Source organism: Galeopterus variegatus, unplaced genomic scaffold (assembly GCF_000696425.1).
Source record: "Galeopterus variegatus unplaced genomic scaffold, G_variegatus-3.0.2 Scaffold1033, whole genome shotgun sequence".
Lineage (NCBI taxonomy): Eukaryota > Metazoa > Chordata > Mammalia > Dermoptera > Cynocephalidae > Galeopterus > Galeopterus variegatus.
Genome location: NW_007727144.1, coordinates 93,162 through 165,250, shown reverse-complemented (window position 1 = coordinate 165,250; position 72,089 = coordinate 93,162). Strand labels below are relative to the sequence as shown.

Genomic DNA, 72,089 nt, shown 5'->3' with positions numbered 1-72,089 from the left:
AAATGTACCACAACTTGTTTACCATTCCCCTGTCAATGGACATTTGGGTTATTCGGAATAAAGCTGCAATGAACTTGACTGTAAAAAAATATGATGTTCTATTGCACAGTAAGGTGACTATGGTTAACATTAAGTTTTGTATATTACCTAATAGTTAAGTGAGAGGCTTTTGAATGTTTTCACCACAAAGAAATGATAAATACATGAGGTGATATTTACATTAACTATCCTGACCTGATTATTATACAACATATATATGCATTGAAGCATCAGATTGTACAGCATAAGTATGTATAATCATCTGTCAACTAAAGTTTTTTTAAAAGTAAATATTTATGTTAAAAAATAATTTTAGCCCATTGTGACCCATGTTTAAATTCCAGCCTACAGAACTGTAAGATAATACATTTGCATTATTTTAAGCTGTTAAGTTTGTGGTAATTTGTTGTGGCAGTGACAGAAAACTAGTACACCCTTATTGTTTATTCTTTACTTCTTTCTCTGATAGAGAAACCTGGTTCTTACTGTTTATAATACACTTGCTTATTTTTTCAGTCCTAATATACATGTAATGTAGTTTCAGAATTGTTAAACTGTACTCCTGTAAGAAACATATTTATCAACTAGAATACAATGTTTGTGTACAGCTTTTTTTTCTTTATCTTTAAAACAGTGTCAAGACAAACCAGTTTTCTTGAGTTATGAAGTCATCTGCTTTCCTCACCACCTCCTTCAGTAAAGTTATATCATATTCATAATGGAGTTAGATACATTTGCTATCATCTTTATTTCATCCTGGGTTCCCCAGACATCCTGGCTGATTTTTTAAAATCTGCACACAGTAAGGCACTTTCCACGGTGTACAGTTCTATCGGTTTTGAAAAATGTGCAGTCATGTATCCTCAACTACAGTACCATAGAAAAAATTTCCATCACCCTGAAAATTCTATTTTGTGGTTCTTTTCTCTCTCCCTCAATTCCTGAAAACCACAGATCTGATTTCTGTCTTTTCCAGAATATCATATAAATGGATTCATACAATATGTAGCCTTTGTAGTTTTGCTGCCTTCACTTAGCAAAATGCATTTAAGATTCATCCATGTTGTTGCACGAATCAGTTGTTTGTTCCTTTTGATTGCTGAGTAATATTTCATGGCATGACAGTTTGTTTATCCATTCACCTGTTGAAAGACATCTAGGTTGTTTCCAGTTTAGGGAAATAATTAATGCTGCTTCAACCTTTGACAAAAAGTTTTTTGTGTGTATATAAGTTTTTGATTCACTTGGGTAAATTCCAAGGAGTGAGGTTGCTGGGTCTCATATGGTAACTAACTCTATGTTTAACTTTATAAGAAACTGTCAAGTTGGTTCCCAAACGGGCTGTACAACATTCGTACGTTAAAAATTTTTTTATTCTTTCATCACTGAGTTGTAGGAGATATTTTTATATCTTTTGTCAGATATACATTTTGCAAATATTTTCTCCCAGTATGTGACTTTTCTATTCCTAATGATGTCTTTTGATGAACGGGAGTTTTTAGTTTTGATGAAATCTGTCTTAATTTTATACTATTACTGCTTTCTTTGACCTGTACAAGAAACCCTTGCCTAAAAGATATCCCGTGTTTTTTTTCCTGAAAGCTTTAGCATTTTGCCTTTGCATTTAGGCTAATGACACATCTAGAATTAATTTTTTATATGTATTATGACAAAAAGTTTGAGATTTATTGTTTTTACACATGGAAATGTTATGTATATTGTCACAAAATGTTTCAGATTCATTTTTCCCACATGTACTTGTGATTATTCCAGAACCATATGTTAAAAAGCAAATCAAAACAAGACAAAATAAAAATATTTCCTTTCCCCACTGTATTGCTTTGATGCCTTTGTCAAAAATCACAGGAATATATAAGTTTGAGTCTATTTATGGATTGTTCTATTCCAAGTTATATCTGTCATTCTTTAGATGAGTATCACACTTTCTTAATTACTTACCTTAATATTTTCTTTATGTCGAGTGATATATGTCCTTTAACTATGTTCTTTTTCAACATTGCTTTGGTTTTTCTAGATCTTTTGAATTTTCACATTAATCTGTCAATTTGTATGACAAAATTTGCTGATATTTTTATTGTGATTGTGTTGAACCTATAACTAAATTGGGAGAAATGATTTCTTAACAGAGTCTCTTAAACCATGAACATGGTGTACCTATCTTATTTATTTAACACTTCTTTGGTGGTGGACTAATGGGTACAAAAGTATGCTATCTACCCTAAGCAAATCATTCTGCAGTATATGCAAGTACGGAAACAGCATGCTGCGCTGTACCCCACAAATACGTACAAGTAAATGCTAAAGTAAAAATAAATAAATAAATAAGAATTTTTGTACTTTTTCATGTAGAGGTCTACATTTTTTGTTAAATTTATTCCTAAGTATTTTATAATTTTTGAGACTATTGTAAATACAATTGATTTTTAATTTAATTTTTCAAAGGTTTTTTTTTTTTGATGCTAGATAAAAATGCAGCTTATTTTTATGTAGTAATATGGGATCCTGTGACATTGATAAATTGCAGGGGGATAGGCATGTAGATCAACAGAACAAAACAGAGGACCCAGCAATAGATCCGTGCAAGTATATCAACGGATTTTTGACAAAGGCACAAAGGAAATTCAATAGAGGAAGGACAGGCTTTTCAACAAGTGGGCTGGTGCAACTGGACATCTGTAGCCAAGAAAATGATCTTTGACCTAAACCTCACACCTTATACAAAACTTAACTCAAAATGAATCATAAGTATAAATATTAAAAGTAGAACTATAAAGCTTTTAGAAAAAAAAAATCATAAGAGAAACTTTTCAGGATCTAGGGCTAGGCAAGTTGTTTTCAGACTTGACACCAAAAACATGATCCATAAAAGAAAAATTGACAGATTGGATTACCTCAAAATTAAAAATTTGCTCTGCAAAAGCCACTGTTAAGAGGATGAAAAATAAGCTACAGACTGAGAGAAACAATTTGCAAACCACATATCCATCCAACAAAGAACAAGTATCTAGAAATTTAAAAAAGAAAAACCCAAACACAGCAGTAAAAAAATCAATTTAATTATATAATGTGCAAAAGACATAAAAGGATATTTCGTCAATGAGGTTATAGAGGTAACAAACACTTGAAAAGATGTTAAATGTCATTAACCATTAGGGCAATGCAAATTAAACCACAATAAGATACTACTACACACCTATCAGAATGCCTGGAATAAAAAAATAGTGAAAACAACATACAACTACCAACACAACCAGCAATTACATTCTCAGGCATTTATCCCCAAGAAACAAAAAGTTAGGTTCACACAAAAACCTAAACATGAATACAGCAACTTTATTTATAACAGGCAAAAAAAGAACCCAGATGTTCTTTAACAGGTGAATGGATAAACAAACTGTGGTACCTCCAGATCGTAGAATATTACTCAGCATCAAAAAGAAAAAGCTACAGATATATGCAACAACTTGGACAAATATCCAGGAAATTATACTGAGTGAAACGAGCCAATCACAAAGAGTCACGCATTATGTGGTTCAATTTATAGAACACTGCTGAAATGGCAGAATTATAGAAATGAAGAACTATGAGTGGTTTCCAGGGTTTAAATATGGGAGATGTAGGACAAAAGTGAGTTTGGCTATAAAAGGGAAACAGGCAGAATCCTTGTGGAGATGGAACTGTTTTGCATCAATGTCAATATCCTGGTTTTGACGTTGTTTTAAAGTTTTGAAAGATGTTACCATTTGGAAAAATTGGTAAAGTATACATTGAGTCTTTCCATTTTATGCTGACACTTTCATTCAAATCTGCTATTGTCTCAAGAAAAAGAGTTTAATTTAAAAATGCAGTTGTTTTTTGAATCTTGTTCTTTGTGCCTTGTGTCCTGTGACATTGTAAAATTCACCTATTAGTTCTGAGGTATTTTGTAGATTCCTTAGGATTTTGTATGTAAGTAATCATATCACCTGCAAATAGAGATAGTTTTGCATCTTACTTTCCAATCTTCATGCCTTGTATATTTTATCTTGCTTATTGCAATGGCTAGGACCTCCAAGACAGTGTAGAATAATAGTTATGAGACCAGGCATCTTTGCCTCCTTCCAGATATTAGTGGCACAGTATGCAATATTTCACCAGTGAACAAGATGCTAGCTATAGGTTCTTTATAGATATGCTTTATCAAATTGAGGAACTTTCCTTCTTATTTATAACGAATTGGTGTTGAATTTTGCCTAATGTCTTTCTGTGTTTATTGAAATTATATATTTCTCTTTTTTTCTGTCAATATAGTGAATAAATGGCTGATCTTTGAATGCTAAATAAATTTTGCGTTCTTGGGACAAAACATACTTGTCATGACATACTCATATTATCCTCCCTATACTGGTATATTGCTGGATTTAATATAGGATTTTGTTAAAGAGTTTTGTGTGTATATTCATGAGGAATATTTACCTGTTATTTTCATTTATTTGTGATATGTTTGCTGGTTTGGGTATCAAAGTCAAGTTGGCTTCATAAAATGAGTTTGGATGTATGCCCTCTTTTATTATATGAAAGTACATAAATATTAATCTTGAATGTTTTGATAGAATTCACAGTGAAACCATTTGGGCCTGGAGTTTTTCTGTAGAAAGTTTTTTTATAATTCAATTTTTAAAATAGATTTAGGGAAATTCAAGTTTTCTTATATCAGTTTCATCTTCAATCAGTTTTGGTAAGATTTATTTTGAAGGAATCTGCCAAATTTGTTGGTATAGAGTTATTCATAATTCCTCTTGTTACCTTTCTTTTCACAGTTTTATTGAGATTTAATTTACATACCATAGAATTCAGCCATTGTAAGTATAACAATTCAATTATTTTATTAAATTTACAGTTATGCTGCCATCAAAGCAATCCAGTTTTAGAACATTTTCGTCCCCCTAAAACATTCCTTTCTGTCTGTTTATAGTTAATCCTGTCTCCCACCTAAAGCCCTAGATAGCCACCGACCAGCTTTCTGTCCATAAAAATATATCTTTTTAGTAGATATTCCATATGAATGTTACTCATATATGTATAGCCTTCCTGTCTTGCTTCTTTCATTTAGTGTAATATGCATATAGTTCTTTAAGTGCTGAAAAGTATTCCAGTGTATGAATAAAGTACTTTGTTTTTGCCCATTCACCAGTTGACAGGCACGTGGAATGTTGCCAGTTTGGGGCTACTACGAACAATGTTGCTATGAACATTGCTGTATGTATCTTTGTCTGAACATATGTTTTTCTCTTGGGTAGATTCGTATGAGTGGAATTGTGCAGTCACATGATAAGTTTAAGTTAAATGTAACAGAGGCGGCCATACTGTCTTCCAGAATGGGTATATCATTTTGCATTCTCATCAGCAATGTATGAGTGTTCCAATTCTTTCGCATCCACACCGACAATTGTTATAGTCTATCTTTTTGATAATTGACATTCCAGAGGGTGTGCATTGGTATTTTATCATGGTTATAATTTGTATTTCCATAATGATTAATGATATTGAGCATCTTTTCATGTGATTATTAGCCATTTATTTATTTTCTTTAGTAAAATGTCTATTTAAATCTTTAAGTCTTTAAGTGTGTTGTTTTTGTTTTTATTATTGAGTTATAATAGTTCTTTATATATTCTGGATAGAAATGTTTTAGTGGATATATGATTCTCAAATATTTCCTTCCAGGACAGATTTGTCTTTTCATTTTCTTAATGGGTCTTTTGATACTTAAATGTTAATTTTAAATGAAATGCAATTTCTAAATATTTTTCAATGATGGATCACACCTTTGGTGTTGTGTATAAGAAATCTTTGTCTAACCCCAAAATGTTAAGATTTTTTCATATTTTATTCTAGAAATTTTGCAGGTTTAGCTCTTAAATTTAGGTCTAGTATGCACTTTGAGTTAATTTTTGTGCATGATGTGAGATAAGTGTCTAAATTTTTTGTTTGTTTGTTTGTTTGGTTTGGTTTGGTTTGGTTTGCATTTGGATATATAATTGTCCCGGGACCAATTGTTGAAAAGGCTTTCCTTTCCCTTGTCAACTTGTCTTGGAATCTTTGTTGAAATGGTAAATGTAAGAATTTGTTTCTGGATATTCAATTTGCTTTTGTTGATCTATTTTCTTCTTTTTGTGCCAATAACACTCTCTGTTCATTACTGCAGAAGGAGGGAACTCTCACCATCCCAGAATCTCTCAGGGACCCTGAAGTTTTGATATTGGGTTATGTAAGTCCTCCAATTTTGCTTCTTTTTAAATAGCTTTGGCTATTCCAGGTTCTTTCATTTTCATATAAACTTTTGCGATTAATTGGACAATTTCTACAAAAAAAAGTCTCCTAGGATCTTGATGGGGATTACATTAAATGTATGTATCAATTGGGGTAGAATTACCATCTTGACAATATTGAGTCTTCTAATCCATGAACATGAAATGTGTGAAATGACTTTCATTTTATTTAGATTAGTGTTGGCAGATTATTTTTCTGCAAAGGATAAGAGAATAAATATTTTTGGTTTTGCAGGTTATATGGTCTCTGTCACATCTATTCACCTCCTGATTTTCATAGATTTGGTTTGTTAATATTATTTTTTATTGTGGTAAAAGATGCATAACATAAAATTCACCATTTTAACCATTTTAAAGTGTACAATTCAGTAGTTTTTAAGTGCATTTACAATGTTGCATAGTCATCACCACTATCTAGTTCCAGAACTTTTTCATCACTCCCCGCAAAAAACTCCATACCAGTTAAAGAGTCATGGCTCATTCACCCATACATTCAGGCTCTGGAAACCAATAATTTGCTCTCTGTCTCTATGGATTCACCTATTTTGGGTGTTTTATATAGATGGAATCATAAAATATGTAGCCTTTTGTGTGTGGCTTCTTTCACTTAGCATAATGTTTTCAAGATTGGTCCCTGTTGTAATATGTACCAGTACTTAAATCCTTTTTATGGCTGAACATTCATGTACAATATTTTGTTCGAATGCCTATTTTCAATCCTTTGTATATATACTTAGAAGTGGAATTGCTAGGTCATATGGTATAACTTTTTGAGTAACAACCAAACTGTTTTCCAAATTGGCTATACCAATTTGCATTCTCACCGGCAATGTATGAGGTTTCCAATTTCTTGATATCCTCACCAACAATTGTTATCATTATTATTTTTTTTAAGTTATGGCCATCCTAGTGGGTGTGAAGTGGTATCTAATTGTGACTTTGAATTGCATTTTCCTAATTGCTAATGACATGGAACATCTTCTCATCTCATTCTTGGCCATTTGTATATCTCCTTTGGACAAACATCTATTCAAATACTTTCCCCATTTTCAATTGGATTGTTTGTCTTTTTGTTGTTGTGTTAAACACTCCTCATACTCTCTAGGTAAAATTCCTTTATCAGATATATGATTTGCAATTTTTTTCCCATTCTGTGTGTCCTTTTACTCTCTTGATAGTGTCCACTGACTCCCGAAAGTTTTTAGTTTTGATGAAGTTCAACTTATCTGGTTTTTGTGGTTGCTTTTGCTTATGCTTTTGATGTCATATTTAAGAAAACATTGTCAAACCCAAGGTCACGAAGACCTACCCCTGTTTTTTTCTAAAAGTTTTAGAGTTTCCACTCTTATATTTAGGTCTTCAAACCATTTTGAGTTAATTTTTTCATATGGTGTATGGGAAGGGTCCAACATCATTCTATTGCTTGTGGCTATCCAGTTGTCTCAGTAACTTTGGTAGAAAAAACTTCTCTTTCCCCCATTGAATGTTCTTGGTACATCTATAGAAAATCAACTGACCATAAATATATGGATGTAGTTCTGGACTCTCAATCTTATTTCATTAATCTATATGTTTGTCCTTGTGCCAATACCATGCTGTTTTAATAGCTGTAGCTTTAAAGTGAGTTTGGAATCAGAAAATGTGAGTCCTCTAACTTTGCTCTTTTATTTTAAGATTGTTTTGCATATTCAGAATCCCTTGAGATTTCATATAAATTTTTGAATGGGTTTTTCAATTTCTGCAAAGAATATCATTGGGATTTTGATAGGGATTGTGTTGTGTCTCTAGATCTCTTTGCATAATATCATTATATTACAAATATTAAGTTTTCTTACAATAAACCCACAGCTAACATAATACTGAACACAGAAAAGCTGAAAGCTTTTCCTCTTATATCAGGAACAAGGCAAGTATGCCCACTCTCACCACTTCTATTCAACACAGTACTGGAAGTACTGGCCAGAGCAATTAGACAAGAGAAAGAAATAAAGGGCATCCAAATTGAAAAGGAGGAAGTCAAAATGTCCCTGTTTGCAGATGACATGATTTTACATATAGAAAATTCTAAAAACTCCACTAAAAAGCTGTTAGAACTAATAAGCAAATTAGCAAAGTTGCAGGATAGAAAATCAGCATACAAAAGTCAGTAGCATTTCTATATATGAATAGCAAACTATCTGAAAAAGAAATCAAGAAAGTAATTCCTTTTACAATAACCACAAAAAGTAAGGTACCTAGGAATAAACTTAACCAAGGAGGTGAAAGACCTTTACACTGAAAATGTATACAACTTTGAAGAAAAAAATTGAAGAGAACACAAATAAATGGAAAGATATTGCTTGTTCATGGATTAGAAAAAATTGTAAAAATGGCCATTCTACGCAAAGAGATCTACAGATTTAATGCAATCCTTATCAAAATACCAATGACCTTCTTTACTGAAGTAGAAAAAACAATCCTAAAATTCATATGGACTGAAAAAGATCCTGAATAGCAAAAGCAATCCTGAGAAAAATGAACAAAGCTGAAGGCATGACACTACCTGACTTCAAATTATACTACAAAACTAAAATAACCAAAACTGCATGATACTGGCATAAAAATAGACACATAGACCAGTGAAACAGAATAGAAATCCCAGGAATAAATTCACACACCTACAGCCAACTCATCTTTGACAAAGTTGCCAAGAAGAATACATATTTTGGGAAAGACAGTTTCTTCAATAAATGGTGCTGGGATAACTGGATATCGACATGAAGAAGAATGAGACTAGATCCCTACCTCTCACCACATACAAAAGCCAACCCAAAATGGATTGAATATTTAAATGTAAAATCTGAAACTATGGAACTACTGGAAGAAAACATAGTGGAAACTATCTCTGACATGGGGCTGGGCAAAGATTTTTTAAAATAAGATTTCAAAAGCACAATTAAAGCAAAAATAGACAAGTGGGATTACATAAAACTAAAAAGCTTGTGCACAGCAAAGGAAACTGTTAACAGAGTGAAGGTACAACCTACAGAATGAGAGAAAATATTTGCAGACCATACATCTGTCAGGGGGTTAATATCAAGAATACATAAGAAAATTAAACAGCTCAACAGCAAACAAACAAACAAACAAACAAAACCAAATAACCCAATTGAGAAGTGAGCAAAAGACCTTAGTAGACATTTCTCAAAATAAGACATACGCATGGCCAGCAGGAACATGAAAATATGTTCAAAGTCACTAATCTTCAGGGAAATGCAAATCAAAACAATGAGATATTACCTCACTCTAGTTAGAATGGCTATTATCAAAAAGACAAAAGAAAACAAATGTTGGTGAGGATGTGGAGAAAAGAGAGCACTTACACATTGTTGGTGGGAGTGTAAACTAGTGCAGTTATTATGGAAAACAGTATAGAGGATCCTCAAAAAATTAAAAATAGAGCTACCATTATCATCCAGCAATCCCGCTACTGCGTACATACTCAGGGGAAATAAAATCAATATGTTGAAGAGATATCTGCACTCCCATGTTTATTGCAGCACTATTTAAAATAGCCAAGATATGGAATCAATCTAAGTATCCGATAGTGAATGAATGGATTTAAAAAGTGGCACATATATACACAGTGGAATGCTATTCAGCCATAAAAAAAGAATGAAATTCTGTCATTTGCATCAACATGGATGGACCTAGACAATATTATGTTAAGTAAAGTAATCCAGGCACACAAAAAACAAATACCACATAATCTCACTCATATGTGGGATCTAAAAAAAAAAAAAAAAACGTTGATATTATAGAGGCAGAGAGTAGAACAGTGGTTATCAGAGACTGGAGAGGAGAAGAAGGGAGGGAAAACAGAGAGAGGTTGGCCAACAGGTTCAAAATTACAATTAGGTAGGAAAAATAAGTTCTGGTATTCTATTGCACAGTAGGGTGACTATGGTTAACAGTTAAGTTTTAAGAATGCTAAAGGAGAGGCTTTTGAATGTCCTTGCTACAAAGAAATGATAAATGCATGAGGTGATGGATATACTAAGTACCCTAACTCAGTTATTATACAACATATATAAGTATCAAAACATAGGATTGTACCCCATAAATATGTATAATTACAGTATGTCAAATAAAATAAATTTTTACAAAGTAAAAAATATATATACTAAGTTTTCCAATCTGTGAACACAGGATGTCTTTCCATTTATTTAGGTCTTCTTTAATTTTTTTAAACAATGTTTTGTAACTTTCCATGTATAAATCATACACCTCCTTGGTTAAATTCATATTAAACCATTTTATTCTTTTTGATGCTATTATAAATGGAATTGTTTTCTTAACTTCTCTTTCGTATTACTCATTGGCAGCATATAGAAATGCAACAGGGGTTCTGGTCAAGATGGCGGAGTAAACAGTTCCCAGCATCACTCTCTCACACAAGTCAACCAATTTACAACTATAAAAATGTAACATCAGCCAAGCCAGGGCCGCTGGAGCTCAGGGGAAGAGGAGGAGAGACCTATAGAGTTCATGAAGGCAGGAGAAATCACAATAAGAGAAAGAAAAAGCTGCTCTGAGCATTTTGGGCCGTGGCTGCTTTAAGGCTCAAGCTGCTGAGCGCATGGAGCAGTAGCCAGCAGAAGCCACAACTGTGCCCTTTGGATGGAGTTACTTGGAGGCAGCAGGAGAGAAGAGAGGCTTGGCGGCCTCCAGGACAACAAGACCACTAATAGGGTTCCCATGGGCCCACGCAGGAGCGAGGAGCCACAACAACCAGAAAAGGGGAGCCACTCAGAGGCCGGTGAATCATTGCAAGGGACGGCACCAGGCCGGTCCCATGGGAAGTGTTTGCAGCACAGGCGGTGGGGGAGACAGGTCCACCAGGGGAACACTGGGACACAGCAAGGACAGCTGATCAGCTCCCAATCTGCACAGGACCACTCACAGGAGACTGGTCAGGAATGCAGAATTGAATGGGGCTGATCAGAGATTCTACAGAACACAGATCCACCAGGTCTCTGGAGAGATGGAAGTACCTATAAGATCAGCCATTAAACCCTGAGCTGCACAAAAAGTCTTCCTGAGGGAAACACCAGCAAAGCAGCAATTTAAACAACCACACAGCTCAAGTAATGGTTCCCACAGGAAGTTCCCCCATGTTAGAAGCAAAGGACAAAAAATTAGTTTCAGTCCAGGCACATCACCAGCACTTTGGGGTCTGCCTGGGAACCTGAGGCTTGGATCTGGGTACCTGACCCTAATCCCACTTCCAGGCAAATTGTGCCAGTGCCTTGGGGCCAGCCCGGGGACCCGAGGCACGGAGAATGGGACTGGATCCCCCTCCCACAACCAGGCACACCACGCCAGTACCTTGGGGCCTGCCTGAGGACCCAAGGCAAGGAGAAGGGGACCAGACCTCTCACCCACAACCGGGCACACTGAGCCAGCACCTTGAGGCCCACCCAGGGACCTGGGGTATGGAGTCAGAGACGAGACCACCCTCCCACAACCAGGCACAACATGCCAGCACCTCGGAGCCTACCCAGGGACCCAGGGCATGGAGAAGGGGATCGGACCTCTCTCCCACAACCAGGCACAACATGCCAGCACCTAGGAGCCCATCCAGGGACCAGGGGCAAGGAGAAGGGGAATGGACCTCTGTCCCACAGCCAGGCACACTGCACTGGTGCTTCAGGGCCTGCCCAGGGACCCAAGGTATGGAGAAGGGGACTGGACCCCCTTCCCACAACCAGGGGAGGGGGAGGGAATGGCGGAAGGGGAGAGATTGGACAAGGGGCATAAAGAATAATTACGATTTGTAACAATATATATGCTAGTAATATTGATTTGATCAACATATCTCAATGTTCAACCCCCAAAATATGTATAATCGATTTTGATTCAATAAATAAAACAAATTTTTTTTAAAAAGAAATGCAACAGATTTTTGTTTGTTGATCCTGCAAATTTGCTGAATTTGTTTATTTGCTGAATAGTTTTCATTTCGTGAACTCTTTTAGGATTTTTTGTATATAAGATCATATAATCTATGAATAGAGATACTTTTCCTTCTTCCTTTCTGATTTGGATGCTTTTCACAGAGAAATATTTTGAAAGCTGCCAGACAAAAATGACATATTACATGCAGATAAACAATAATTCAAAGGTCCATGGACTTCTAATCAGATGCTATGGAGACCAGAAGACAGTGGAATGACATAGAACTAAAATACAAAAACAAAAAATCAGTCAAGAATTCGACATTAAGTAAAAATATTCCTAAAGAATGAAGGCAAAAAAAATATTCCTATACACATAAAAACTAAGGAAATTAGTCATCAGCAAACCCACACTATAAGAACTGCTAAGGGAATTCCTTTGGGCAGAATGGAAATATTAGCAATTAGAAAGTCAGATACTCTGGAAGAAATGACGATTATTAAAAAGGGTAGAGATCTTAGTAAATATAGAAGACTTTTTTCTCTCAATTAAAAAGACACAGAGAATTTTCACTTTCAGCCCTAAAAGGTAAAGAGCTTAAAAACTGCCATTCTCATCTTTACAACAAGAAAATGACAGACAATGAATAGAAACTAATGAATTTTCTTGGACTCAGAGAATTGAGGTGCTAGGGCAACCCAACACCTCAAAAGCTGGAGAAACAGGCACATCCAAATCTCCTTACCTGGAGAACTGCTGGAAGCCTTAAACAGCAAGGCTATTTGGTTTACTAGTAATTATAAAAATTGTTGGAGGTTAAGTGTAGACTAGTGTGGAAATGAGAAACTCCTGGGAGGCACAATCATAGGAGGACTCCCCACATATTAGTGGGCTGTTTCTCCAGAAACTGAACAATATTCTCACAATGAAGATAAGGAAAACTTTTCTAGTGGCTCTGACATGGGGAGGGGGAAAAAGAACAAAATATACAAAGATTATGGGACAATATCAAAAGGGGTAACATATGTGTGATTAGAATGCCAGAAAAAAAGAACAAGGTAGAAGAAATTTTTGAAGCATTAATGGCCAAGAACATTTCAAAATTAGTGACAGATACCAAACCACAAATCCAGGAAACTCAGAGAACACTAAGCAAGATAAATACTACATACACACACACAAACACACAGACATACACACACATACCCCCCCCAAGCATATTGTATTCAGACTGCAAAAACCAAATGTAAAGAGGAAATCTTGAATGAAGACAGAGTGGTAGGAAAAAAGAAAAAAAAAACCCTTACCTATAGAAAAAAAAAATGATAATACAGTGGACTTGTTGTCAGAAACCATGCAAGCAAGAAGAGTGTAGGTAAAATATTTACATTGTTGAAAGAAAAAGTTACCAACATACAATTCTATATCCAGGGAAATTATCCTTCAAAGGTGAAGGAAAGTAGTCAGTGAAGTCTTTTGAGTGTGATTTCAGGATTCCAGACTGGCTTCCATATGAACAATGAGAGGCGGACATATTACTGCAGATGTCAAAAGTCAAGGTGACAACTATGAGTAGAGTAATTTTCTCATCTTTGTCATTTTTAGACAATGTCCATCTTTCATTTAAATAGCCAGATTTCTATTAAGCTCTGATAATTTGTCAAGCACTATGCTATGCTGGGGCTCTGTATTAACCTGCTTGGGCTTTCATAGCAAAATGTCACAGACTAGATGGCTTAAAACAATAGAAATTTATTTTCTCACAATTCTGGAGGTTGTAAGTCCAAGATCAATGTGCCAGCATGTTTGGTTTCTGGTGAGGGCTCTCTTCTTGGCTTGCAGAAAATTGCCTTCTGGCTGTGCCCTTACATGGCAGGGAGGGACAGAGTGAGCTGCCTGGTGTCTCTTGTTATAAAGAAGGACACTAATCTTATTGGATTAGTTCTCCACCCTTATGGCCTCATTTAACCTTAATTACCTCCATAAAGGACCTATCTCCAAATACAGTGGCATTGTAGGTTGGGGCCTCAACACATAAATTTTAGTGGGACACAAACTTTCAGTCCATAACAAGCTTCAAGATGAATAGGACCTAAAAATCACTGTTCCATACAATCTTCATGTACCCAACAGAAAAAGGCAAATGAGACTTGGTGAAAAGATATGTAATTTATGAATTTTAACTTTAAAATTTGATAAAATAAATCGCGAGAGGGAAATTGAACTGCACTTTGAAGTTTTCACTTGGTTCCTACAGAGCATGTAAAAGATACAGAGTTTTAAGTCAACACTCACTCAATGTGTAACCACAATTAGCCATAGATAAAAAGCTGTTATCAGTTTGATTATATTTACAGGAGTAGAATATCCAGAATGAAAGAGGTGATAATCTTGCTATTCTCTGTGTTTGTAAGATGACACCTGAAATACTTTGCTCATTACTGGATGCCAGAATACATGAAGGTTATAAATAAACTAGCGCACACCTAGGTGAGTGAGCAGGATGGGTAATGAATTCAAAATTATGCTATATAAGAAGTGGTTGAAGAAACTAGAAAGAGTTGACCTAGAGAATGGAAAACTAAAATGGCTACAATGTCTGATTTTAAAAATATAAGTGAATAATACATAAATGAAGCATTTTACTTTTGGAGACATAATTAGGCTGATTATAAGGAAGTCAGAGTTGTCTGAAGCTAGAATGAGTTGAGTTGGAGCATGGTGAGTTTCTTATTATTAATTGCATGGAAGTACCAACTAGATGATCACCAGCAGGGATATTTTAGAAGGAATTCTAGAACCACCTGGGGATTGGACTTGAAAACCTTGCAGGGCCCTTCCAATTTGAAGATTCTTAAAGGGTATGATTCTTAAGATCACCAGAGGATTATCTCTCCTGCCAGAAAAAAATCTATCAACAGTTCTGATTTAAATACTATTTTATTTTTTTTTATTATTATTAGCTTATTCATTATTACAAATTGTAATTTTTCCTTATGACCTTTACCCATCTGTCACTCCCTAACCCCCCTCCCTCCCTTCTCCCCATCTCTAGCATCCTTAGGTTTGTTCTCTCCTTCTGAAAGTTAAATGTATTGTTGTGGTCTTTTTCTTTCTTTTTTTCTTTTCTTTTTCTTTCTTTTTTCTTCTCTCTCTCTCTCTCATTTGTCTCTCCCTTCCTTCCTTCCTTCCTTCCTTCCTTCCTTCCTTCCTTCCTTCCTTCCTTCCTTCCTTCCTTCCTTCCTTCCTTCCTTCCTTTCTTTCTTTCTTTCTTTCTTTCTTTCTTTCTTTCTTTCTTTCTGATTGTCTTTCTTTCTTAGCACACAGTTATGAGTGAGAACATGTGGTATTTCTCTTTCCTTGTTTGGCCTATTTCACTTAACACAATTTTCTCCAGACTCATCCACACTGTTGCAAATGGCAGAATTTCATTCTATTTTATGGCACAGTAGTATTCCATTGTGTATATATACCACATTTTCCTTATCCAGTCATCTGTCGAAGGACATTTAGGTTGGTTCCATATTTTGTCTATTGTAAATAGAGCCATGATGAACATAGGAGTGCAGATATCCCTTCAACATGATGATTTCCATTCCTTTGGATATATATGCAGTAGTGGGATTGCTGGATGATATGGTAGTTCTATCTGTAGTTTCAGGAACCTCCATACTGTTTTCCATAATGGCTGTGCTAATTCACAGTCCCACCAACAATGTAGAAGGGTTCCCCTTTCCCTGCATCCTCTCCAGCATTGGTTATTCTTGGTCTTTTTAATAATGCAGTCTAAGTGGGATGAGATGATATTTCATTGTGTTTTTGATTTGCATTTCTCTAATGATTAGTGGTGTTGAGCATTTTGTCATGTACCTCTTGGCCATTTGTATGTCTTCCTTTGAAAAGTGTCTATTCATCTCCTTTGCCCATTTTTTAATTGGATTATTTGGTTTTTTACTGTATAGTTGTTTGAGTTCTTTGTCTATTCTGGATATTAATCCCTTGTTGGATATATAGTCTGTAAATATTTTCTCCCATTCTGTAGGTTCTCTTTCCACTCTGTTGACTGTTTCCTTTGTTGTGCAGAAGCTTTTTAGTTTGATATAATCCCATCTGTTTATTTTTTCTTTTGTTGCTTGTGCTTTGGGGGTCTTATTCATAAAGTCTTTGCCTAGGCCAACTTCCTGGAGTGTTTCCTCTGTTTTCCTTTAGTAATTTTACGGTTATGAGACTTAAATATAAAGTCTTTAATCCATTTTGAGTTGATTTTGGTATATGGTGAGAGGTACAAGTACAGTTTCATTCTTCTGCATATGGATGCACAGTTTTCCCAGCACCATTTATGGAAGAGGCAGTCTTTTCTTCAATGTATGTTCTTGTTGTTCTGTCAAAGATCAGTTGGGTGTTAGTATGTGGGTTAAGTCCCAGGTTTTCTATTCTGTTCCATTGATCTGAGTGTCTGTTTTTATGCCTGTACCATGCTGTTTTGGTTACAATAGCTTTGTAATATAGTTTGAGGTCAGGTAGTGCTATGCCTCCTGCTTTATTTTATTTTATTTATTTTTTTTAATTTTTTTTTTTTGCTCAGGATTGCTTTGGCTACTCAGGGTCTTTTGTTTTTCCATATGAATCTTAGGATTGCTTTGTCTATTTCTGTGAAGAATGTCATTGGTATTTTAATGGGGATTGCATTGAATCTGTAGATTGCTTTGGGAAGAATGGACATTTTCACAATATTAATTCTTCCCATCCAAGAGTATGTAATATCTTTACAACTTTTTGTATCCTCTTTAACTTCTTTTAGTAATGTTTTGTAGTTCATTGTACAGATCTTTCACCTTCTTGGTTAAATTGATTCCTAGGTATTTTATCTTTTTGGTGAATATTGTAAATGGGCTTGCTTTCTTCATTTCTTTTTTTGCTAGTTCATTAATGGAGCATAAGAATGCTACTGATGATGGGCATGCTGCCAGTATGGATCTGGCCATCACATCTTGGGCACAAGTGGTGACAATCAGCTTTGTATTTCATGAATATTCATAACCAATTTTTTAAATGTACTATAAATAAAAAGAACACTACTGATTTTTGGTTGTTGATTTTGTATACTGCAACATTACTGAAATTGTTGGTCTTCTCTAAGAGCTTTTTGGTAGTCTTTAGGTTTTTCTATGTATAAGATCATGTCATCTGCAAACAGGGATAGTTTGACTTCATCCTTTCCAATCTGGATGCCCTTTATTTCTTTCTCTTGCCTGATTGCTCTGGCTAGTACTTCCAGTACTGTGTTAAATAGGAGTGGTGAGAGAGGGCATCCTTGTTTTGTTCCTGTTCTTAAGGAAAAAGCTTTCAGCTTTTCTACATTCAGGATGATACTGGTGGTGGGCTTGTTGTAGATGGCTTTTACTGTGTTAAGTAATTTCCTTCTATACCTAAATTGCTGAAAGTCTTTATCATGGAAGGATGTTGAATTTTGTCCAAATGCTTTTTCTGCATCTATTGAGATAACCATATGGTTTTGTCCTTGATTTTATTTATGTGGTGTATCACATTTATTGACCTGCATATGTTGAACTAACCTTGCGTCCCTGGGATGAATCACACTTGATCATGGTGTATAATTTTTTTATGTGTTGCTGTATTCTGATTGCTAATATTTTGTTGAAGATTTTTGCATCTATGTTCATCAAGGATATTGGCCTGTAATTTTCTTTTTTTGTTGTATCTTTATCTGGTTTTGGTACCAGGGTGATGCTGGCCTTATAGATTGAGGTTGGGAGAGTGGGTTCTATTTGAATTTTTTGGAATAGTTTGAGGAGAAGTGGTATTAATTCTTCTTTAAAGGTTTGATAGAATTCAGCTGTAAAGCCATCCAGTCCTGGGATTTTCTTTGTTGGAAGATTGCTGAGTACTGCTTCAATCTCATTGCTTGTTTTTGGTCTGTTCAGGTTTTCTATTTCTTCTTGGTTCAGACTTGGCAGTTTGCATGTTCAGAAATTTATCAATTTCCTCCAGGTTTTCATATTTGTTGGCACACAATTGTTTATAATAATCACTAAGGGTTCTTCATATTTCTGTGGTATTGGTTGTAATGTCTTCCGTTTCATTTCTGATTTTTGCTATTTGGGTCTTCTTTTTTCTTTTTTCTTTCTTTTTTTATTTTGTTAGCCTAAGTAATGGTTTGTTTATTTTATTTTTCTTTTCAAAAAACCAACTTTTTGTGTCATTGATCTTTTATATCTTTTTTAGGTCTCTATTTCATTTAGTTTTGCTCTGATCTTAATTATTTCCACTTACTACTTTTAGGACTGGATTGTTATTTTCTATTTCGTTGAGGTATAGTGTTAAGTCATTTACTTGGAGTCTTTCCATTCTTTCGATGTAAACGTTTATTGCAATAAACTTCCCTCTTGGTATGTCTTTTGCAGTATCCCACAGGTTTTAGTATGATGAATCTTTATTTTTGTTAGTTTTAAGAAATTTTTTAATTTCCTGTTTAATTTCTTCTAGGAACCAATGGTAATTCAAGAATCTGTTGCTTAGTTTCCATGGACTTGTGTAATTTCCAGAGTTTTTCTTGTTATTGATTTCAAGTTTTAATCAGTTGTGTTCTAAAAAGACACTTGGAATGATTTAAATTTTTAAAAATCTGCTGAGACCTGATTTCAGACCTAACATGTGGTCTATTGTGGAGAATGTTCCATGTACTGATGAGAAGAATGTGTATTCTCTAGTTGTTGGATGAAATGTTCTGTAGATATCTTTCAGGTCCAATTGGTCTAAGGTGTTATTTAAATCCTGTGTTTCTTTATTGATTTGTTGCCTGGAAGATCTGTCCAATGCTGAGAGAGGGGTGTTCAGTTCACCCACTATTATTATATTAGTGTCTACCTCTCTTTTTAGTTCTAAGAGTATTTGCTTTACATATCTGGGTGCTCCAGTGTTGGGTGCATACACATTTAAGATTGTTATGTCGGGGCCGGCCCGGTGGCGCACTGGATAGTGCGCCGCTTGGGAAGCGCGGGGGCGCTCCCGCCCGAGGGTTCGGATCCCACATACAGACCGGCTCCCGCTCACTGGCTGAGCGAGGCGCAGGAGCAGCACCGAGGGTTGCAATCCCGTTGCCGGTCCCCGGTCCGGTACGGGGGCAACACTGAGGGTTGCGATCCGTTGCCGGACACGGAAAAAAGACAAAAGACAAAAAAAAAAAAAAAAAAGAAAAAAGATTGTTATGTCTTCTAACTGGATAGATCCCTTTAGGATTATATAATGACCTTGATTAGCAAGTGTTTTTGAGTAATCATTCTATGCTTAGCACTGGATGAGGCCTTTGAGGTAATAGAAGTCTCAAACAGAACCCCTGTCCCCAAGGATTTCTATTTTCCTTAGAAGTCTGTAGGAACACAAAGCCCCAAGACAATGCACCAGGCTCTAGAATGACATAGGGGAGGTTGATATGGGCAATAGTGGTCAAGGGTACAAAACATAAGCTTAAATGCCCAAGACTGAACTTGTATTTATCACCTGATTCTCTTTCTTGTTTCCTTATCTCAGTGAATGGTACTTCTGTAAATCAAGTTTTCTAAGAAGAAACTAGAGAGTCATCCTTAATACCACCTTATTCCCATCACTCGAACCATCAAATCTGTGGGTAGATAATACCAATTTTACTTTTTCTCTTCAATACATATTGTCTATTACACCTACCACCACTGTAGTCAAGTGCTTAGAAAAATGCAACATCTTGCTTGGAACACCACTGCTTGGAAAAATGCAACACCTACTAACTGGTCTCCCTACCTGTTCTTATTTTATCCATTCCTCACACTGGTGATGGAATGATCTTTTTCAACTCCAACATGAGGGTTCCACTCCTCTACTCAAACCTTTTTTTTTTTTTTTTTGATACCTCATTGCCCTAAAGATAAATTTCATACACCTTGATATGATGCTGAGAGCTCTGGAGAACCCCAATGTATCTTTCAAAACTCCACTTAGATGTTATTGCCTTTGAGAAACCATTCCTGATCATTCCCTTTCCGTGTGCGTGTTTGGTTCCTTTCCTCCGTGATACTAATATCCTGTATTTTCCCTTCTCATATGGCCCTTTCCAAACTATAGTACAATGGTCTGATTAATTGCTTCCTAGTTGTGTGAAGGCAGAGACATTAGCAGACTTATTTAGATAGACTTGTTGATAGATAACCAGTAGTTAGCATTTTACTTGGCACATAGTAGGCACTCAATAAATAGCTATTGAATGAATGACGGTAAGGCATGCCAGAACATGGAGGCAAACCAGTATCAGCAAAGGCAAGTAGACTGAAGTAAAGAGAGTACTGTATGCTAGGGGAGTAGGCAAGAAGAGCACATTGTATGGAGTGAGCAGAGCTGCCTGATAGTAGCAAAAAGGTGTATATAGGAATGTTGGCAGTCAAAATTGGAGAGGCAGAATGGGGCAGATTGTGAAGGACCTTGAATGCCAGAGTAAGCAATTTCAATTTGATGAAGAAGGTAGTGAACAAGGTTACTCTGTGAACAAATATCTTGAAATCTCTGCTTTAGGCCCCCGGATATCTCCTTTCTATACTCTACTGCTCCTCCTGGAGTATAAGGAAGAAAGAAGGAAGGGCAGCACCATTATGAGTAGGTTGAACTTAGACACATTTTTTTTAAAGGAGTTCATTTTTTTTAATTGAAAGATGTTGATTGTACATATTTATGGGTATAGAGTTATATTTCAAGACATGTATACAATGTGTAATGATTAAATCAGGATAGTTAGGATATTCATTTATTTCTTTGTGGTGAGAACATTTGAGCTCCTCTCTTCTAGCCATCTGAGAACATACAGTAAGTTGTTATTAATTATAGATGCTGTATTAGTCCATTTTTGTGTTGCTATAACCAAATACCTGAGAACCTGAGACTGGGTAATTTATAAAGAACAGAGGTTTATGTGGCTCTTGATTCTGAGACAGCTGCATCTGGCGTGGGCCTCAGGCTGCTTCTACTCATGGCAGAAAGCAGCAGGCAGCAAGCAGGTACAAGCAGATCACATGGTGAAAGGAAGCAAGAGAGAAAGAGAGAGAGACAGAGAGAGAGACAGAGAGAGAGACATGTACATAGACATGTAAACATCACCACAATCAAGATAAAGAACATTTTGTTCACCTCCAAAAATTCTCTCATTACCCTTTGCAGAAATCCTGTACTATCAACCCCAACCCATGGCAATCACCAATCTGTTCTCCACACCTATAGTTTGCCTTTTCTAAAATGTCATATAAGTAGAACCATATAATATATAGCCTTTTAGGTCTGGCTTCTTTCACTTAGCATAATATTTCTTTGAGATTCATGAATGTTGTTAAATATATCAGTAGTTTGTTTCCTTTTTGTGGTGAGTAATATTTTGTAGTTTGGATGAAACACAAATTATCCATTCACCAGTTGATGGCCGTTTGGAATGTTTCCAGTTTGGGGCTATTGTGAATAAAGTTGCTGTGAACACTCAAGCAGCAGTGATGATGTGCTTGTCTAGTCTCTCAACTCAAAACAAAGGTACCTGGCAAGAGATAAATGGGTCTTGGAAGAGACTATTGGACCAAGAACCAATCAGGACTCACACTCCTCTCACCCTCCACCCAGTCTAATTCATTAGCACTATTGCAAAGATGTTGTTATTGGTGATCACAAGTTGAAAAAACACCCCTGTGATTTCTCAAGTCTTTGAAGATTTTCGTGAATACAGATACATTGTAGTTACTCAAATATTTGCATTTTGTCTCTCTTCCTCCTGTTTTTCTATTTTCCTATTTAAATTTATTTTTATTCTTATTTCTGTACCTCTTGTCTCCTCTTCTTTTTCTTTTCTCCCCTTCCCTCCTCCCTATCTTTTCCATCTGTCCTACTCTTTCCTTTTTACCTCCTCATTCCTATTTTTCCTTCCATTTCCTCTTTTCTTCCCTCTTCTAGCATAGAAATTTATATTTACAAAATGTTTAAGTCAAGGATGAAGCTAATTTGCATAAATTGTTACACACCGTAAGCATTTTATGCACTGCCAACTCATTTTATTTACTTGTTTCAACTGTGAAGATACTAAGCACTCAGTCCCATTTCTATTACATGAGATCACATCAGTCAATTACACCTAATTTTCTACAGTGATTCTGAGAATTTCACCCGGATAGAGCTTTTATGTTTTGCTTTAAAGTATGCAGTTGTTGATTCCTACACTGAGTACCACTGCCAACCCTTGTTGCCCCCCATTAAAACTCCTATGTTTTGACAAATTGGAGTCATTAGAATTTTAGCCTTCTGAAATACTTTTAATCATTCAGGCGGTGATGTTCTGTGTTCAAACTTTTGTATTAACAAACTCCCCCTTTTCTTTTTCTTGTTAAATAGGAACCTGATATTTAAGCATCCTAGATTAGTGTTACAGGTGCACTTTCAGCCCACCCATAAGGAGGTGTGCTCAAATTCCCATGTCTAATGCCAATGAACATTAAGGGAACTGGAGAAGTTCATTTTATAGTTTTATCAGAATTGCTCCTTTTGTACCTAGGTCATTTTTCACAAGGCCTCAGCTTTAGGAGTCTGTACTAGTTAATTAATAATCTGTTTCCTTTTGCAGGGACATGAAGCCCTTCCTATACAAGAAATATGAAGTGGAGGGGGTGGGGAGGGACTTACCGTGGTTCAATCCTGCTGGCTGTGAGTGAGGGAGAAGTGAAAAGGGGCTGTAGAGAAGTATGGTGTTTAGGGTATTCTTGGAAATAACACATGTCAAAGAGCCAGATGGGAACACCACTATCTTGGTAAATAGCTTTAGGAAGGAAGGATAGGAGAAAGAAAGGGGGAGAGGGGAGGAGAGGCAAAAGAGAGAGAAAAAGTGTAATGGGAAGAGACAATGGAGGGAGAGAGGATTCAAAGACAACTTCTGCCTCCCTTTCCTCCTCAAAAATTCTTAGTTCTGGGTGCAACAAGCCCAGGTGTGTCACTCTTAATCCCACCCCGACTATGCCAATTGTTTAGCCACAGCTAAGCTACAGCTAATGTCTGGAATCCTGTCGACATCACCAATTGCAGAGCTACTTATCCTGTTCATAACGCCAATTGTAAAGCTAGGCACCATGCTAGTTGTCTGGCTCTTTTACCAGCCAGTAATCCTGCACTGACTGGGCCAATTGTTGAGCTAAAGCTGGGTCTGGAGCCCACAGACCACTCAAGCCCGTTCACAGACTGGGTCACAAACCCTTCATATGCCAGGCTGGGTCACCAGACAACACACATGCCAAGCTGGGTCCCCAGACCCCTTACACACAGGTCTATGAGCTAGGTAACCGGCCAAAAGGTCCTTGGAGCCATAGGTTGGAAAGCATGGCTGCGTGGGGCAGATGTCTGCCCACCTGCTTCACTAAAACTCTCTCTCTCTCTCTCTCTCTCTCTCTCTCTCCCCCCTCTATCCCTCCCTCCCTCTCTCTCTGAACAGCACAAGAATAGCAACAAAGCTAAAAGGATACATTGGCCCACATGTGCACTAACTCCAACCCCCCCCCACACACACACACAATTTGCTCATAAACGATGCTGAACCACACCCAACTGGACCCGAAGTGAGGGCCCTGACCAAACTATTCTATTTTCCCAACATCAGTTCTCTCAGCAACCTCTCACCAGTGTGGTTTCCAGACTCTTCAGCAACCTGCTCTCTCCCTTCCAGATGCATTGTAGGTTGTGGCTGTTGCCCAAATGTCCACCCCTCCGCATCCTGCTATTTTCATTGAATACTTCATGCACAGGTGTGCCAAGCACAGGTTTGGTCTTCACTCTCACTCTCTTGTTTCCTACTCTATCTTTCTATTAATGCAGATGGAGATGGATTTAGTTTTCTGTGCAGCCACAACACACAACTGAATTATATTGAGCTTACAGTCCCTGAAAGCCCCTAAATCTTTTTTACGCGTGTTGCTACTTAGCCACATCTCATCCTCTGCTTGTGCATCTGGTTGTTTTCAGATCCAAATGCAGGATTTTACATTTATGTTCCATATTTGTGAACATTTAAAATTATTTTCGATGCATTATTAAGCTTATTTCAGAGATTTTGAAAAACGCTCAGCAATTTTGTAGTCAAGTCAATTTTCTTTTCATTCTGAAAATTAATTTTTTCAGGACGAAGGCACAGATAATTAAGCATTCAAGGGCATTTAGATTTTCGAAATTCATTTTTTAAATGTAAATACCCTCAAATTTAACCTGTTGACAAAGAAGAGATTTAAATTCTTCATTTTGCTGTTTGTTTCAGTTTAAAGTGGGAAAAAGTGGTATATGTCTAGACTGTCCCCATTCTCCTCAAATGGTGCAATGCTGCAAAAACAACCATAGTCCCACATTGCTGGGCAATGGACAGTATCACAAATCAAACTCCCTTCTTTTTTGCATCTACTTATCTAGCTTAATGTTGAGACAGTCCCCCAAAAACAAGGTATTTGTTATATCAGTGGTATGGCTAATGTATTTTAGGAAAATTTTAGCTCTTACTTAGTGTTTATGTGTACTTTCTGTGTTTTTAACCTTGGGAAAGATACAAATTATTTAGAGCCCAAATTAAAATTACATTAAAATAACTCAGTCTAACCTTATTACCTTGTGATACACGTGAATCTTAAAGAAACCTCTCTCTTGATGCTTTCCATTTGAATGATTTCCAGCAAATGACATAACTTATAAGGTGATAGATTTATAAAATCACAGAATGGTCTTCTCATTTTAAGAGAAAATTCAGATTGTGGTTAGGATTTACTTTTCTCCCCGAACTCTGACAAAACACAAATTCAAAGAAAAATTTCTCAAACTAGGATACATAATTAGTATATTTCTAGTTCTTTTCAGGTTATGCCTAGTCTTTTATAACTGCTAAGAATACTATTCAATAACATCTTTCAAAAGTATCATGAGCTGTTATTTCTATTACAAATTATAATGACTATATTATATATGACACATCAACATTCAGTCCAAAAGCAGAAAGTGTAAAAGTCCAAAAGGTAATAGTACCTCTGAACAGAATGTTTTTCTGCAATTAGGCGTTCTATCCTAAGCTAGCTAAGAAAATAAGCATTGCCCCAATGTACCCAGGCTCTATTTAACAGCATTGTTGTGAAGATAAATGAGCAAAATGGATCTATGAGCACTTCGGGAGAAAAAAAACAATGGTGCTATACATAGGTAAAGAATTATAAAAATAATAACAGTCATCTGATCCAATGGAAATTAGACAGCAGGACTAAAAGAAATTTCACAAACTTTTCATAGTCCCTTCTCCTTCTCCTTCTTTGCATGGCAATCTGTATTTTTGGAAAAGGCTCACCATTTGGATTAATTGCCCCCCACTAGTAAACAGTTTTCTCCACCTCACTCTCCAAAAAGTCCCATACCAATTGTCCATTTAACCAAATATCTAAGTCAACTCAACTAAACAGCTAGTTAGCTCAGTAAAATAGGTCAAACTACATTAAGACTTGACCATTTCAAGATGATATTTAAGTTGGGCAGAAGCCAGCCATGTGGGTAACATGGCTGGACAAACTAGGAACGGGTTTCTTTTGGTACAATTGGCAACTTCAGGAAGGATAGGTTGGCAGTGCTAACAGAAAAAAAAAATCAGTAGAAATTAGTGCTATAGGAAGAGTAGAAATTTTATAATTTTGATGATTACTTTTCTTCATGCCTAAAATTATATGAACTGTAAACTATAGACACACTATATGTACATTTTCTTTCAGCTTTTTTGCTTTACCTATTCAAACTAGTGTGCTTTAAAAAAAATTTTAATATAAATTTACACTTAGAGAAATATTTCAATATTATTATTTTAAAATTCTCAGATACCTTTCTTTCAAATTCATTCTCTCTCTTCTCTCCCTCCCCTTCCCCCTCCCCATCCCCCTCTCCGTACCTCGTCCCCACCTCCCCCACCCGCACCCCCATCTTTCTCTCTCTCTTGCTCTTTCTCTTCCAAAGGATTTGCAGATTCAGTGGTTTCTATCTTCACAATATCTCTCTTCCTTCCTCTTTCTATTTTTATCTATTAATTCTAAATAACAGATACTGAACCATGATAACACGAGTTTTGGAATCAAATGACTTGGGTTTAAATTGCAGCTCTACCTCTAACTTGTGTGATCTTGGACAAGTTGCTTAACCTCTCTGAGCCTCAGTTTTCTCATCTGTAAGAAAGGGATGTCAACAGTGATAGAGAACTCCTAAAGCAGTGCCTGGCTCATAGTCAGCATTCGACAAATGTTGTTGCTGCTGCTGCCGCCGCCCTTATAAGCACCACTCAAGAGCATTGTGAAGATAAATGTGACAATCTACGTAAAATGCTTAACATGGTGCCTGGTAAAAAGTAAGCACTTAATAAACAGTAGCTTTTATTAGAGTTGTTTCTGTATTAGGCACAGGAGATAGATAAATGTCACCCTCTCTACTCTTGGAGAACTAACCATGTAGTATTTACAGCTCACTGTTTAATCCAACCATACTTCAGAGTGCAGTTCATATGTGACCTTATCCACAAGGCTTTCACTGATGCCCTCAGCTGGGAAGAATATCACCCTTTACTAAAATTACCTAACCACTTTTTTCTGCACTTTACTTACCAAACTTGAGCACATTATACTTTTTATTTATTTATTTTTGTTTACATGTCTTTCTTCCACTTCTAGACTTTTAGTTACTAAAAGGGCAGTGAATGTGTTTTGTCAATTTTTTAGCTGACGACATATGCAGAGAGAGTTTTGCATTCTTTTGTCCTTCCTTTCATTCTTCACGCATCTATTCCACTAAATATTTTAAGGTCCTTGTTTACAGTGGGCATTCAATGTAAGTTTGCTAAATGAATGTGCATTGAAGTTAACCATTTGAAATTCAAGAAAGTCTATGTTATTAAATCTGTCCTATATTTTTCAAAAAGCATAAAATTTAAACTACTTTTTAGCTTAGTTAGAAGTCACAAGAATAAATTTCTACTGCGTTTTGACTCTGTGCTAAGTTCCACTCAATAACTTTTGGCGCCATCTTACAGCTATTTCAAGTGGGATTCTTTCATGGTGTACATATTTTTAAAATATTGTCATGCTGTGCCCAGGATAGTCACAGAACTTCCACAGCAAGTGCTCCTTGTTGAAATCCAGGGTTATTAATAATGACAAGTCATTTGGATACTTTAATTAGTGTCCAGCACTATTTCCATTAGTTAATATGTATTTTTAACATCATAGTGCCTAACGACAATCGTAGTGTAGATTTCCTTGGCATTGCATTTTCCCCACTAGATTATGCCATCTTAAGTGTTTGGAGATCTTGTTAAAAATACTAAGAAGAAATATTCTGTAGATAAAGGTCACATCATTTATCAAAATAATTTTTAATTACAAGTGGCCAAACCTTGTCCTCTATCCCTTTTTAAACATGTAGGGGACTCTTCAGGAGCTTTCTTCTACACTCCTACCCTCCCTGCCCCACTTGCTCACTGAATTCTGAATAAAGCGGTTCAAGAAAAGGAAATTTGGTAGGGCTTTCCAAAAATCTCTTCAGTGTCATCCACACCCCAACCAATTCCAGACACTACTAAATAACGTCCAGAAATCCAATTACCATAGTTTGCAGCAAAAGTCAGTCCTGTATCTTTAGTAACAGTAAAGTTACGAAAATACCTCCTTATATTCAAGCCTTACAAAAAAAAATTTATCCAGATACTTAGTAAAAACACTTACTAATATGTGGGATTTTTTCCTTTTTTGTTTACTGATATATCCTTAGAACTAGAAAGCAAAGTAGGTATACAAATAGTATTTTTCAATAAATGCACAAATAAATAAAGCCATTTGGCTAAGCTCTCACAGTACCTAAGCACTCTGAGCACTAAAGACTATTTGTTAGTTGTTTTGAATGTAGAGGTACTAAGCACCTGTTCTGATTTTTATTAGGCAAATCCCATCAGGTGCTTATACTAATTTCCCTAACAATTCTGAGTATTTCTGAGAATTCAGGTGAGTGAAATCCTCTTTTGCATTTGAATTTACTGGATCTAATTTTGATTTTCTTTTTCCTACACACCATATCCTCCTCTAAACTGTCTCTCTACAAACCCCATTAAAAATTATGTGCTCAGATACACTGAAGTCTAAGACAAACCCGGATTTTAAAATTATCAGATCTGTGAAAAGGGCCAACATTTTTATACATGGGTGTTTAATATGTGTGCCTCTAATCGTAAACTGCCCCATTTCCAGTTTTTCCTTTTGAAACAGAAACCTGAACTCCTAAGAGCTTGAATTAGAGGGACAGGTGGACTGTCAGCTCAGAAAGTGGCCTCTGAGCCCTGTCCCTGAGGATCTGTGCCCAGGATAACATAACCAACGTCAGGGAGAGCATTAGGATCAAGAGAAGGTCATTTTCTGCTTGGTTAGAAGCCTCCCTTCGGACCTAGATCATGACCTGGCCTTTCGATTTGGCACAAATATGAAATTGTACTAAAAAGTACTATAGGGCGCATATAGCCCTTAATGATCTGGCTCCTGTCCATGTCTTCAGCCTTATCTCCAGCCACTTTCTCCACATACTATGTGCAACCATACCTTGCCATTCCTTGCCCTGTATTCCCAAAGAAGTGAATCAATGGTGGAATGTCAGGGAGACATCAAGTTGGTGAGACAGATGTTTTAAAGCAGGAAGCCTTATTGGTGCCCCCACCATGCCCAATGATAGGGATGCTTGTGTCTGGGGGACTTATGAAGAACTCACAAGTGCTGCCAATCAAAATTAAATGCTTTCTTCTCTATGCTCCATGATGCTTGCTTTGACGCTGTCTTTCAAAGTTTACCATGCTCAGCATTATATTATCATTAGCTGTGAACATGGATATATCTCCCACTAAATCATAATCTTGATGGCAGAATTCATTTTCTCATCTTTCTGCAATACTTTTGGTATAATCAAGCTGAATACATATTTTTTAATTGTTCAAAAAGAAAGATCATGCTGTGGGACCCTAGGAGGGTAGCCATTTGAGACCTATTCAGGTTTCCCCGTCCCCATCACAGTCCGGTCTCCATCCCACCAATCTAAATTCCAGGTATCACTGTAAAGAGATGTATTTTTAAAAGACAATGATTAGGGTGAGGCAAACAGAGAGTTCTATATTCATATTTAGCTCACGGTTATTGAATACTCATTTGACTGATGAGGAGATGGAGACTCAAATAACTTTCAGTAGCTTGCCAAATGTCACACGATTACACAGCTAGTAAATGACTCTGCCAGGACTGAAATTCAAGACCCCTGACACAAAGTCAAAATCCTTTTCCACAAACACTGAAAGATTTAAGTGAACTCTTCTTACTCCCTGCTTTATAATTCTAATTTGCCTAGTTGCTTAATCAGAAACGTATTCTGTTTACTCTCAGCCAGGCAGAAGCTAAATATTCTGAACCTATGAGGCTCATTTTATGTACATATTTATTTCCATGTTTATGTAGTTGTGTTTATTTATATTATTTTTTGTTTGTATATTTATGTATTCAAGTATTTAGTATACTCATGTATTTATTTGTGTGCATACATTTATTTTTTATTTATGCACTTATGTATTTCTTTATCTCATCTGTAGGGTTATAAAGTTCTTAATCTCCGTGCAATTAGATGAGAGAATAGCAGTTGATTATACCTTAATTTCCTATAGTGTTTCTGAGGATTTCAGCTTAAAATACGTGTTGCATTTTGATTAAAAGACCCCAGCTCTTGAGCTTCTGGGGGTAGAAGTCAGAGAGAGCAGCTGTGTGCAGAACCGATTGCTGAGCTTTGGAAACACTTCCAAGCCAACAGAAGTCTCAGGTATGAGAGTAAGAGAAAAAGAAAGCAAAAACTACCTAAGTGTAAAAGAGAATGAGAAAAATGATTAAAACAAGCTTAGGAGCAAGCAAGAAATACTGTAATGCTGAGGAGGAACCAGAGAGTTCAAGAGATATAGCTGGCCTGGAGGAGGAGCAGGCAGAACCCAGAGAAGGGGCCAACCTGAGGGAGTTGATGCTTTCCACCCTGAAAGTGATGTGGGACCATGTGGATATTTTTAAAAGCAAACCGGAAAAGCTCATCAAAGACTGCAAGGCACTGATGAATGAGATCAAGGGATTAAAAGAAACCCTGAGAGGGGAAAATTGCTGAATAATATCGTGGGAGAGAGAATCAGTACAAATGAAGACCAAATTGAGCTTTGATCTCAAAATATAAAAAATTAAAGCAAACACCTCTTCTTTGTGCAAGAAAAGGTGATAGATCTTGAAAACACATCAAGGCAGTATAATATTCCTATAACTGGCATCTCTGAAGGTACAGAAAATGAGAGGAGCCTTGAAACCATTACTAACAAAATTATTGAAAAAGTTTTCCAGTGCTAAAATAAACATAGATCTCAGCTTACATACAGAGAGAATTTACAGGTACCCACTCAAATATACCTCTCAAACTAAAAGTCCAAGGGACATAATTGTACAGTTCTGAAACTTGAAAGAAAAAAATTGTCTTGCAAGCCACTCAAAAAAAAAAAAGTGATTTTTCAACAAGATAAAGGTGGGTTGACACCTGACTATGACTTAGTAACAGTGGAAGAAAGATCAAATTGGAGCAAAATTTACTACCAGCTGAAGTTCTTGGGTCTGAAGCCCCGAGTAAACCATCCAGCCAAGCTATATTTCCTTTATGAAGATGAGAGAAGAATCCTTGACAGTCAAGACAACTTAAAGGCATTTGTCAGTAAAACTCCAAAGCTACTGGCTTTACTGAAAACATCCGCATCCCAGGGAGAAGGTGCTCCTGGAGATAATTGACTAAATTCATTTACAAAGCCAAGTTTCTTAATAGAATGTAGATCTTATTTTTATCATTAACTGCATTTCTGCCAGGTGATTAGAGGAAAAGAAAATAAAAATGTAGTATTACACCAAGTTGTTATTGCTATTATGTGGGTGTATCTATATCTATACACACACATGAACACACACATATACACACACATACATGCATACTGCATGGGACAGGAGGATGAGAAAGGTAAAAAAAACGAAAATGGGAAGGGAGAAGGGAGGGGTAAATGGGAAGGAGGGTGTGAATACGCAAGATAATATTTATGGGGGAGTGGGATAGGGAGACTTTGATATATGATAGATCAAATAAGAAAAAAATAATTTGTATTGCCAATCTGAAAGCAATAAACTACATGAAATTAACAGACTGGTTGAGAGAAAGACTTTCCCCACCCTCTGTCAAGGATACATGAATCTTTTCGAAAATTTGATCATATCCTAGGGCCCAAACCAAGTAGAACTTGGAGAGATGCATGTACATTGAAATGATTACCTGTAAACTGATATTTTTAGAAACAGATTGTAAGCAGTGAGTAATCTTACAGTCATGTGTTTTTAAATTGCTAATTTGTGTTGCTCTTGCAATTTAGACGTCTCTATTTAATTTTAATTATATAATTAGTTAATCATATAATAAAATGGGAATAAAAGAACCCAATTGTTGACTCCTATACTTTCCTTTGGACAAGTGATTAAAAGTAAATAAATATTAGAAAGAGTCCACCTGTGCATTCCTGAGTGGCATTTCCCTTTCTGCTTCCTTTCAACCCCCTCCACCACCACCACCCCACCATGAAAACGCCTACAATTTGAGCATAGTGGAGCCAAATCAGACTCTGAAGCAGAAAAAATGCTTTCCTGGCACTGACATTTTGAAGCATCCTGCCTGGGTCAGACCTAAACTGCTCATAGAACCCTCTCTGCCTGCGTATCCTAGGCAGTGGGGCTGAGCCTACCTGATTTTCTTCTGGAGCCATCAACTTCATCCAACACAGGAAAAGGGGATACTGAAACACTTTGCAGCCCACCCTCAGAGCCCTCTTGCATTTCATAGCTTTATCTCTGGACAACCCCCACCCCCAACCATGTACTCAGATGTACACTGTTCCTAATCTCAACAAAAGGTATCTGTGATGCTAGGAGGATTGTTATTTGGGGACAGTGGACCAGTAGTTTACCTTTTTGGTAAACAGTATGTGGGCCAAACAGAACCTTGTGGCCCTGCTAGATTGGAACACAACAAAACCTCATTTTCTCTATACACCCATTAACCTTAAGTTAAATTCACCTAAGTAATCACACTGTTTGTTTGCTTTGTGACAGGCACCCAGAAGCCTGATCATGCAGACCTCTATCTAATGCCCTATGGCTCACAATGAGGGTTTTGATTAAATAAGTTTCAGTTCTGGTTCATCACTTGCATTTGATTTATTCTAGGAAGCTTCCTGTACAGTCCTGAAAATACCCTCAGTTATAGCTTCTGGAAGTGACTTAGTGCCCCAAACTGTGCCCCTAATAATTGAAATGTTTGACAAAGGAAAAGTTGAAACCCAAGCTCTAGGTTGGCCCCAGCTTTTTTTTTTCCCCCTGGCTTTACAATCCCCACCTCCAAAATCTCAACCCTCACTGGGTCTTGCTGTCGGAACCTAACCTGTCTGGTTAGGCCTCCTCAGTGGCCCAGATCACCATGTGCCTGGTCGCTCCTGTGTTTTTCACTCATTGACCCCACTCTCCTCTCCACTGAATAAAAGGATGGTAGCTGGGACTGACTGGGGTGTGGGGAGGGGTGCTAAAACACATGACCAACCTTTGAATGCACCAAACACTACAGAGATCGGACACAGTCCTCAGATGGCTTACAACAGCAGCAGTGGTGGTGGTCGTGGGGGATGGGGGTCGTGCAGTGCTCATAACTCTCTTGAAAGTGTATGAAAATGATCAGGATTCTTGGGTAGTTTGGAAAAGCTCCTGTTTCTCAGTGAAAAATCATTGCCCTAAAACATAAAACTGGAAGAAAGTAGTTTGCTAGTAAATGTTTAAAAACAGCTCTCTGGGGGGAAAACCTGATTTGTAGCATTTGCTTCTTCACTGGTGAAAATTCTCTGACTGTGACCACTTTCAAGCTACCACCATGGTGTCCCTAAATGCCGGGTTGAGATGAGATGCACACATTCAGCTCTCCTGAGCCAGTTCCGGCTCCAGCACACCGCTGGGAAGAGGCCAGCGTTGCCCTGTGCTTCTCCTGATTGGGATGCCATAAAACAGATTTAGGTAAAAATAATCGCATTCTACACTGGACTCCATTTGGGGAAAGGCTCCCCCGATCACCTTGTGGCTCTTGGTTCTCCACATCCTTCCTTTGAGCCCCACCTTCTTAAGCTCTTCTAGTGCTCCCCGGGTCCCCAAGACAGCTTTGTAAAAATAGTTGTTCTTCTCTTTAGGCTGACATTCTCTGGCGCTCAGAAGCCCTGTCTAACAAGTCACTTTAGTCCTGCCTCTACATACCACCACACTCCCTACGTCAACATATATAGTATATACTCAATAAAATTTGGTTTTTAACAGTTGTCTCATAATCCATCAGAGGTGACTCTCAAGCTTTTGCAGGAGGAATCCTCTTCCAGCCCCTGTGCTCAAGGTCTGAAAGTGAGAAGTGAAGTGGTTCAGGAATAGTTTCTGAGGACAGTGAGAATGGAAGCCCCTATACCAGCCCCTTCCTCTCCATCCTACCAGTTCAAGGAGATAAAGAGGATCAGGAGGGGGCCTTTAGGAACAAGATGGGCCATTTTCAAACTATTCCCTGAAAGAAGGGCTGTTTAATATCAGCTAACTGTAGAGTAATAAGCCAGGAGAGAAGCCCAGGCTTCTTGGAGTGTGTGTGTGTGTGTGCACGTGTGTGTGTGTGTGTGTGTGTGTGTGTGTGTAAGATTCACAGTCACAGAGTCACAGGCCTACTGGAATCCTGCTGGAAGGAGACCGGCAGAGTTAATGTCAAGAACTCCAACTCAGCTGAGTCCCAGCCCCAGACCCTGTTGGCCTCTGCCCCCAGCTTTATACTATTAGGCCACTCAAGGTCTCTCCAGGGAGGATGGCCAGAGAATATTTCTCTTTCTGCAGGCTGCAAGGTTCAAAACCCACCGAGGTAGCCTAGAGACGGAGCTTCTGACATCTTAATTGCCAGCCACAGTTTGAATGAGCAGCTTTTAATGAAGCCTCAATAACAAGTCCCTTCAAGACTTCATAATGTCCCAAAGCAAAAGGCGAGAGTGAGTGGTATTATCACCCACATGGTCCCAGGACCTTCTCAGATTTCCATAGCCAGATAGTGGGGATTCTGGGCTCTAGATTCAGGCTGCTGTTTGGTCCAACATCACAAGCTTTGGCCCAAGGACTTGCAGAGAGCCGGGGACACTATCGTTGCCTTTTTTCCACATCATTAACAGTGCATTTGGTTGGTGCTTTTCTATTTCACAAAGTATTTTCACATCTTTTGTTTGATTGTTTGTTTTAGTTTTATCATTTCAACTGTCCAATGCAGAGGCAGCATAGGGTAGTGGTTGAAAACATGAAACTCTATATACAGACTGCCTGGATTTGAATCCTAGCTCTGCCACTTGCTGGCTGTGTTGGCCTTGGGCAGTTTGCTTAATGGCTCTGTGTTTCAGTTTCTCCATCTGTAAAATGGGGCTGACAATAATAGCTATTCCATAGTGTTGCTATGGGGATAAAATGAGTTAAGATTTATAAAGCACTGAGTGCCTGGTACTATCATAGTAATTTTTATATAAATGTTTTGAAAACTGGTATGGATGTTTCCACCCTGACAGATAATAACTATCACTATTGTGTTCCAAACAACCATTAAGTTCGTTCAGTTTTGCCTCCTGAATGTTTCGGGGACACTTGCTCGCTCCTGCTGTGCGACCACTGCCCTAGTCTGGGCACATAGTAACAGCAAAGTGCTTGCTGTTTTCTGAACTCATACTGTCACGCCTTTCTTGCTGGTCTTTCCTGCTGCAATCCTCTGTGGCTCTCAAGGCTCCCTCCTCTCTGGCTACCTCCTACTCGTTCTCTGTCACGATTTATCCTTAGACTACAGAGTCCTTAAGAGGAAGAACCGTCATCTTCTCGGAATCGTTAGCATCCAGAACAATACCTGCCACAAAATACTCAACAAACATGTGTTGAATTAATAGCTGCTTGCTGGGTCCCAGGCACTATGTAGTGGTTTACAGGGGGCATTTCATTCAATCCCACCCAAAATTCTGCACGGTAGTAAGTGCAATTATTATCCCCATTTTACAAATAAGACAACTGAGGCTTGAAGAGGTTAAATAGCTTGCCCAGAAACAGATGTTTGCATTTATGTGACTGTTTATTTGTTACACAGTCATCTGCAGTTTATAAAGGTTTGTAGGATCTGAGGATACTAGGAAGCTACGATTGATATCCATTTGCCCATTTAAAAAGCTCTTACTTTATTTTTGCAGTTTGTTCTTGAGTTAAAGGGTTTTTCATTAGATGACTTGTAATCTTTTACAAAGGTAAAAATGTGCATGAAGAAAAACTTAGCTATTTCTTAATTGGTCTGTGATACTGATATTTCTTATCAATTGGTTGGTGAGTCCATTAGATGCTATGCTTTAATTCCATCCTATATGTCAAAAGCTTTGGTTAGTGTTTTATCCATACATTATCATTTTAAAATGTCTTTTGTGTTCAACAAAATTTGTGAAAGGTTGTTCTATCTTATCGAAATCACGTTACTCTAAGGAAGTTGGTAAAGGCTTTACAGATTAATAGTAGAAGTAGCAGTAGCAGCAGCCACAGCTACCATTTATTGAACACCTACTATGTGCCAGGCCTGCGGTGCTGTGAGTTTTACTTGCATTATCCCGTTAAAGCTCTGTGAATTAAGTTTTGCTGTTTTCTTTATTTTACAGATGGAGAAACTGGGACTCAGAGGGTTTAAGTCACTTGCTTGAGGTCACACAGATATTGAATTGGAACCTGGACTGAAATCTAAATTTGTATGTCTGCAAAGCCTGGGCTTTTATCCCAAGCTGGACTTTGAAAGCTGTCCAAGTTACTTAACCCTCTCTGAGCTTCAGTTTCCTCATCTGTAAACTTGAGGGAAGTAGCGCTTATCTCGTAAGTTTGCTATGACGATTAGAAATAACAGATGTCCAGGGGAACGTAGTAGACATTTATACCATGGTGGCAATGTTTATGCTTAAATGGGGCATTAAATGGGCACAGGAAGATCCGAAATCCTTTTAAAGGCATTGAGGAGACGGAGAGGAGGATCTCCAGCTTTGGCTGTCTTAAGAGCTGGCCCTCTCCCCTCCAGAATACAGTGACCCAATGAAACTCTGAGCGACAGGCGAGGAGGCAGGGGCCCGAATTTGGCTCCAGCAACCTCTGCAGGGAGTCGGGAGCGAGGCTGGGAGCTGGGAGGGGCATAGAAATCTCGGGCGTCAGAGGACTGCAGGTGCCAGGCAGAGTTGTTGGAGGTGGGCTCCCAGAGTCTGGCGGAGGGAGGGGACAAGGTTGGGGCGGGCCGGCTGGCGGGCGGGGGAGAGAGGGAGGCGGGGCTCGGAGCCTGGGAGGCTGTCCTAAGACAGCTCTTCTCATGCCGGGCAGTTTGCTGCATCTGGAGGAGCTCACTGGAGAATCTCCAACAGCCGAGCGGGCCTTCAACTACCGTAAGTACCTGCAAATGAGCGCATAGTTCAGTGGCTGAAGATTAAATCCTGGCCACCAGATCCTAAACAAAACCCCAAAGAGTCTCCCTGCTCTAATTAATTGCCGTAAATCAAACTGCTCCCCAGTCTGTCCCCCCACCCTTTTCATCCCTGCCTTTCTTCTTCCCTCCCCGGATCCCAGCCCTGCTTCGCTGAGAATATCTGGGCACTGTAGATATCTTCCCTTTTCCTTCTCAGTCTTCCCTCCAAACCCTCAGCGGAGCATGTACTGGGCACCCCGCCGAGCCCAACCCCTTTGATTCCTGGGGCCCTCAAAGCTATGCAGGGGGTGAGCCATTAGACATTTCGGGTATGTCACCCTCAAAAGCACCAGGGCGCTGCCTAAGGGGGGGGGTGAAGTGCTTGGGGTGGAGTAGAAGGGGAAGGTAAGATGGCTAGACAGCCAAAGTTGGGGGGGGGGAGACCAAAATGGGCGTGGTCAATTAACCTGAAGCTTGGGGCTGTTCCCACCTTCCCTGGGCATAAGACTCATCATTCTGGCTTGATGTAAATGCTACAGTTTCCTTAGTGATTGAGGAGGGGTCGGCCATACTGAGAAACCCAGTTTCTCTGACTCCACTCAAGCCCCTAGGAGGCAAAGACCCTAGTTTGCCGGGTCCAAGTGGCAAAGCTGGACGTCAAATGTCATTTACTGGGTGGAATCCCAGGTTGAACCTTTGTCGTGGCTGTAGAACCTGGCTTCCCTCGAAAAATCCTGGCCCAAAGCTCTTGGGGAACAAAGCAACAGGGTAGCATCCAAGCCTTGGCCTGGCCCTGAGAGGAGCAGGTGCAAGGGGCTGCAGAACTGAGATGGAAAGAGCACCGTTAGGTCCAATGCCAGCTTGATACCCCCTTTTGAAAGAAGAAAAATAGCTACCTTTTTGTATGAAATGTTAACTATGTGCCTGGCACTGTACATATATGATCTCTAATCCAACACAACAATAGGTAGATTTTATTCCCCCACTTTACAGATAAGGAAAGTTCAGAGACAGTAAATTGAGCACCCTTCAATGCAAAGTGAGAAATGGAAAATGGAGCTGTGCCTCCTTGGATCTCTACACTGTCCACCTGCTCCCTACAGCTCAGATGTTTTGAAAATGAATCTTCTCCTCTTCCTGCTCCTCCATCCAGTCCAGTGTTAGCACTGGGGCAAGTTAGAGGCTGAGGCCTTAGAATCAGTTTGTAGAAACTGCCTTTAGTCCACTCTACTGAGCTAGAATTAAACAGCTGGGGTCAGCCAGGACCTCTGACTGAATAGAGTGGGTGGAGGTGAATTAGCCTGAATTTGTGTGGTGGGGATACACCCTCCCTTGGCAGAAAGGTTACTCTGGGGGAAAAGGTGGGGAGAGGAATGAAAGTTCAAAGGTTTACCTTACGTATATGCAGGGCCTATGGTCAACAGTGACTTCCAGGAAAATCGGAAGGCCTCCCTGAACTCAAATATCTTTGCTATATTTCCTGCAATTCAAACAATTCCATTTTCCTTAGGGGCAATGAACAAAATTGCTTCGAAGTTATGGGCGGCCAGTAAATCATTTACACCTTATATTAATTAGCTCAAGCAGTTTGATTCCCCAACACCTACTTGAGATGGGGGTATTAAGTTTTGGCAGGTAGGAGATAAGAATGAGAGTAATATTGGCTCTGAAGCATTCCATAGAAAGGGAGGTTTTGATGGGATGAGGTTGGAGAGGTGAGAGAGGGTGAGGAGGGGGGCAATGGCTGCTTCTGGAAGTTTAGTGGTTTTAGAGCATGGTCCTTGGAGTTAAACGTGGGTTGGAATTTGAGCTCTAATATTTAATATATTTTGACTTTGGACAAATTATGTATCTTCTCTAAGCCTCAATTTTCTCATCAGCAAAATGGGGATAGTAACAATTTCTCCTTTGCTAAGTTATTGGAGGACTCAGTATATGTGGATACTTTAAACGTTTGTGGAAAAATAGAATTAAAAGATATACAAATCTTCCCGTGAAGTTTTTGAAGCACCCTCACATTTATATAAGTAAATGTATATATCTGAAGAAAGGATCTGAAAAGGTGACTCTCTGCACCTCCCATCCCCCCCATCCCATGGGTCTTCAGTAGGCTTGTATTAGGCTGCTTTCTGGGCCTCTGAGATGTAGACATTGTAACAAATCAGACATCTTAGATGTGAGCAAAGACCTTGGGTTGGAGGATGGGAAAGTGAGGAAAAGAGGCAAAGAGAGGAAGTAGCAGATGACCTTATAGTACCCTGTGTGTCTGTGAGCAAGTAGAATATAGAATTGTCAAGTTCAGTTTAGTGATCTAAGCTAAACTTTAAGGAGCAGGACAAGTCCCCTGAGTAAAATCCGTTCTGCTCCTAGGTCCCAACACCTGCTGAGGGACAAAACCCTTCGAGAGTGCACATCGAGCTCCAGAGGCCCCATGACCCTGGACAGCCCAGGGGAGGGGGTCACTATGCTGCGGACCCTCACTGTCTTGCTCTTTTGCATTCGTGAGTACAAGGAAGGGGTCAGGGGCAAGTGAGCCTGTCATAGCAGTCCAGCCCTCTCCTCTACCTATGAGTGGTACCTTGGGGAGGGAGAGGAGAGTATTGAGGTTTGAGGGTGGGGTGGGGACAACAAGGGGGCTCTCCTTTACCATAATCTCTCTTTCCAGGCCTGAGTCTGGGTATGACATGGATAGGTGAGTGAGTCCTGCCCCCTCATGTACCCTGCCTCCAGGGCCCTGCACATAATTGCCTTGAGATCCCAAGGACAGATTGCGCTGGTTGGCAATCAAAGCCCCTTTCTTCATGACTTGGTTTCCCACAGAATAGTGAAGAGCTTTATCCAGATGGAAAGGAAGCCAGATTTTCACTTTATTCCCCAACTTATATGGATTCCTTGAACAAATGTCCTGGGGTCCCTATCCCATGCCCCATATGTAGACACTCCTCTCCAAGGGAAGGCAAAAGAAGGGATTTGGGTCGGGGATTAGGGTTAGGACATTGTGGGGCACATTATGGGAGGGAGAGGGCTGGACTGCTCACATCTTTGTGATCTTTGGGAATGACAGGGATAGAATCTCAACCGGAGCTGTGGATAGAGTCGAACTACCCCCAGGCCCCTTGGGAGAACATCACACTTTGGTGCAGAAGCCCCTCTCGGATATCGAGCAAGTTCCTGCTGCTGAAGGATAAAACACAGATGACCTGGATCCGCCCTTCCTACAAGACCTTCCAAGTTTCATTCCCCATAGGTGCCCTTACTGAGTCCAGTACAGGTCTTTACAGGTGCTGCTACTGGAAGGAGACAGGCTGGTCAAAGCCCAGCAAAGTTCTAGAGTTGGAGGCACCAGGTAAGAAGACAGAGGTACATACTCTAAGAATAAACTCCAGCTCCTGGGATTCCAACTTGCATTTCCAGGACAGGGTTTGTTTAATTCATTCATTTACCTCAGATGCATACATGCATCCTACAGTTAGTAAATAAGTGTCTTTGTATTAGGCAGTGCACAGTGAGGATGCAGATTCTGGAACAGAGCTGGGGGATGGAGGGGTGGCAAATAAGGATCATACAGGAAAGCCTCATTTAAAGTAGATCTCTCCTCTGCCTCTCCCTGGGCAACACTTATCCTTGCTCTACCTAATTCCAGTTCATTCTTCTTCCAGGCCAGCTGCCCAAGCCCATCTTCTGGATCCAGGCTGAGACACCCCCTCTTCCTGGATGTAATGTTAACATCCTCTGCCATGGCTGGCTGCAGGATTTAGTATTCATGTTGTTTAAAGAGGGATATGCAGAGCCCGTGGATTACCAAGTCCCAACTGGGACAATGGCCGTATTCTCCATTGACAACGTGACACCTGAGAACGAAGGGGTTTACATCTGCCGCACTCATATCCAGATGCTCCCAACCCTGTGGTCAGAGCCCAGCAACCCCCTGAAGCTGGTTGTAGCAGGTGGGTGTGGCCGTGGCTGCTGGCATCTAACAATTGTCCTCCCAGGGATCATGGCTGGTTGAGCCAGAATTTCTGATTTTAGTTTCCTCAGCCAGTTCCTAAGTCCTGCAAGGCCCATGAGCTAGAGTCATTTGATGTTTTACTGAGATACAAATTAGATTCCCACATGCTGCAAGGCAGATATATGGGAGCCAATCAGTTGGCTAGTGAGGAAACCCCGCCTACTGTCCCGCAGCTTCAGCTCATCACAGCTTTGTTGTTCTCTACTTGTGGAATATCGCGCATGCATTCATTCATTCAACCAATATTTATTGAGCACCTAATATGTGCCAGGCACTGCCACTGCAGTCTTATGAACTAATCTTTAAACTTTTAAATGTATTTTTATTTGCGATTATTATGTTTAAGGTTGGAAAATAGAACAAATTGCTAGTGCTGGTGATTAAAAACAAACAAAACAAATGACAAAGAAAATAATAGTTCATATTTTAGAAATGGCTTTATAAATTATTTTGGTCCTATATCAACAGAGCCAGTAACGCAGCACCAAGCTCTAAACACAGAAGGCTCCCCAAAATGTCAAATGCCAGACACACCACAGCCCCAATTCCTTCACTCCATGGCCTGGATGTTTCTAGATGGAACTGGCCATATTTGCATTAGTCCCTTCATCAAGCTAAATAGGCTTGGGGAAAGCTGTGCTGCTACAGAAAGTACCCTGGATTTAGAAGCAGTAATCCTGGTTTCTTGTTTTACCCCTGACCCTGCCTCCCTGTGTGATCTTGAGCAAGTCACCTTACCTCTCTGTGCTGTGGTTTCCTCCACTCTAAAATGGGATAACAGTATCTATCTGACCTAATGTGTAATGCCTCTCTGTGCCTCAGTCTCCTGATCTGCAAAACTGGTATACTAACAATGCCTACCTCACAGGGTTGTTGTGAGGATTTGCCTAAATATAATATATGTACAGTGCCTGGCATATAAGTTCTCAATAAATGCTAGTTATGAATTTTATTAGTATAGCTTTTTATTGAGGATCAAAGAAGAAAGGACTGTCTGTTTGAACTGTGTGTATGGATGTTTGTTGTATACCTGCCTTTCCAGCACAGATTCCAGTAACACACACTTCCCGTAGTTACCTGTTCACCCGTATCCTCCAGTAGTTCATAAGATTTGGGGGACTGTGTCTTCTTTGCCTGTATACACACAGACTACATGATGCCTGACACATCTTAAATGCTCAGTGAGCACATGACAGAGCTGGTCTTTCCATAATGGATGGGTGGGTGTACCTGGGATTGGGGTGGGGGTAAAAAGGAGTGTAATGGGGGTGAAGATTGCCTTCACGTTTGTAGTACAATCTCCTCGGAGGAAAAATTCATGGAAATCTGCCCCTCTAACAGAGATTTCTTTGGGTTACAGACTTACTAGCCAAACCCTCTTAAGTGAGCTTAGTGTGTTTAAAAGCTCTCCTTAGTACTGCAGTAACATGCTCTACAAAGATGGAATCAAAGTCATTTTCAGAGGTTTGGTTTCTCGGGTGGCTGCAAGAACTACATTTGGCATTTCAGAAACCTGAAGATACAGAATGTTATGGATGTAGATATTTCACCGAGACACACCCCTACACATGGTTAGAGCTCAGGGGAGCTGACAAGAGTCTGATGAGAGGGCAGGGGCATAAGTGAACCTACCCTTGATTATGTCCTAGAGGAGGCAGAGATCCAAGGAAGGGAGAGGGAGGAGAGGGTAAATTACACCTACCACTTCTTGTTCAAAGAAGCTAGAAAAACAGAAGACAATAGAAAAGAGTCATCCTACCTCTAACTTCAGGGTCTCTTCCCTTTCTAGGACTTTACCCCAAACCAACTCTGACAGCCTATCCTGGGCCCATCATGGCACCTGGAGAAAGCCTGAATCTCAGGTGCCAAGGGCCAATCTATGGAATGACCTTTGCTTTAATAAGGCTCGAAGACTTGGAGAAGTCCTTTTACCACAAGAAATCAACAAAAAATGAGGCATATTTCCTCTTCCGGGCTTTGAAGATCCACAATACTGGACATTACCTCTGTTTTTACTTTGATGGATCATATAGGGGTTCACTTCTTAGTGATATCCTGAAAATCTGGGTAACCGGTAAGAGAGGGGTATGCCATGGAACCTATGTTAGGGATTAAGGATATAAAACTCTCTCTTGGCCCCCTTGAGAACCTAATTATGCACTCTGGGTTAACAGTAAAAAAGAGAGCAGAATTTGTACAACTGGGCTTAGGTAGGGATTTACCAAGGGTGGACAGGAGGAAGAGGGGGGGAAAAGAACCCTAAGTAGTGGGAGGGGTAAGTCATACTATTAGCCCTTTATATTTTGGGTCTCATCCTAGACACTTTCCCCAAGACCTGGCTACTTGCTTGGCCCAGTCCTGTGGTCCAAATGGGTCAGAACGTGAGCCTGCAGTGTCGAGGACCAGTGGATGGAGTGGGATTTGCCCTCTATAAGAAAGGAAAAGACAAACCACTTCAGTTTTTGGATGCCACCAGTATCAATGCCAACGAGTCATTCTTCTTCAACAATGTGACCTATGATGATGCTGGCATCTATAGCTGCCACTATCTTCTCACCTGGAAGACCTCCGTTAGGATGACATCACACAACACCGTGGAGCTTGTGGTTGTAGGCAAGTGCTAACAGCTGTTTTTGTCATCAACCTGTTTGTTTTTATTATCATTATAGTGTTCTAAGAAGGAGGTAGTGGCCCTGTACCCTTTTGGAGCCATGAGCCAAGAAAAAACACACTAGGAGGGTGGTATAGAGCTTTTTTCAAAACGTTAGGGACCTTCTCTCTGAGGGTTGTTCCTCAAGCCCTACCTCTCAGCATGGTCCAGGCCCATGGCAACCCCTGGAAAGGTGATTTTCCTTTAGGCCAAGGGAAGCTTACAGGTGTGAGGTCTTCCTGGTTCAAGGTAGGGAACCAGAAGTCTCTAGAGCACCAACAAGTGGGCAAAGGAATTCTAATGCACAGTGCAATTTCGAAGCCACTGATAAAGTGGAAGAGAAGACCAAATGAGGAGCTCAGAAACATTTGGTGGGGGAGGGGATATTGGGTTCAAGGTCCCTTCTAATTCTGGTCTCTGGATTGGTTTCAGATAAGCCCCCCAAACCCTCCCTGTCAGCCTGGCCCAGCACTGTGTTCAAGCTAGGGAAGGACATCACCCTTCAGTGCCGAGTATCTCATCCTGTACTTGAATTTTCTCTGGAATGGGAAGAAAGAGTAACATTCCAAAAATTCTCAGTGGATGGAGACTTCATCATCAGTAATGTTGAAGGGAAAGGCACAGGGACCTACAGTTGCAGCTATCGCATAGAGGCACACCCTAACATCTGGTCACACCACAGCGAGCCTCTGAAGCTGATGGGGCCAGCAGGTGAGAGGATAACTCTTTACAGGAATGCCCCTCCATACCCCTGGGATCACAGAGCAGTGCCCAGAAAGATATGGGAAGGGAAGTCAGGGCCCTTGGGTTTGGGCACCCTTCCCCTGGGGTGGCCTCACAATCACTCAAAGGCAGTAAGCAGGAGACTTTCAAGGCTCACACTCTCCATGAAAAGGATGGCCACTTCTGCCTCACCTTCTCAATATAAGCATTCTCCGTAACCAGCCCCCCTCCCCCTTGGAATGTATTCACCTGCCCCTGTCCCCATCAACGCCCCTGCTTCTGGTCTTCTCTGGCCACAGGCTTTGTCACCTGGAATTACGTACTGAATGAAGCTATCAGGTTGTCCCTAATCATTCAGCTTGTTGCCTTGCTGTTGGTAGTGCTGTGGATAAGGTGGAAGTATCGGAGACTCAGAATCAGGTAACTGTCTTCTCCCAGCCCCCTGTTCCCCAACCTAGCTGAGTCCAGGCTCCCTGAGAGTCTCAGGAATGGGTCATGCCCCAGTTGAGAAAAGTCCCAGGGGGCAACTCTATATATATACCACACCTTCTGGGTTTAGGAGACAGCTCTTTCACCTGATAGAGAGGTCAGCACACAGCTCTTTCACCTGATAGAGAGGTCAGCACACAGGCCAGAGGGTGGAGAAATGCATAATTCTCAGAGGCTGAAGAAGGAATCAGAACTGCATTCACTGGCCCCATACCCCGAGAGTGCCCAAGTATCCCCCCAAACCACCCTGCCCTTCAGAGATGATTGACGTCTTCTCCATTAACCTGGTCAAGATTTTTCTTTTGTAAGAATCCATACCGTCTTGTCTGTCAGGTTGATATCCAACTTCCATCCAAACTTTTCACCTTACCCCTAGCTCTCAAGGGCTAGAGAGCTTTGTGGTCCACCCTAGTTGCCTCAGAACCCAATCTGTCTGCCACTCTGGCTTCCAGCCACCTGTGCAGAGCATTCTGGGAACATGGTCTTAACCCAGATGGGCATCGGGTGAGGCAATGGATAGGGCCAGGCAATCAGACTGTTTCCTCCAACTCTCAAAATGGCAAGCCAAACAGATTCTCCTGCCATTTCCTATGTCCTCTGGGCCATCCCCGTCCCTCTTTGACCCCCATGGCTTGTGCTCAAGCTACTCAGGACAGCTCCTAACCTGGTGGGAGCCTCAGCTCCCATTTCCTTTCTTCTGCCCCTCCCCCACCTGCTTCAGGTTCTACCCGCCCCCCCACTCACCCTTATCATAGACCTTCATGTGTCTGGGAGTATTCAATACACAATGAATTATGACTATGATTGTGTGTGTCTGTGTTTTCCACTGAGATCTGAGATACGGAGTGCTTGAGCAATGAGAGGGGAGCCATCTAGCCTTCTGCAAAACCACCATCCTTTGAGTTTTCAAAAAGTTTCAGCGAGGGTCAAGTTCTAGTTCTTTCCAGAGTCTGTCCTGAGTCCCATACACATTAAGGTAATCTCCAAGCCAGGGATTAGAAAAAAATGTAGCTTCATGTTCCTGGCCCCACCCCAGCCCAGGAACATTGCATCAAAGAAAAAGATCAGAAATGAGATTTCAGAGAAAGCAATTTTAAAAGCATGTTTTCATGACCAGGAAGGAGGGTCAGTGTTTTCTAAGTAAAAATTGTCAAATGGACTTTGGCTTAATATCTTCTAATTCTAAAGGACCATAACCCAAAGCTGCTGCACATTTCTAGTCGTAATCTGAGTGGGGGGAGGCGGATCCCACTCTCTGACAAGCTTAGCTCAGCACTGACGGTCTTCTGCTAATTCATCGCTGCTGCCTAGGCAACCCTTCCATAACAGAGGCAGGTGAGGTAGGTCGGTCTGAGGACCAATACTGCCATAATAACAACTGCTTCCAAACTTAAACTTGATGATGGAGAAATACTTGAGGCTTCTCCCTCCACCCCCACACCCACCACCCAGAGCTGACGATCACACTCAGCCCCAGGGGTTCTGAGAGCTACAGATACAAAAGCATTTTCACATCTGACATCTCAATTCCAGCTACAGCCTAATCAGGGGCCATGGGGAGCTGACATATGATATAGGCTGGGGGGGGGAAGGGGGACATGTGGGTCATGAAAGAGCAAGAGGCTTGTAGATGGTGAGGCCCTCAAAAAGAAAAGTCATCGATGTCAGAAAAGATTATACCCCATTATCCTGGCCATATCCAATCCCTATTGGGTGGTGAGTAAGCCAATGATATAAATTGCCGCCCCCTTCTCTCCGCCCTCCCCCTAATCCCAGCAACTCCTCTCATCTCTTTTCTGGTCTTGCTAGAGAAGCCTGGTTGCTGGGAACAGCTCAAGGGGTGACCATGCTCTTCATAGTCACAGCCCTTCTCTGCTGTGGTGAGTACAAGGGGGTGGGGAAGGGGCCTGGGCAGAAGGCCGGGGTGAAGTCCTGTGGGGGAGGGGGCAGAGGCCTGGCAGCAATTTCTTTTGCAGGACTGTGCAATGGGGTATTGACAGAAGAGACTGGTGAGTTTTTTCTGCTCCAGACTGGTACATTCCTGCCTGGAGATCTGAAATAACTACATAGTGTCGGTGTCAGTGGCCAGGGAGTGACTGGTTGGGAGGGAAGGACAGCCAGGAAGGGGCATTTGCTAAAGCTGCTGGCAAAATTCAGCCTCCAACTCTGCTTTTCTGCCTGTAAAATTTCCCCTAAGCTTCTGCACTCAGCTGAGACATCAGCTTCCCCTCTCCCCAGCACCTAAAGAAGAAAGAAAGAAAAGGGTTTGGAATTGGGTTGAAAGGGGAGGTGGGCAGTGTGATCTGGGGTTCAAGGGCAAAAGAGAGGGAGGGGGAGAGAGGAGGGAAGATGGCTTCATTAATTCTGCTGTTTCTAGAAATAATCATGCCAACCCCTAAGCCTGAGCTGTGGGCAGAGACCAACTTCCCTCTGGCCCCGTGGAAGAACTTAACCCTCTGGTGCAGAAGCCCTTCTGGCTCAACTAAGGAGTTTGTGCTGCTGAAGGACGGCACCGGGTGGATCGCAACTCGTCCTGCCTCAGAGCAGGTCCGGGCTGCCTTCCCCCTTGGTGCCCTGACCCAGAGCCACACAGGGAGTTACCACTGTCATTCATGGGAGGAGATGGCTGTGTCGGAGCCCAGTGAGGCACTCGAACTGGTGGGGACAGGTAAGAAAAGGCAGAGGGTCCTCCTGGAGTGATTCCCAGTGCCCCTGGGACTCCAACACTGTTACTGGGATTGGAAGAACAATGTGCTGCATGTAGGAGAGGAGGGACACTGAAACGGGGGAGGGGTGCGGAGGAGAGTGAGGGGACTGGCAGGAAGAGCCAAGGCCAGCCAGGATGGGTTTCCTCTCTTCTCTCTCTCTCTCTCTCTCTCTCTCTCTCTCTCTCTCTCTCTCTCTCTCTCTCTCATCAAAGTGACTCCGAGTGTCCCATTTGGGTACCTCCAAACTTCTGACTCCTCTTCCACCTCATTTTACTTTCCAGACATCCTCCCCAAACCTGTCATTTCTGCTTCCTCCCCAATCCGGGGCCAGGAACTGCAAATCCAGTGCAAAGGATGGCTGGCAGGCATGGGCTTTGCTCTGTATAAAGAGGGAGAGCAGGAACCTGTCCAGCAACTCGGTGCCGTTGGGAGGGAAGCCTTCTTTACAATCCAAAGAATGGAGGATAAAGACGAAGGCAATTATAGCTGCCGCACTCACACCGAAGAGCACCCCTTCCACTGGTCTGAGCCCAGTGAGCCCCTGGAACTTGTCATAAAAGGTAGAGCTGAAAAGAGTGTGTTGAGGGAGGGCGGGGGAGGCAAAGCCCTGGGTCGGATACTTCTCTCCCCACAGCAAATTTTGCTGCTGGTCCTGGGAGCCTGTGTCCAATCTTAGAGCCAGGCAGGCGTGGCGCTGGGAGTGCCAGGGCCTCTGGCTGCACGATATTAATAGCCATAATCGTTATTAATAGCTTGGGTTTGTGGAGGGTGATTTAATTTTTCTAATTATTTTCACATCAATTATCTTGTTTAGCTCTACAGCAAATCTTCAAGGGAGGTGGAGCAGATACCACGTCCCTCTCTCGTCCAAATTGGTAAACTGAGGCTCAGAGAACCAGCAGAGTCCTAACAAAAATCCACTCTTTTCATGCTAGCCTCCATTGCTTGTTCTGATGGCACAGTGAGGACTCATGTGGGGACAGTGAGGGCTGGAAGCGAGGGGTCCCTGTGTGAGAAGTCCATCTGCAAAGTGCATTTACCTTGATTTTGAAATGCACCTACTTCTGAGTGAAATACTATAGAAAGTAGAGCAGCTGCCTAGAACCAATATTTGCTATATTTGCTATTCTTTCTTAATTTGGTGTTGTGTTGTGCTGTGTTTTGTTTTCCTGCCTTCTAGAAATGTACCCCAAACCCTTCTTCACGACGTGGGCCAGCCCTGTGGTCACCCCTGGTGCCCGAGTGACTTTCAATTGCTCTACCCCTCACCAGCACATGAGCTTTATTCTTTACAAAGATGGAAGTGAAATAGCATCCAGTGACAGGTCTTGGGCAAGTCCGGGCGTCAGTGCAGCTCACTTTCTGATCATTTCCGTGGGCATTGGTGATGGAGGGAATTACAGCTGCCGCTATTATGACTTTGCTATCTGGTCTGAGCCCAGCGACTCTGTGGAGCTTGTGGTGACAGGTTAGGATGGGGGAAATCCAGGTACAGGAGATGTCGACCCTGGGACCACGGGTGGAAGGGCTGTCAGTGGGAAAGGAAGAAATGATCCTTCTAGAAGACACAGAAAAGGGCTTAGGACAGTGCCTGGCACATGGTAAACAGCCCATGTAGGACAGCTGCTCGTATTATTACAGAAAGAAGAGGTGAAAGAGAAGGGGGAGGCAAGTAATTCACTTCTGGGGAAGAAGTGAGGCAGATGGGGGTGTCCAATTGCAAGAGCCCTGCTCAAGGTGCCCTATGTCTGAAATCTTTTTGTGGCTTGGCCTTGAGCTTTAGGCTCCATGTCCACTTTTTCTTTAGCTGGGCCGTCAGACCTTGAAATGTCAGCTGCATATTATGCAGCCGTTACAAACGATAGTGTTCAAAGGCTGTTTAACGGTCCTAGGAAAATGTTTACAATATGAAGTTAAGTGAAAATATCAGACTACACAACTGTGCATACAGTAGAGTCCCAATTATGCATAGTCGTAGCTACACGACATTGGCCCATGTAGAAAAATATAAATGGAAAAAATTATAAATATATATAAAGAATAGTTGTCTTTGAGTGGTAGAATGGTGTTTTCTTTGTTAGGTTTTTTTTGGGGGGGGATTTTCTAATTTTCTATATTAAACATACATTGTGTCTTCTAATAACACTAAGAAAGCTATTTACAGAATGTGAGGGGTAGGCTTCATTCATGTTGTGGTCTCTTTAATTTCAGAATACTACCCTAAACCCACTCTCCTGGCACAGCCAGGTCCTGTGGTGCTTCCTGGGAAAAATGTGACCCTGCATTGCCAAGGGACTTTCCAGGGCATGAGGTTCGCCCTCTTGCAGGAGGGAACCCAGATTCCCTTACAGTTCCAGAGTGCTTCAGGGAACGCAGCTGACTTCCTCCTCCACACTGTCGGAGCCAAGGACTCTGGGAACTACAGCTGTATCTACTATGAGACGACCATGTCAAACAGGGGATCATATGTCAGTGTGCCCCTCATGATCTGGGTTACTGGTAAGGACGGACAAGACATGGGACTGAGATAGAGACAATTGGAATAGGGGTTAGGGAGAATATTCCTTCTGGAAGGCCAGGCCAGGCAACACAGGGGAGCTATTATGTCCAGGAGGAGAAAGATAAAGGGTTAATTCATGGAGTAATAAGTTTCCATTCTCACCACTTCATATCTTTGATCTCTTTCTAGACACATTCCCCAAGCCGTCATTGTTTGCTGAGCCTAGTTCCGTGGTTCCCATGGGGCATAATGTCACTCTGTGGTGCCAAGGGCCAGTCCATGGAGTAGGATACATTCTGCACAAAGAAGGAGAAGCCACTTCAGTGCAGGTCTGGGGATCCACCAGTAATGATGGGGCATTTCCCATTATCAATATATCTGGTGCTAGCATAGGGCGTTACAGCTGCTGCTACCACCCTGACTGGACAAGCCCTATCAAGATACAGCCTAGCAACACTCTGGAACTCATAGTCACAGGTAAGGGGAAGATGCTCTGGAGGGGACATAGGAGTGTAGAAAGGAGGGAATAGACTGGTTCATGGCAGATGGTTTTCAAAGAGCTCTTTATTGAACAGAGACTCCAGGGGTGAGGCACTGGAAAGGGGCCTCTTCTCTCCAACCATTAATTAATTTCTTCCAGGTCTACTCCCCAAACCCAGCCTATTAGCCCAGCCTGGTCTCATGGTGGCCCCTGGAGAAAATATGACTCTTCAATGTCAAGGAGAACTGCCAGACTCAACATTTGTCCTGTTGAAGGAGGGGACTCAAGAGCCCTTAGAGCAACAGAGGCCAAGCGGGTACAGGGCTGACTTCTGGATGCCAGCGGTGAGAGGTGAAGATTCTGGGATCTATAGCTGTGTTTATTATTTGGACTCTGCTCCCTTTGCAGCTTCAAATCACAGCAACTCCCTGGAGATCTGGGTGACTGGTAAGGTCCTGGCGACTTCAGTAAGAGTCTAGATTGTGTAGTTTTTAGTAGTTAGCAATAAGGGGGTTAGGGGCTGGGCTCAGGGCCACTTCTTCTAACTCTTTGTTTTTGTTTGTTGTAGATAAGCCCCCTAAACCCTCTCTGTCAGCCTGGCCCAGCACAGTGTTCAAGGTAGGGAAGGACATCACTCTTCAGTGCCGAGGACCTCTTCCAGGTGTTGAATTTGTCCTAGAACACGATGGGGAAGAGGCACCTCAGCAATTCTCAGAGGACGGAGATTTTGTCATCAACAACGTAGAAGGAAAAGGCATTGGAAACTACAGCTGCAGCTACCGCCTCCAGTCCTACCCTGATATCTGGTCAGAGCCTAGTGATCCCCTGGAGCTGGTGGGGGCAGCAGGTGAGAAGACAATCCCTACATGTCCCTGGCTCGACACACCCCGAATCCCAGGGACAATCCCCATGAAGACAGCCCAAATCAGGAGAGGGGAGGGGCTTTGGAGTCAAAGACCTCAAGGGTGTCATCTTTCTCCTAAGCATGGTGAGGTGGTGGGACCTCAGATTCAGTCAAAGACAGTAAGTGCAATTCCTTTGAGGCCTCTTCCCCCCCGAGGAAAGGAAGGCTGTTCTGCCTCAGCCTAAGCACTGCCACTGACCACCCTCTCTGTAGTCTCAACACATGGCTTCCACGTGAGCCCTGGAGGAGGCCAGAGGGAGGGGGCAACATGAGATCAAGGGCAACATACCTGCACTAACATCCGTGGCCTCGGTTTCTGCTTTTTCATCACCACAGGGCCTTCTGCTCAGGAGTGCACTGTGGGGAACATTGTTCGAAGCAGCCTGATCGTGGTGGTTGTGGTAGCCTTGGGGGTGGTGCTAGCCATAGAGTGGAAGAAGTGGCCTCGACTCCGAACCAGGTAAATGACTCATCTCAGCCTCCTTCTGTGAATCAGGTGCTGCTGGAAAAACAATGGCGGTCCAAATGCTCCCCTAGCATCTGAGCTCCACCATGCAACCTGTTTTCAGGTTGATGGTTCTGGACCTTCCCTTAGCAGGTCTTATTCTTTACACAGGGGCTCAGAAACAGATGGAAGAGACCAGACCATAGCCCTTGAAGAGTGTAACCAAGAAGGAGAACCAGGCACCACCACCAACTCTCCCTCATCACCCTCTCAGAGAATCTCAGTGGAACTGCCAGTCCCAATATAATCATCTCCTCCTTTACAAGAGCTTTCCTCTCCTCTCTTTTCCCCTCAGAGATCTGAAAATCTGCTCTTTGGCCTCTAATCACCTGGAGCTGAGTCAAGGGGATTCTGGGAGTTAAGAGTTCTATCAGGGTGAGATGTTTCCCGAAGAGAGTTTCCCTACCCCTATAACTCCTCGCTGTACTGATTTACTGGTGCATGAAATTCTATTAAAAATGTATTCTTCTGAATAAAGAGAGTATTCACTATTTAACTGCAAAAACTATGATGGTTGTCAACTATTGGTCTGTTGTCCACTCACAACTTAGCAGAAATAGTGTATTGGAGCTGACCTCCATAGCAGAGTAATACAGCACAGGGCTACTAGTACAGAGAAAGGAGTTCAAGGAAAGGTTCGAGGAGGAGGGAGGGCTCTAAAATAGCTGCTTCCCAATTTGGTTTGAGACGTGATCACTGAACACAGTGTCCTTTTGTCCTTCCATCCCACTATTGAATGAATGAATGAATGGCAACGTTGTCTCCAAACTGAACCTAAGCAGAACAAACACCAAAGTTACGTCCTTTTCACCATGTTACTTTTAGCTCCATAGCATGAGGGTACTTCAAAAAATTTCTGGAAAAATAGAATGAAAACATAGTATGACTCTTTCCATGAACTTTTTGAAGCCCCCCTCATACACCTGCTTTCAAGCAGTATGATTGGCCCTCTGCAGAACTTTGAAAGTGGCAAAGTGTGCTTTGTGGCCCTTACCTAACAATCACAGGGTGTAAATTAATTCACTCTTAAATATGAAAGATTGGTAAAAGCTGATATTTTGCCCCTTCCTATTTTCCAAAAAGGAATGGGCCTCTACAGGTAGGATTTCACGGAGTGAGTAAGCAAGTAAGGTGAGTGGTTTGGAGCAGGGTACTTTTCAGTGTCCCCTCCTGGGACCCCAAATGTGGGCTGTCTGTCATTCTCAGCCCCTGACCTTTCTCCCTGGATCAGCATGCCACTTGCCCCATGGCAGGAAATCAGTACACATTTGGCTGGTTGGATAAGGGAGGGGGTTCCAGACCTTGTTCAAGATCTCAGAAGATTTGATCTACGGGTCCTAGAGGATATCATGACCCCTTCAAACCTGACCCTAAAGTTCCTTTCCTCCCAGTACTGTTTAATTCTAAGCTAACTCTGTTCCATAGAGCAATGTACAAGGGTGCAGCACACAGTGAGTTATTTGCCCCTGGTTGCAATAAAGTTCAGCAAACAATCCCTATATTCTTGCATTAGGAAACTTATTTACCCAGCAAGTTAATGAAAAAAAAAAAAGTGCATCCTATTTTCCTTAATCCTTACAGAATGAAACACTCTGAGTATTATAGACTAATTTGTATTAAACTATTTGGAATGTAGGAGTACAAAGTACCACTCTGATTTCCATTTGATGAGATTCTATTAGTCGCTTATACTAATTTCTTATAGTGTTTCTAAAAATTGCATTTTAAAAGTGCTTTTACATTTGAAATTAGCCAAACCTAATTGTTGCTTTCTGCTGAACACACTCTGCCCTAAAACTCTTTATCACTAACCCTCAATCAAGCTGTACATTTTGAACACTGGAAGGAGACCCGGCCTTGGTCCTTGGTTTTAGGACAAAAGTCCTTTGATCAGGTCTGATTTTATTTTCTGATCTTCGGGTGTTCCAAAGTGTATATTGTCAAGACTAGTGGTAGGGCTGTGCAAGTTAGCAAGTGATCACTCGATTGCTTTCACTGTTCACCAAGGGAAAGAGAAATGGAAAGAAAGGAGCAGAGGGGCCTAGGACTGAAATTCAGAGAAGCCTCTGAGATAGAAAAGCAGGACAAAGATGAGACAAACCTGACAGAAAAAGACTCTTGTGAAATCCAAACACTGGACCTGGGGTCTCCTGTGTCGAAAAGAGTCAAACAGAGAAACTCATGCAATCAGAGAAAACTGATAAACCTTTCTGTGAGAAACAAATCATGAGAAATATTGTGACAGTGGACCGTTAGTTGGCTTTCTATAAACATTCACGTATATCGTTCTTTCACTTAGAGAACCAAGTTCTACATGTTTTAGACAGGAAAAAATAGTTGTCAATTAACTGTGAAATCCTTAAAGACAAAAAAATAGCTTTGGGATTTATCTTTTCTACTCGCTGTCACAGCTATCTTAATGAATTAAGTATCTATTTATAATGCAGACATCGTCACAAACTATCTCAATGAATTAAATACCTATTTATAATGCAAAGGTAGCTTGTTGCTGACAGTTCTCCACATGGTATGTTTTTTCAACCTGGTTGCCATGGGAATCAGTCCCTTTACCCCTGGCTGGCCTCTAATCATCAGCCCAGCATCAGGTAATTTCTGGGAAATGGAATCTCAATTAGGATGGAATGAACCTTTAGGAGGGAAACTTATCTCTGGGACTCCAGTAAGAAAGCCCAAAGACCTCTACCAAGTTCTAAAAAAACAAATGTGCACTAACCTTGAACCTTGGGCTCACACGCCTTTGGCTACATCTCAGAGTATCTCAGAGCTACAAAGATTGTCAAGGTGGTATGTTCTAATCCCCCACCCAATACAGAATCTCCTGACAGGTAGACACATAGCCTCTTCTTGTACACCTCCAGAGATAGGAAACTCACCACTTCATGAGATAGACTGAGAATCTCAAATTGTTCTGTTGATCCCATATCTGCTCATGTATATTCCCTTCATACTCACTGGCTCTAGTTGTGACTCAATTTGCAACCCAGACAAAATCTACTTCTTACACATAATAGTCCCACAAAGTTTGGAAAATGGGGATTGTCCTCCTGAGTCTAGGAAATCTCATTCAGTAGTTCTTCCAGAGTTTGGCCAACATTCATTTGCAAATGTATTTATGTAGTTAACTCTCAATTATCCAGGTTCTGGAGATGGCAGAGTTCGTGCCTACCCCACTCCTGCTAGATTTAATCTGAGCAACTCTTTTGTATATTTTATATATCTCTTTATCCAACAAATATTTATTGGCTGCCTTCTATATGTCAGACTCTGTTGTGGGCCCTGGATACAGTAATGAGTGAGACAGAAGATAATCCCTGCCCTTCTAGTATGGGACGCAGATAATTAATATAATTGGTAATAAATTATATAGAATATTACATGGTGATAAATGCTGTGATGAAATAAAAAGCAGATAAATGATATACAGAGGTATGTTTTGTGGGGAGATTGTTATGATTTAAAAATGGCGATTGAGAAGACCTCACGGAGAAGGTGTTGTTTGAGTTTTGATTTTGAAGGTCATGAAGGAGCAAGATGTGCAAATATCTAGGCAAAGTGGTTCTGGAAAGCGAGAACAGCAGTGCAAAAGTCCTGAGACAGGAGAATGACTGGCTGACTTGAGGAACTTGGAGGAGACCAGTGTGGCTGGGGCGGAGTAATCGAGGAGGAGAGCAGGAGATGAAGTCAGAGAGGTAATAGGAATCAGGCCAAGAAGGAACTTGTAGGTCTCCGTAAGGACTTTGACTTACAGTTGGAATGAAATAGGAAGCCACTGGAGTTATATTTAAATAGGGCCATCCAGCCTTCTGTGCAGAGAACAGACCGAGGGAGCAAGGGGGCTAGCAGAGAGATCTGATGGGGGGCTATTGCAATAATCCCGGCAAGAGAGGCTGGGTTAGGTCAGGATGGCAGCAGCAGTGGCAATAAGAAATGATCAGATTATTGATATAATTTGAGGAAAGAGCCGACAGGATTTGCTGACAGATCGGATGTGAGGTGTGTTCTGTAAACATTTTCATCAGGAGAAAGAACTATTTCAAATATTGCCTTAGTGTTTCCATCTCTGGATAATTTTTATCTCATCCTCAAGAAAGAGTTTTCCAATGCCTCCCAACCCAGTTCACCACTTCTGGACAGTCTGTCATTGTCTGTCCAGAAACATTGTAAGCAGGATACAGTCCTGTACATTTGCAGTGATTTGACCAGCACAGAGTACAGACAACAGTGAAACAATTAACTATCCGGGATCTCAACTCGCCATTTCTATTAACGCCATCTAAAATTACATTAGTCCTTGGACAGCCAGATCACACTGTTGGCTCTTAGGAAACTTGTGGTCAACTAAAACCCACAGTTCTTTTTCACACAAGCTCTTGCCAATTCAATCCTTTCTTGTCCCTTACTTGTGAAAGTGATGTGTTATTTCACAATGGAGTTTTTAACGAAAATGTAAGGCTTGACATTTATTTTTGTTAGGTTTTATCTTATAGGTTCCAGCTTACAAAAGTTGTAGATTACCACTTAGGGAGCCCCTTTCTGTATGTCACACCTATAGGTGCTATCTCATTGACGCCTAACAGCAACTCTGTGTGAAGCCCTTTGCTATTATTACCCCCATTTTACACATGAGGACACAGAGGCTCAGAGAGGTTAAGAGCCATGCCCAAGGCCACCCAGCTCATAACAAGGGCAGAGCTAGAATTAGAATTCAATCTTGCCTGCTTCCAAAACCAGATACTCCCACACTAAACTTTAGATAGCACAGCATCTGAAACATAGTAGATACACAATAAATATTTACTAAATCGACCACTTCCCACCCTTCTCTTTATTTTATTGAACAAACGCTCATATTCACTTAGTATTTGTTAGGCTTATTTTAGTACTTTACATTTATTAAGCATCTTAATCCTTACAACAAATGGATGAAATAGGTACCATCATTACTCACATTTCTTGCAAAGGAGGAAATGAAGGCACATAGAAGTTAAGCAGGCTGCCTAGGTCACACAGCTAGCAGGTGTTAGAGGCAGGATTTGGACCCAGGCAGTCTGGCTCCAGACTTTGTGTTTATAGCCATTAAGTTACGCTGTCTCAGGTTTCTCTGAGATCCTGACCTCACACTCTCAAGGGAAGGAGGTAGCTCAGCCTAACTCACTGTCTATGGCCCAATGCTAAACCTGCAGCCCTCCTGTGGAGATTCAGTTCAGACCCCCTTCTTTCCTGCTTCCCTTCCTTATTGATGGAAGCTCGCCTCTATGCTTATTAAGAAGGAAGGCTTGTATATGTCCCCAAACTTGGTCTTGATCCCCCCCCCTTCCCTCCCAGAACTCCATGCTACTCTGCTCTGCTGTAGACCAAATTCTTTCAATTTCCCTCCCTGAGGGAGATAAAGTGATTCTACAGCTGAGGAGGGAGCCAATGTGATGAGGTGGTCCCCATTCTGGGGAAATCCCTGAAAAGGAAACCACATGACTGATGGCAGCCAGCCTGGAGAAGAAAGATGTTCCCTCAGGCCTCTCCCTGCCCCCAACAATGGGCCCTAAGCCAGGAATATCATATCATGTGGTAAATTAACTCTACAGGATCCTGACTAGAGTCATGTTTTCAACTGACTGTGGTAAGAATTTGTGGCGAAATCTAAGCCATTCACATGAGTTATCAGCTTATAAAGGATGACTTTTGTGGTGAGATCTCTTGTTATTTCAAAAGGCCATCTTTGGTACTATATGCAAAAGATCCAAGAACAATCTACGCGAGATCACAGGCTAGCAGTATATCAGGGGCCAGAATTAATTTTGAGCTTGAGATAAATCCTGTAACGCATGGCGTGCAGCAGGAAACTTGTCAAAACTAGACAAAGGTCTCTTAATTTGCAGGATCATTACTCAAGCCATTGCTCCATTTTGACCGCAGTAGTCAGTTCTGGGGAATTCATCAACTGATACCCCAAAAATGGATTTGACCATATTCATCCAGACACAGTGAAGGAATCCTAGACTTGGAGAATGTTAGTATCAGAAGGGCCATCAGAGATGACACAATGCCCAAACTTTCTTTTTTAAGAAAATTTTATTAATATTATTTTTTTACATTCTATGATGTTGTTGCAGAGCAGTTGGGAGGGAGGGAGAGAGAGGAAAGTAGAAGGAAATGGAATGGAAGAAGGAGGAAGGAGGAGGGACAGGGTTGAGGCCTGTGGCAGCCCCCTCATTCCCACAGGGGAGACTGGGAGGCTTCCAGCAGTGGCTTGGTCATTGCCAGGCTGGGTGCAGATGTCAAGAGGGTGTGGCAAAAGCCCTCGCCCGCACAACCCTAGCTCGGGAACTTGGAGCCCTTCTTGCTGTGGCTTGGTGGTAGTCACTGGGCTAGTTGTGTGTGTTGAGGGAACATGGCCGAAGCCCGAGGCCCCCAACCACACTGGCTCAGGAGAGCCTGGGGTGCTACTTGCAGCAACTTGGTGGTTGTCCCTGGGCTGGTTGCACATTTCAGGGAGGTGGGATGAAGGCCCTCGGATCCCCACTACCCCAGCTCAGGAGAGCCCAGGATGCTTCCTGCGGTGGCTTGGTGGTCATCTCTGGGCTGGCTGTGGGTATCAGGGGGTGTGTGGCAGGGTCCAAGGCCCCCCACAACCCCAGCTCAGGAGAACCCAGGGCACTTCCTACAGCAGGCAGCTTGGTGGTCATTGCTGGGTGATTGTGCATGTCAGGGGTGTGTGGCTCAGGCCCTCAGCCCCCACCCTTGGGACTGGTTGTGGGTGTTGGGGGGCATGACTGAGATCCCAGCCCTCCCCCCTTTCTGGGTTGGTAGCCCATGGGACTTCCCATCCTTCTAGGTGTTATAGGTGTTCTTTGGTGAAATGAGACCTTTACTAGTTAGTATCAAACTTTGTCTTTGGTTGTGGATACTTTGTTTTTTCTTTCAGTTCTGTGTTGGATTATTTGCTATTTCCACCAATTAAACTCTGCACTGGAATTAATTTGTTGTCCTTTGCTTACTTCTAAAATGGGGGAACTTCCTGTGTTGACTAGTACTTGAGCCCTGTGGTTGAGCTAAATTGGTGCTTTGCTGCTGATTCCCTGGGGAAGGCTTTTTGTGCTGCTCAAGTTTTAATGGTTGACTTTATAGGTACTTCTGGGTCTAGTAAAATCTTGTGCACCTGGGTTGCATAGAAACTCTGGTCTGAGCCTGAGTCTTTTCATCAAACTGCACCCCCTGCAATTCAATATTTCTGACCAGTCTCCTCTGAGTGGTCCTGTGCTGATTGGGGTACAGATCAGCTGTCCTTGCTGTGCCCCAGTGTTCCCCTGGTGGGCCCGTCTTTCCAACCGCCCATGCTCCAAACACTTCCCATGGGACAGGCCATGCACTGGTCCCTTGCGATGACTCACTGGCCTCTGAATGGTTCCTTTTTTTCAGTTGTTGTGTCTCCTCATTCCTATGTGGGTCCACGGGAACCCTATTAGTGATCTTGCTGTCCTGGGGGCCACCAAGGCCCTCTTCTCTCCTGCTGCCTCCAAGCAACTTCATCTGAAGGGCACAGCTGCAGCTTTTGCTGGCTCTTGCTCCCTGCACTCAGCAGCTCCAGCCTGGAAGCAGCAAAGATTCAAAATGGTGGAAGCAATCCTATCTTTCTCTCTTCGCAGCTTCTCCTCCTCTTCCCCTGAGCTCTAGCAGCCCCAGCTTGGTTGTCGTTGCTTTTTTGTAGTCATGTATTGGTTGATTTGTGGGAGCAAGTGATGCTGGGGACCATCTATTCTGCCATCTTGGCTGGAAGTCCCAAAATTTCTACAATGTACCAAACAAATGCTGACCAGCTTCTGTTTGAACTCTTCCAGTGGTGGGAAGGGGGGCAGAACTTACCACCTATCATGAGTAGTTGCCCCTCCAATTTGGGTACCTGTGCTGGTGAGGAAATCTCTTTGATGTTCTGAGGGCTGCCATCTTCTAACTTTCATACCCATTGGCCCGCAGAAAATGTGTAACACAAAATTCTTCCTTAAGTCTTTGCTTCTCCAAACAAAACATTCTCCTTTTCTTCAAATGCAGCAGCAAGAGTAAAAACAGTACCTTATAGATGCTCTGATCAACTTTGGATACAAAGAAACTATCACCTCCAATGTGATAGACACTATACTTCCGTTAATATACTCCTGAGATCTCAATAGCATATTTAGCAACCACGTCTGTGGGCTCATGCTACATTTGAAATTAACTGAAACCCCCTGACTTTTATAGAAGTACTACTAAGCCTTGCCTTCATTCTGAGTTTATGCATTTAATTTTGGAGCTGAAATACACAACTTTGTACTTGCCCCAACTGCATTAGAGTAAGATTTGTTTTTCTGATGTTCAGCTTCATAACTATTTGTCCCCTTGGCAAATTACTGAATCTTTCAACCTCAGTTTTCATATCTGTAAAACAGAGGTAATCAATATTCTAATTTTGCAGGGTTTAGATAAGGATCAAATGAAACCATATATGTGAAAGTGTTTGCTAATTAAAAAAGTTTCTGCACAGCAAAAGAAACAATAAACAGAGCTAAAAGACAGCCAACAGAGTGGGAGAAAATATTTGCAAAATACACATCTGACAAAGGACTAATATCCAGAATATATAAAGAACTCAAACATCTTTACAAGAAAAAAACAAGCAACCCAATCAAAAAATGGGCAAAAGAGCTAAGCAGGCATTTCTCTAAAGAAGATATACAAATGGCCAACAGTCATATGAAAAAATGCTCAACATCACTCAGCATCCGGGAAATGCAAATCAAAACCACACTGAGATACCATCTCACCCCAGTTAGGATGGCAAAAATCCAAAAGACGCTGAAAGATAAATGCTGGCATGGTTGCGGAGAAAAAGGAACTCTCATACATTGTTGGTGGGAATGCAAAATGGTACAACCCCTATGGAAAATGGCTTGGAGGTTCCTCAAACAGCTGAAGATAGAGCTACCATACGATCCAGCTATCCCACTACTGGGAATATACCCAAAGGAATGGAAAACATCAAGTCGAAGGTATACCTGTTTCCCAATGTTCATTGCAGCACTCTTCACAATAGCCAAGAGCTGGAATCAACCCAAATGTCCATCATCGGATGAGTGGATACAGAAAATGTGGTATATCTACACAATGGAATACTACTCAGCTATAAAAATGAAGGAAATACTCCCATTTGCAACAACATGGATGGACCTTGAAAGAATAATACTGAGTGAAACGAGTCAGGCAGAGAAAAAGAAATACCACATGTTCTCACTTATTGGTGGGAGCTAAAAAAAAATAAAAACAAAAAACAAATCAATTCACTCACATACACACACACACACACACACACAAAAAAAAACCGGGAGGAGGGGCGGGGAAGAAGATATAACAACTATACTTTTTTTGTAGTTGTTACAACAAACAAACGGAAAGGACATTCTTGGGGGGGAGGGGAGAGAGGGAGGAGGGCGGGAAGTGTCGGTGGTGGGCCATAATAATCATATACATTGTATATTGACAAAACAAAAAATTAAAAAAAATAAAAAAATAAAAAAAAAAATAAATAAATAAAAAAAAAAAAGTATCAGGCCAACAAAAGGCCTGAAGATGACAACAATGAGCATTGTTATTTTTGGTCATGCAATGTACACAGATATCCCTCTCAGCTTGTTCTTAGTTCCAAACTTGGTCAACATCTCATCCTTATCCAAGTGTCTTCATGGATTTGCAATAATTCATTAAATCCATACATTTTGTATATAACCATTTAACAAGTTAATCATTCAAATATCCATACTATTAGTTAGTACCCATTTCTCCACCTTGTCTGGAAGGACATCACTTCAGTTAAGATCCTTGCTGAAGCCCAGGTAAATGATTTTTGCAGTTTCCTCTTGTAAGCCCATCCAAAAGGAAATGAACTTAGTCTGGCATGACTTGTTCTTAATGAACTCACACTGGCTCCTACTGATTAGTAACTCTCCTTCTAAGGGCTCAGAAATCATCTTCTTAATAATCCATCTATAAATTTGCTGGGGATCAACATCAAACTCACCAGGCTTGCATTTGTAGATCCTCCTTGCTTTGTAGGGGACAAATCATTGTTTTATTCAGTCTTTTGGCACCTCTCTCCTATCTACAATCCTTGAGGAGTACCAACAGAGATATCTGAGCTTACTGCTAGATGCGAAGCTATCTACATTTTCTCCTCATTTTTCTGAAGTGGGAGAATTCACCTTTGTTAGACTGACTTAGACATTCCCCCTACAATTGAGGTCATAGGGTTTATATGCCATATTTCAGAAAACTCAGAATGCCAACTGGCAGAACAGTTGATTATGCAAAAGTGTTCTTTCCAGAGCATGCTTTACAAGAGCTGACACTTCTTCTAGAGCAGTGCTTCTCATACTTTAGTGTGCATATGATCACTAGGGGATCCTGTGAAAATGCAGATTCTGATTCGGTAGGTCAGGGGCAGGGCCTGAGCTTCTGTTTCTCACAGTCTCTAAGGTGATGTCTACACCGTTGGTCTCCAGACCACACTTTGTGTGACAAGGCTCTAGACCAATGGTTCTAGACCTTGGCTCCATATTATTTTTTTTTTTTTTAATTTTTTATTTTGTCAATATACAATATATATGATTATTATGGCCCACCACCGACACTTCCCGCCCTCCTCCCTCTCTCCCCTCCCCCCCAAGAATGTCCTTTCCGTTTGTTTGTTGTAACAACTACAAAAAAAGTATAGTTGTTATATCTTCTTCCCCCCCCCACACCCCCCGGTTTTTTTTTTTGTGTGTGTGTGCGTGTGTGTGTGTGTGTGTTTGTGGGTAAATTAATTTGTTTATTATTATTATTTTTTTTCTTTTAGCTCCCACCAATAAGTGAGAACATGTGGTATTTCTTTTTCTCTGCCTGACTCGTTTCACTCAATATTATTCTCTCAAGGTCCATCCATGTTGTTGCAAATGGCAGTATTTCATTCGTTTTTATAGCTGAGTAGTATTCCACTGTGTAGATATACCACATTTTCCGTATCCACTCATCCGATGAAGGACATTTGGGTTGATTCCAGCTCTTGGCTATTGTGAAGAGTGCTGCAATGAACATTGGGAAACAAGTACACCTTCGACTTGATGATTTCCATTCCTTTGGATATATTCCCAGCAGTGAAATAGCTGGGTCATATGGTAGATCAATCTGCAACTGTTTGAGGAACCTCCAAACCATTTTCCATAGGGGTTGCACCATTTTGCATTCCCACCAACAATGTATGAGAGTTCCCCTCTCTCCGCAACCCCGCCAGCATTTATCTTTCAGCGTCTTTTGGATTTTAGCCATCCTAACTGGGGTGAGATGGTATCTCAGTGTGGTTTTGATTTGCATTTCCCGGATGCTGAGTGATGTTGAGCATTTTTTCATATGACTGTTGGCCATTTGCATATCTTCTTTAGAGAAATGCCTACTTAGCTCTTTTGCCCATTTTTTAATTGGGTTGCTTGTTTTTTCCTTGTAAAGTTGTTTGAGTTCCTTATATATTCTGGATATTAGTCCTTTGTCAGATATGTATTTTGCAAATATTTTCTCCCACTCTGTTGGCTGTCTTTTAGCTCTGTTAATTGTTTCTTTTGCTGTGCAGAAGCTTTTTAGTTTGATATAGTCCCATTTGTTTATTTTTCCTTTGGTTGCCCATGCTTTTGGGGTCATATTCATGAAGTCTGTGCCCAGCCCTATTTGCTGAAGGGTTTCTCCTATATTTTCTTTAATAAGTTTTATTGTTTCAGGGTGTATATTTAAATCCTTAATCCATTTTGAGTTGATTTTAGTAAATGGTGAGAGATGTGGGTCTAGTTTCAATCTCCTGCAAATGGATAACCAGGATTTTTGTGTGTTGATTTTGTATCCTGCAACTGTGCTGAAGCCTTTTATCACGTCTAAGAGTTTTTTAGTAGATGATTTGGGCTGTTCGATATATAGGATCATATCGTCCATATTAAAATCACCCAGAGAGCTTTTAAAAATCTCCATGACCAGACTACCCCCCAGATTACTCAGAATCTCTGGGGTTGGGACCCAGGAATCAGTGCTTCTAAAGCCACTCAGGTTATTCTCATGCACAGCCAAGGTTGAGAACACTCTTCTAAAACTATTTAACTTTAATCTTTCGGCTACTAGTTATCTTCAGGAGGACACGAAAATTAATCTCTGGCTTGCAGCTCCTGAAGTGTAGGTTCCCACGTGCTTACTATAGGCCTATGCATAGACACCCGTTTTTGGTATAATGTTGTTAACCAAGATTATTGGAAGCATTGTAAGCCTTAAGAGACTATATTTCAGTGTTGGTAATTTTAGGGTTACTGTTGCTTTCTTTCTGTTACCTACACCATAATGGAGGGGCCAGAAAGATGGCATGTGTGGAAGGAAGGTTAGGTTAGAAATAGTTTTGTAGTAATAAAAACTCAGTGTTTTCCCTCCCATGAGTTATTTTGTACAACAATTTATAAAGTACTATAGAAATGACCAGGTTGTGGTTTGGCTTGGACCTCCACAGAGAACTCCATTTATAGTAAACATCGTTCTTTTGATCGTTGAGTACACACATAAAACAGAATATGCTTTATTGTTAAGCAAACCCTGTCTTTATTGATAGTGGGTCAATGACAGCGGAGGCGGGCTAGCCCAGGCAACTAAAAGAATTTGAGACACAGAACATTAAACCTAAGACTCAAAGAGAAATCATTCAAAGGTAGACTCTTCCAGGAATATTCCCTGACATAAAGGTTAAAGATCGACACTATGAAAAAACAAAAATGTAACTGAGAGCAAGCATTGGAATTTTACGGAACTCGGCATTTCTTAGTTGAGCAATCCTGATATAAATCTTCTCCCTGGCAGCCAAGCTAAGGAAGAAAGCATATCGGTCTGTGGGTGGGGTGTGTGAAGGGCAACTGCTTGGCTGGCACTCCAGCTAGGGGCATACCACAGGGAGAACAGCCAAATGAGGCCAGGCCCAAAGGGGAACAAAGAGCAGACTGGATGGTGGCAGGTCTCAAAAAAGTTCTAGGCAAGATTCCTCCCTCGGCAGCAATACTTGCTGGCACCTGACCTGACAATCCTTTGGGACAACATGGAAAAGGGTCACTCTGAGGCCTGCTAATAGGGTCACCATTAAGACACTACTGACCATTTTACAACATTAGAGAGTCAACTTTCAGCAAATCGCTTCTCTTTATACCTGGTCACACATTAGAAGATCTTGAAAGGGAAGACCTAGTAAGGAGAATTACTGGTTCCTGAGTGCTTTTCAGCAAAGGTCCTGTCAGATTTTCCAGTGACTCATCCCCTCCTGAAGGCAAAGAAATGAGACTTCATTTACCTTCGCCTCTTTCAGAACTGAGCTTGTCTCTACTGCTCGCCCCCTTCAAACCTCACACAATTCTGATAACATTTCACTCCAAATCTCAAAGGACAAAAAATGAAACACCTCCTTGTATCACTTCTTAGCTCCAGATTTCACTCAGTGGTTCAAGAGCCACCCTACTAAAGGAGACAACTCTGGGGTGAGGGGTTTGTTATACAAACTCCTGGGGATACTTCTTAGTTTGCCAATAGCTCATCATTCCCTTCTTTCTTTCATGGGCCCTAGAAATTGTTCTGTGTTCTCTGTTAAACGGCGCCTCCCTCGTCCTCCTCCCAAGGCTAATGTACAATGCTTCTTTTCTCTTTCCTTGTCTGGCCAAAAGCAAGCCACGAACCCTTTCGAGGCAGCATGGTACACAAACTGTTATGAGGATCAGCTTTGATGTATGTGAAGTGCCTAGCATGCAGTAGGTAATCAATAAATAGGAGCTTCAACTATTTTTTTTTTCTACAAAGTTTTCTCTTACAAACCACAGGGTAAACAACTGATGAGGTTCAAAAGATACTAATTGCAAACAAATGTTGAAGGCTGCCAAGTCACAACAAGTTTAAAAGGAAAATATAAAAGAAAAATGATAAAAATCACAACCTGAAGCAATCACTGAGATATGTATAATGACCTTGAGCTGTCTCTGCCCCAGGCTTGCTCAAGTTTTTCTTTTTTTTTTTTCTTCCTTCTCTTTAAACTGCAGCCTAGGGTAGAGATTAAAGTCCCTGGCCCAGGAGTCAGACAAATCTGTAACCTTGGACGAATTCTGTAACTTCTCCCGGCCTCAGTATCCTCATCTGCAGGTGGAGAATAATGAGAGAACCCTAAGGATGAATGTGCTTAGCTCGGTGTCAGAGCTCAGTAAAAACAAGTGGCTGTCATTATCTCATGTTCATATCTTCCCCGAATTTCTGGGTGTGTGGTTCATAGACTCCATCCACATCTGAGTTCTTTCACCTTCTCTTCATGCCTAGATCCTCCTACGCTTTCTGAGAAAACTTCAGCTGACTTATTCCCACCTACCAGTTGAGCTTACTTTATGTTCAGTCACTCCACCAAGGAGAAGACGAGCAGGGGAAACAGACCCGCAAACTGTAGAAGACCCTGAGATCTTGGCCAGCACAGGAGGGAAGAGTAGAATGGGAGACAGATTGGAAATCCTTTCACTTCTGCCTTCTTGGCCCCTCTTCTACACCTGCTAAAAGCAAGCACAGCAGCTCTAGAAGGAAGGAAGGGTGCGTCAGCTCTGCAGCTCCCTCCAGTGGTGGGGCCTGGAGAAGTCATGAGGTGGAGACAGGATGAGTCATCTAACTCTAGGAGGGCTCACAGGGAAGAACAAATACTAACATCAGTGACTGCCATAACAATAATGACAGTAGGAACAGTAATCCACAATGGGCTCATAGAAAAGAAGGAATAATAATACTTGTATTAAGCTTTGGAGAACTTCCGAAGGAAGAGGACAAAAGTTCTGGGAGTACTCATGGGTAAGAATGGATAATGACAGTTTAATTAATATGACAAAGACCACAGTAATCCTTAGCGGGCTCACGTGGAAGAGGGAATAATCATGATTATAAAGCTAACACTTACCGATTGCCCCCTGCATGTCAGGCACTATGCTAAGTACTTAATACGTATTATTTCACACAACCCTACAAGGGGCTTGCAACTCAGAAAGATTAAGTAACTTGCTGACAGTCACAGAGCTGGCAAGTGGCAAAGCCAGTATGGAAACCCAGATTCAACTGACACCAAACGTATGCACTTTCCCCTGTACCATATGGTGGCAATGGAGGGAAACTAGCTGACCTAGCTGGTTTGGACACCCGTTTGCCCCCCAATCCCTCAGCAACAAATGCCTGCAATGTTCTGGCACAACCGACTGGTTACTATGGGACCCACTCTCTGTCCCTAGCTTCTTATTACCAGTCCTGGACTGGGGGGCTTCTGAAATATAGAATCCTCCCCCATCTCCAGTAGGGTGGCAGGTTCCCCACTGAGCAGAACAGTCTGGTACCCAGACGACCAGGTGTGTCATCTTCTCACAAATGTGTGAATTGAGAGGCATGAGGGTGATTCCTCCTCCCTAATTGCTAATGCTTGAAATTGGACCTTTGGAACATTCTGTCCTTTATTAAAATGCAAATACCTGTTTTGATTCATTTACACCACAGTGTGAATCTTTTAGTTTGTCGTTTTCAAGAAAACTATTCTCTGAGACTTTAGTTTAAGGTAGTTAACATGGCACGGAAAGCCCTTCATAATCTCTAGTTCCCATCTCCAGCTCCCAATCCAATTGCTCCCATGCTCCATCCTGATATCCAGCCCAAACCAATGACTTCTCTATGTTATTGTTCTCTACAATAACATGTAGAATATAGAATAACATACAGTTTTCTCTTGGAGTAACCTCTATGCATCTCTTTTTCACCTGACTGTTTCTTAGTTGTCAACTAACCAAGTACACGTTGAGTACAGATGCCATCTCCTTCCGGTAAGCCTCCTCCCACCCCCAGCCATGACAACTGTATAGTTTGGCTTAGGTACCATCCCTTGTGCTGTTAAAGCAGCCTGTGTATATCTCTAGCTTTCTATCTATATAATTACGTATATATTATACATATATATGTTATAATTATAGTTGGTATGTATTATATTTCATTTATATATAAAATAGTATATATTTAATAATAATAACAATAATAATAAATGCACATGGTTAAAACAGGAAAAGGGTGCACAGGATTATGAAATGATGAATAGAATATTTCCATATTTCTTCCTCCACCACAGTCTTAAAACCCAGAGGTAACAGTTTCTCGTGTATTTTTTCCAAAATTGTTTAATGCGTATACCAGAATACCTGTATATGCTTTTCACACAAATAGGATCATACTGTTCTGCACCTTGCTTTTCTCATTTGATATATCTTGGAGTGCTTCCCATATCTATATATCTGTATCTATACCTATGTTTCTTTTTTTTTTTTCTTTTCTTGTGACCAGTAAGGGGATTGCAACCCTTGGCTTGGTGTCGGCTGCACCGCGCTCAGCCAGTGAGCGCACTGGCCATTCCTATATAGGATCTGAACCCGCGGCCTCGGGGCTCCCAGTGCCGCACTCTCCCAAGTGAGCCACGGGGCCGGCCCTATACCTATATTTCTAATCTGTTACCTAATCAAAGCATGGATGTGCCATTATCACTTACCTACTGAGGAGACTTTCTTTTTCTTTTTTTTTTTTTTTTCTGTTTTGGTTTGTTGTTGCTGCTGCTCTGGCTTGGCTTTGCTTTTGTTTGCTGTTAGAAACAATGTTTCAATGAACATTCTCTTACAAATGTATATTTGCTCGTTTCTGTGACTGTGCCCTTAGGATAAATTCCTAGAACTGGAATTGCTGGGTTAAAGGGTATGGGCTTTTACAATCTTGATAAATATGTCAAATTGCCCTCCAAAAACACAGCTCCACGTTTTACTTTAACTGACTGCACATGAGAGTTATTACGTCCCTACACATTCAAAAACACGGTTTTAAAAAAACTTTGTCATGTTTTACATCTGGTAGAGAAAAATTACATCTCATTGTTTTGATTTGTCTTTAAACAGTCACAAGCGAATATAAGCAGAATTTTTATATTCATTGGGCATTTATATTTATTTTTCTATTAAAATTCTTCATCCAATTTTATATACTCTTTTCCCTTCATGAATTGTAAATGCTTTGGGTATATTTTTCTAAAGTAGTTCATTGTCATATATGGAACACATATTTTTCTCTTAGCTCCTAATTTGCCTTTTGATTTCCTTATTTATTTACTGATGCCATACAGAAATGATAATATTTATGTAGTCAAATGTATCAATCTTTCCCTTTATTGTATCTGGGTTTTACAGCATGCTTAGCTAGAAAGGTCTCCTTGACAACAAGATTACAAAACAATTACCGTGCATCTAGTACTTTATGGTTTTTCCTTTTTTTTAATATTTAAATTGTTGATCAATCTGGAATTTATTTTGGTATAAGGAGTCAGGTAGGGATCCAGATATTTTATTCAAGCGGTTAGCCAGTTGTCCAATCACTGTGTTTTTAAATGTTTTTTAATGTTTGCAATGTCTCTCCCAACAGAGTTCTTCCAAGAAAAGAACCATAACTTATTAATCATTGCAGCCCAACATCTAACTCTGTGCCTGGCACATAATAGCACTTGCTGAATACATGTAGAATGAATGCCAGATACTGTTTCAACTTCTTCTGTTGGTGAACAAAACCTGCTTAAAGACAATTAATAGCTTATATGTGCCGCATTTTTGCTAAGTCTACTGCTAACTCAGTGAGAGCCTCTCCGCGTCAGCTACTGCTTGGTACCTATAACCTCTTATCCAAGCTAGATGATTAAAAAGACCAGGTAGATGTGACTAGAGTCTAATTAAATATTGCAAGCGCATGGTAAAAGGAAGCATAATAAAATTCCATCGGGCCAAGAAGCCCCCTACTCCATAATTACTAGTGCTTGAAATTCTATCTTTAGGACTTTACGTCCTTTATTAAAATGCAAATATCTTGTTGAACTGGATTGCTTTATTCGTTCACACCACAGTTCAAATTTTTGTTTTCTGATTCAATGCAAACACACATACACAAGTTTATGAAAACAAGTTTTGAGAGGAAGGCTGGAAAGAAGTAAAAACCATCAGAGGGCACGAGAGGGATCACTGGGGAGTGGGGGAGCAGAAGCGGGGCGTGGAGAAGAGCATACACCTCATGTTCTAACAAGGACGTTTTAATGTACCAAGCTGCCTAATCACAAAGTACATCATCCCACTCACCTCTCCCTGAACCTCAGCAATCTAAACTCTCTCCACTCATCGTGTATATTTGTAGGGCTAATTTCTTTGGAGTGTTTTTAAAAATTTAAGCTTAAAAGAGCATTTGGATATTAATTTTTTTAAAAGAATCTAATAGTTGATTATGGTGCCCAACATGCTTTCTCATCCTCTGTTGACCCCAAAGTTAACATCCACCTGATGAAAAGTACTTTGGGGAAGGAAATGGTAAAAGAAAAAGACTAAGATGAACCTCAGCATCCTTCTGATTTGGGGTTTTGAAAAGCACGTTGTCAAACTCCCTCTCCCCATTTTGCCTGGCTGAAAAACAAAACAAAACAAATTTAAGGATTTTAAATTGGTGTGACAAGTAAACTTAGAAGCCTGCCCAGCACCCAGGCCTGTGCTTTTGGGCTTTGACGTCAATGAGCAATGGGGGTTAAGAAAGTCATTTTCCTGGTTTATTAGAATCTCTTTCTTTGGGCCCAGGTCATTCCTCACATGCCCTGGTCACGTTGGTCTGAGCTTCTTCCATCACAAGCTGTTTTTCATTTCCTAGTTTGTATGAAAAATTAACCATAAAAGTCCGTACATGAGCCACTTATTTATTGCTAATCTATCCCTGGAGTTGAAGAGAATAAAATAACTAATGGACTCTGAAATTAAGGGACTGCCCTTATTAAAAGTGTAAATTCAATGGAAGGTACAGGATTTGAATTAACATCCATTCACATCTTACAGTGAATTAGTGCTGGAGTATTCCCTACAGAACCTCTGAGAGCAGAGTTTATGAAATGGCAAAGAACAGAAGGGAAAGAATAGAAAGGAAAATAGGGTATTGAACCCTTGGGGTGGAGGTAGGGAGTACCACCAGGCCTAAAAAGACCCTGAAACAAGAAGTAGGATAACACTAGAAAAAATGTTTAGTTTTCCCCCAAATTCATCCGAAATCTGGTCCCAGGTGTTCTGAGTGCTCTGGATAACCACAGAAGATAGTAATGTGATGATGATGATGATGATGATGATGATAACTGTTGATATTAAGGACAAGCTACATTTACTGAGCACTTACTTTTTGTCAACCACCTAATGCATAGTAACTCATTTAAGCCCAACAATAACTCTAATGAGGGCATTATTATTATTATTATTTTTAATGCTCCTGCTTTATTTCTGATTTTAGTAATTTCAGTCTTCTCTCTTTTCTTCTCAGTCAGCCTAGATGAAGGTTTGCAATTTTTTTTAAATTTTACTTCTCAGTATACACTGTAGTTGATTTTCATGACCCTTTACCCATTCCTCTGCACCCCCTCCACCCCCAGCCATATCATATCTGTTCACTTGACTTAAATAGTTCAAGGAATTTGTGGTTATTGTGTCTTCTTCCCCCCTCCTTGATTTGTTTGTGTGTTCATTTATTTATTTTTAGCTTCCACAAATAAGTGAGAACGTGTGGTATTTCTCTTTCTGTGCCTGACTTGTTTCACTTAATTTAATTTTCTCTAAGTCCATCCATGTTGCTGCAAATGGCAGTATTTCACTCTTTTTTATAGCAGATTAGTATTCCATTGTGCAGATATACCACAGTTTCCTTATCCAGTCATCAGATGATGGACGTTTGGGCTGGTTCCAACTCTTGGTTATTGTGAATAGTGCTGCAATAAACATTGAAGTACAGGTATCCCTTTGCATGATGATTTCCATTCCTCTGGGTATATTCCCAACAGTGGAATAGCTGGGTCATATGGTAGATCTATCTGCAATTGTTTGAGGAAACTCCATAACATTTTCCATAAAGGCTGCACCATTTTGCAGCCCCACAACAAAAGACCACGCATAGCCAAAGCAATCCTGAGTAAAAAAAATAAAGCTGGAAGCATAGCACTACCTGACTTTAAACTATATTA

At 40.8% G+C, this 72,089-nt stretch overlaps 1 protein-coding gene across 2 annotated transcripts; it reads left to right on the top strand.

The window, feature by feature from the left end:
* Positions 1–36,889: 36,889 nt before the first annotated feature.
* IGSF1 (immunoglobulin superfamily, member 1) lies at positions 36,890–52,407 on the top strand. 2 transcript variants are annotated; one of them, XM_008574334.1, is made up of 20 exons: positions 36,908–36,945; positions 39,336–39,466; positions 39,631–39,657; positions 40,030–40,311; positions 40,625–40,912; positions 42,764–43,048; positions 43,294–43,587; positions 44,057–44,335; positions 44,647–44,767; positions 46,646–46,716; positions 46,813–46,845; positions 47,214–47,504; positions 47,826–48,104; positions 48,725–49,012; positions 49,756–50,043; positions 50,234–50,521; positions 50,685–50,972; positions 51,094–51,372; positions 51,766–51,889; positions 52,046–52,407. In XM_008574334.1, the coding sequence occupies exons 2-20, from the start codon at positions 39,397–39,399 to the stop codon at positions 52,179–52,181; spliced, it is 4,011 nt and encodes a 1,336-aa protein (XP_008572556.1). In that variant the 5' UTR covers positions 36,908–36,945; positions 39,336–39,396; the 3' UTR covers positions 52,182–52,407. The 2 variants fall into 2 exon arrangements, with proteins under 2 accessions (XP_008572557.1, XP_008572556.1); XM_008574335.1 differs by lacking the exon at positions 39,631–39,657 and having other exon boundaries at positions 36,890–36,945.
* The last annotated feature ends 19,682 nt before the right edge of the window (positions 52,408–72,089 follow it).

Coding starts and splice junctions, on each gene's coding strand:
- IGSF1 (XM_008574334.1), top strand. CDS start 39,397: ATGACCCTGGACAGCCCAGGGGAGGGGGTCACTATGCTGCGGACCCTC. Junction 47,505..47,825: donor ACTCGAACTGGTGGGGACAG/GTAAGAAAAGGC, acceptor TTTACTTTCCAG/ACATCCTCCCCAAACCTGTC. Junction 49,013..49,755: donor TGTGGAGCTTGTGGTGACAG/GTTAGGATGGGG, acceptor CTTTAATTTCAG/AATACTACCCTAAACCCACT.